At 35.4% G+C, this 72,089-nt stretch overlaps 4 protein-coding genes across 4 annotated transcripts; 3 read left to right on the top strand and 1 right to left on the bottom strand.

Moving 5' to 3' along the window:
- Positions 1 to 18,425: 18,425 nt before the first annotated feature.
- LOC110682746 (uncharacterized protein At1g51745-like) lies at positions 18,426 to 25,442 on the top strand. The gene is made up of 3 exons (XM_021859069.1): positions 18,426 to 19,905; positions 22,967 to 23,883; positions 24,213 to 25,442. The coding sequence occupies exons 1-3, from the start codon at positions 19,694 to 19,696 to the stop codon at positions 25,127 to 25,129; spliced, it is 2,046 nt and encodes a 681-aa protein (XP_021714761.1). The 5' UTR covers positions 18,426 to 19,693; the 3' UTR covers positions 25,130 to 25,442.
- A 6,359-nt stretch (positions 25,443 to 31,801) lies between these two features.
- Positions 31,802 to 39,256, top strand: LOC110682820. Its single transcript, XM_021859165.1, has 6 exons — positions 31,802 to 32,158; positions 32,254 to 32,608; positions 32,690 to 32,797; positions 32,926 to 33,195; positions 35,531 to 35,534; positions 38,968 to 39,256. The coding sequence occupies exons 1-6, from the start codon at positions 31,802 to 31,804 to the stop codon at positions 39,254 to 39,256; spliced, it is 1,383 nt and encodes a 460-aa protein (XP_021714857.1).
- Positions 39,257 to 41,811: 2,555 nt separating this feature from the next.
- Positions 41,812 to 47,599, top strand: LOC110682744 (probable serine/threonine-protein kinase At1g54610). Its single transcript, XM_021859068.1, has 8 exons — positions 41,812 to 43,091; positions 43,915 to 44,199; positions 44,335 to 44,652; positions 45,199 to 45,426; positions 45,921 to 46,021; positions 46,320 to 46,428; positions 46,510 to 46,809; positions 46,933 to 47,599. The coding sequence occupies exons 1-8, from the start codon at positions 42,564 to 42,566 to the stop codon at positions 47,134 to 47,136; spliced, it is 2,073 nt and encodes a 690-aa protein (XP_021714760.1). The 5' UTR covers positions 41,812 to 42,563; the 3' UTR covers positions 47,137 to 47,599.
- Positions 47,600 to 48,919: 1,320 nt separating this feature from the next.
- On the bottom strand, positions 48,920 to 56,465 carry LOC110682743. Its single transcript, XM_021859067.1, has 3 exons — positions 55,952 to 56,465; positions 51,299 to 51,447; positions 48,920 to 49,863 (listed from the first exon to the last, which is right to left on the bottom strand). Exons 1-3 carry the CDS (start codon positions 56,205 to 56,207, stop codon positions 49,189 to 49,191), a joined length of 1,080 nt encoding a protein of 359 aa, XP_021714759.1. The 5' UTR covers positions 56,208 to 56,465; the 3' UTR covers positions 48,920 to 49,188.
- Positions 56,466 to 72,089: the final 15,624 nt, after the last annotated feature.

The following is a 72,089-nucleotide window of genomic DNA, read 5'->3' as shown; positions in this document are numbered from 1 at the left end:
ATCCATGTCCAATGATTGTGAACTGTTCCAATCAATCCATAGCTTTTGTAGACTTGTTACTCCCTTTTTTCCATGAGCATTCAAACACATTGTTAAAGAATCCTTTCAAAAAAAATCCAATTATTATTTCTAATATTTATTTAATGTAGAATTTTAAATTATAAAAGTTAATTTGAAAATTTACCATGAAGTCAAATCCAAAAAAGTATCTGACCAAGTCATTTTCAGACCTGTCTCTTTCCATTTCAATGTTATTCAGGTGGTTTGACCAAGCAGTGATCACATTACTTGAAACTTTCCATTCATTGAGAAAAGCATTACAATCTTGCCTTACTATTTCAATTGAATCTATAAACCAGCAAACTACTTCGCTGTAATGTAGAATTAAAGTTAAAGTTAAACTTATGCCAAACAATTTTATATCTAATGCAATATGATTATTTGTTTTTCAGGAAGTATAAAACATACCTCTTGTTTGGAAAGTTTTCACCATCATTGATTGCTAAGTAATCAATCACTTGGTGACATTGCAAACTCATGTTATCCATTACATCCTTGTGTTTCTTCAAGAAATTAGAAACACAAATCATATCTTCCACTCCTTTCTCCTTCTCTAGTTTTCTAACTACCCTGAACCTTGAAATTTTTTTCTCAAGTTGTTTTCTTTTTGTGTTTATGTCTGCCAAAGCAAGAGCAACACATATTTCTGCACGATACACCTTTCTCCTATTTGCTAAATCAAGGTCAGAATCAAAAGTCTCTCCAGAGAAACACAACATATGGATCAAAAGAGTATATCTTGGTGTCTTCCACTTGAAGTTAACTTCATCAAAACCATATTCAAGAATTTCATCAGCTTTTTCATGATTAATTCTCTTCAGAAAGTTTGACATTTCCTCCACCTTTAACATTTGTAAAGCAGTATATAAGTAAAACAAATTTATAGTATAATTACTTTACTAAACATATGATTTACTTAATTAAAACATCTGTTACTTTATATTTTATATTATATATTTATAGGAAATACAATGTGTACTTTTAATAGCTATTCTTTAACTTTAATAACAATGTTATCTACTTTAATCAGAACATCTTTTACTTTATATATTATCTTATGTTTAAACTGTCATTATAATCTATACTTTTAATACATATTCATTTACTTTTATAGTATTCTTATTTACTTTAATAAATTACTTTTTATAAACCAAAATTTTTTACCACAATAGATCCAAGAATTCTGTATAAAGACTTGTGCCTGTCATCATACTCCCTGTAATCCAAGTATTGAATGGTCTGATTCATCAAGTTAACCACTATCAAACTATAGTGGTTACTCATACAAATTGGAATAAAAATCTGTCATTAAAATTACAGTTATTAGTCTACAAATTCAAAATCATAATTCCATACAATGTAGTTTAGTAAACATGAATAATAAAACATACCAACTGAGCTGTTATAATTTTCTCCTTTGCATCACGTAGGCACATCCAATCGTACCATGCCTGATTCAATTCTTGTGAGTGTACTGAAGCAGACTTCACCTCTGTTTTATCTGTTGGCTGGGAAGCATCTTGTGACCAGAGAGACAGCTCTAAAGGTCTCTGTGTATTAATGAGAACATAAAACACATTACTTTATGAGATCATACATATTTAATTATGATTAAACTTAACAGTATTTTTAAAACCTTACACTGTGATCAATGCCAAAGAAAAAGCATGAAGGATCTTCTATCAATCGAGAATCATTCATTAGAAATGACCAACATTGAACAATATTAGATTTTATCATTTGAGCAGGGGCTGTAGGAGCTAAGGATGTTGTGTCATCTCTTGTTATCATGAGAGGACCTTCAAATTTCACAATCTTTTCACTGTGCAAAATTAAACATTTATAGTAAATAAAATATTATTTAAAGTAAACTACATATAATTTAAAGTAGATAAAATATGTTTAGAATTAAATAATTTATTACTTACTGCTTGAATGGGCTGTACTTCACAATGCAGTAATCAGCCACTACTTGATAAAGATCTGGCATTTCATTCATTCTTGATTTGTTTCCTTTCATTGTCTTGGAAACAAAATCAATTACAACATCTTTCTCTCCACAATCTAAACTGATTTTAACTTTTGAAACTATCTCCTTATGAATGTCCTTATACTCAATTGTAGTTGTTTCTTCTTGAAGTTGTTTTTCAGCAAAAACTGTAATAAAAAAGCACATATAGTTACAAAATTATGATACACTATTGACTATGTATTGATTAAATATTTACTAAAGTTAACAACTTACCTTCAATTGGTTTTTGTGTTGCTTCCTTTGTAAGTGTTGCTTGATTTAGTACACTCTCAGTGACTGAGTGTACTACATTAGTAATATCAGGATCAACACCTTGATTATCAGTAACAACATCCTTATTATCAGCATCATCTTCTTGATTATCTGAATCTTTCTCTCCTTTATCTTCATTATCAGAATTTTTCTCTCCTTTTTTCTTATCCTCCTGCTGTTATTTATCTTCCTTATTTTCTTCCTCCTTTTCTTTTTTTTCCTCATTTTCTTTTTGTTCTTCTTCGTTGTCATCTTTGTTTTTATCCTTTTCTTCCTCTTCCTTCTTTTTCTGTTTTTCTTCCTCCTCCTCCTCATCATCTTCCTCCTCATCCTGTTCTTCCTCCTCCTTTTTGTTTTCATCATCTTTCTTTTTATCTTTTTCTTCCTCTTCCTTCTTTTTCTGTTTTACTTCTTCCTCCTCCTCATCATCTTCCTCCTCATCTTGTTCTTCCTCCTTTTTGTTTTCATCATCTTCTTTTTTGTCATCCTTCACTTTTTGTCCATCATCCAGATCCTCTGTATCAAAATCTTCATCATCAACATCTAATGGACAGTTTTAGGATCAACTGCATCTTCTTCAATAGGATCTGTTTCTGTTTTATGTTGCTCCTCCCATGTTGACAGAATCACACTAGATACATCTCTTAGATCATCATAAAGACTGACTATTTCATCCATAGCCCTTTGTACTCTAAGATCTTCCATCAACCTTTGGGTTTTAGAAACTTGTTTAGAATTAGATGCATTCACATTCATTTGTTGCTTTTTCATCTTTTCTCCTATGGCAGCTATACGCTCAGCATGTATCATTGCAAAGAGTTGTGAATCTCTAGTCAACAAATGCAGTTCTTCTTCAATTTCCGTGAAAATAAGTAACCACAATTTATTAGTACATTATTTTTTAACACAAATAATATTTACTTTTAAAGTTAATTTGTTTACTTTTAAGTCAACATTATTTACTTTATGTTTATCATTAACTATATATTATTACTACTAGAAACAGAGCAATTCAATATAATAAAAGTAAACAAATATGAGATAAAAGTAACTGCATTTCATTTTAAAGTAAATCATTGTAACTAAAAAAAAAATTACTCACATCTTTTGCAGCTTCATGTATTTCACTATTAGTCATCACACCTTCTGGTAGGTTGAATGACACCAATCTTTTCTCTCTATCAGAAAAATTTCTATAAGCATTCTCAATTACATCTCCCAAGAATGCTTCCTTTCCCTTTTTTCTACAAACTAGATAGTCATCTTTTTGAAGTTCTCCTTGTCCAAAAGATGCCTTTGCCTCTTTTGCAATTCTTTCTTTGACTTTTTCATCTGTCTAATGTTGGATCAATGGAAGTGTTGTAGGTTCAGGCTGACCTCTGAATGCTAGATGATGAAAGTAGACAAGTTGAAGAATCAGGACACATCCACTGATTCCTGATCTTGAATCTTTGTTTTTGTTGTTCTTGAAGCTCCTCACTGATTTGCACAGATTATTCATCACATAACCACACCAATCTAGGTTATGTATTTCTTTCACATTGTCTGTATAATTGATTATCTTGTAATCAATCACTCTGTTTGCAACAGGGGCTAAGAATGTGCTGCAAACATACATCACAAAAAATCATTTAAAATCCTCCCCTCCTTCCTTTAGTGTCTTTAATTTGGTCTCCAAATTATTCACAATTATCTCATCATCTTCTGGAATTCCTAACTTCTTCTTCCATTCTTTTTGAATCAGCAAGTTAGATAGAGGTTGCTTCCTTAACTGAAAACTCACCTTGTTCTCAATTACATGTGGAAGCAAGAATATATCTTCAACATCATAGGAACTAACTGAAATTCCTTCAGCATGTCAATCTTGAACATGCAGCTGCTTTCATTGAAATGGTGACAAATCCATGGAAGCATTTTTGTTGAAATTCTTGTTAATTTTAGCTGAAGCAGCCCTCCAAAACCAATACTTATGACATCTTTTTTTTGCTGCTCACTAAAATCCTTGATCAAATCAACAACTGCATTGGGTCTGCAGTGTGTTTTCTTGATTTCTAGATTACCATCATTATCATCATTAATATCAATAATTTCATGTACATCATGTTCATAATTGTCAAGCTTCAATTTCTTCTTTAAATGACCTTTTCCCTTTTTTATGTCTTCTTCTGATGAACCATCAGAGTTCTCATTCTGATCTTCTTCTGGTTCATAATTGCTATCTTTCAATTCAGATTTTACCCTTTTCTTTGTTCCTATAATTTGTTAAAACATGTTAACCAACTTTGATAACATTTATATTTACTTTATTAAAGTTATCAATAAACATCGTAGACATATAACAGTAAATAGCTCACTATATAACAATTTATTTTATAAAAGTTTCTATTTACTTTAGAAGAGTTTCTAATTACTTTATAACAGTTTCTATTTACTTTATAACAGTATCTATATATTTACTTTATAACAGTCTCTATTTACTTCAATATTTACTTTATAACAATTTCTAATTACTTTATAACAGTTTCTAATTACTTTATAACAGTTTCTATTTACTTTATAACAGTCTCTATTTACTTTATAATAGATTAATACATTGCTGTAATACATAACATATGAATTTAATTTATAAACTTTTATGAACCTTTTGATGCTTCTAGTTCCTTAATTCTTCTCTTTATCAATATTTGCTTTTTTGAAATCCTTTGAAGCTTAGCACCTATTACATTTAGTTTACACAATCAGTTTATAAGTACAGACATATTAAAAAACTTTTAAAACATATTCATTTACTTTATAAGCTTTTTTATTTACTTTACTACACTAACCATTTACTTTTTATATTCAATAATGTAATAGTATGCATTATTTGTAACACAGATTTATACAGATAAATGATTTACTTTATAACTGTTTCTATTCACTTTATAACAGTCTCCATTTACTTTATATTATATACCTTTAATTGGAGATTGATTTGTACTTGCAGGAACTTTCTTGGTTGTAGGACTCTTTTTGGATGCAGGAGATTTCTTGGGTGCAGGAGTTTTCTTGGCTGCAGTAACTTTTTTATTTGCAGCAGCCTTCTTTGGTGAAGCAATATCCTTTGGTGGATCTGGTTTTTTCTTTGTTCTTTTGGCCATTTTAATATGTGAGCAATTCAAAACAAATATAATATGATCAAGAATAATGAAAAAGGGTAATGCAATGAGCAAAGATTAACATCATTTTTTATATACACATTTACTCAATTTCTGTATACTTTTAACACATTTCTATCTACTTTTAACAAATTTCTAACTACTTTTAAAAAAATATACACTCAAAACTATATAAACTCAAACAACTACTTATAATTTACTTTTAGTTAATTTTTACTTTTAATAATTTTTTATTTACTCTTAGCAAATTTCTGACACTCAAGTAGAACAGAAGTATTATAGCAACTATAATGCAGTAAAAAATTACTCATAAATTAAACAAAATTATTATAAATTAGTATGAGCTTAAATAAAATTACTTAAGTACATAAATATAAATAGATCTACAGTTTTTTTTTATCAAAAACACTTTATTAAAATTTATACCAAAATTTATGAAAAACCTAATATTAATTTATGTAAAACTTTGAATAATTTTATCATGCATGTCTATTTTAGCCTAAATTACATCAAATGTGCACCAAAATGATAAGTAAATTAATCATAATTTGAACAATAATGAAAAAATTTGCGATAATATCTGATTATGAAGAAATCGAAAAGAAAACACTAAAATTAAACTTCAAATACTCCGATTCAAGTTCAGCTACTTCAATTCCAACATAATCAAGCAAAAAAAATGCAAATATAAGTAAAAATTTGAATAATTTTCTCATGCATGTTGACTTTAACCTAAATTACAACAAATTTTGCACAGAAATGATAAGTATATTAATCATAATTTGAATAAAAATGAACTAATTTGCGATAATACCTGATTATGAAGAAATCGAACTGAAAACACCAAAATTGAACTTCGGATTTCTCCGATTCAAGTTCTACTACTTCAATTCAACATAATCAAGCAAAAAACACAAATATAAGTAAAAAAATTGCAACAAAAATAAACAAAATAGTATGAACTTCGAAGTTGTGATAAAATACCTTATTTTCGTCAATTTTCGCCAATTTTCGAAAATTTTTGTTCCAAAATTGAAAAATGAAGACTGTTGAACATGAAATTGTTAATTTATAACAAAATTGAGCAGTTGATTTTTACGGTTATGGCGGTTTTCGAAGGTTTTTGCAGTTGAAAATGGCGTGTAAGAGTGAGAAAATCGCGGAAAGAAAGAGAGAGAGAGAGAGGGGAGAGAGAAAAGGCGCTGAAATGAATTTTTGCATTTAATTTGTCTGAACGAATATAAGCTGTCAGATCGCGCGCCTCTTCTCCTAGATCTGACGATCCTCATTGGTTCCTATTTCCTATTTTACAATTGGTTCTCATTATAATCCGGTCCTATATATATATATATATATACATACATACATATATATGTATGTATGTATGTATGTATGTATGTATGTATATATATATATATATATATATATATATATATATATATATATATATATTACTACTTGCTAGGGAATTAGGGTTTTATGCACTGCCATCAGGCGTCATTCACTTGCTCTTCTTCCCCCCCCCCCCCTTCTCTCTCCTTCAAGCACCCACCTCCTCTCTCTCCTTCACTCCTCTTTCTCTCTCCTTCACTCACCTATTGAAAATAAGCAAATTCATAGCAAACATCAAGAGCAAGCTTTTGTCAACCCAGAAAACGAAACCACGCAATAGGTATTCGATCCCAAGAACGAATCGTCATTGATAAGCTCGGTGAAAACCGCCAGACTCCCTTCTCAGCCAAGCTTCACTTGTGGACCTATCAATCCTAGCAATACTACTTCTAAATTGGCCATTTATACATTCAACAATCGACACTTCCCTAGAGAAAGTTCCACGTTAAGTTCAATTTGATAATTTAACTCCTATTGATGTTAAGAAATCTAATGATTTCTCTAGTATTTTTCTCAAATATGATAAGATTGATCCAATTGACATAAATTCTCAATGGTTCGTTTATTTTTGAATGTTTAAGGTGTTTTGTCAGTATATTATTTGTGGTTGTATCTAAATTTTATTCTCAATTTATTTTAATTACTTGGTTGAATCTTGATTATCTTCAATTTGTGTATGAATTTTTTTATGCTTTCAATTGCAAGCATTAAATTTTATTTATTTATTTAATTTTTTTTTTGAACTTTTATTCGGGTACCCTCTGACCCGACTCGGGGATTTCGGGTACCCGTTAACTGGGTACCCGGATTTCGGGGGTCGAGACATGGGCTGAGTACTTGACTACCGGAAACCTCGGGTACCCGCATTTCCGGGTAGCTGAAATCCCGGGTACCTGGATCTGAACACCCCTATCATCGGCAGGTTTGTCCACCGCATCAACGACAATAGTTGATTTTTCGACCGGATCTACAACGACATTAGGAGGAGCGACCCTTTTAGATGTAGAAGCCTTGACTGGTTTCTCCTCCTTATCACTAGAGATGTACTCCGCCAGTTTTTCACCCTTTATCCTCCTCATGGATATGATGGAAGCGCGGCGAAGTGGTTTCATGACACTAGTACCACGACGCTGAATGTACGTTGTACCAAAAGATGGACGAGGAGAGGAGAGTTTAGTAGTAGCAGAAAGGGACTCGTAGCCTTGAAGATCTAGGTTTTCTTCATCTGAAGAACCCATTTTTAGTGAGAGTATCAAATAGAGAGAGGAGAATCAAGAAAAGAGGAGAGAGAAAGGAGAAAGGTTAGTAGTAGAAGAGAGAGAAAGAGAGCGTTTGGGAGAGAGAAATAGAGAGAGAATGGGTATATATGAAGGGTTGAGTGGGTGTGTGTTTTGGAAAAATCAAACACATAATTGAATGCATTCAACCATATTTAAGTTGAATTGAATGTTGAATCATTGAATGAAGGTAGTTGGGAGATGGGGGTTTTAAAAGAATTTAGGTGAATTTGGTGGGAGTGGTTAAAATAAGTAAACTATGGTTAATCCTAATAAAATTAGATTAAGAGTAGTAATATGGGATTATAAAAAAGTAAGGGTAAAAATGTCAATTTGTAGGAAAAAACTTACTTAAAAGGAAAGAAAATAAGTTGTTGCAAGTAATGTGAAACACCCATTTAAGGAAACTGTTGCGAGTAATCTGAAGCGGAGGGAGTATTACACATTTTTTTGTTTATAATATAAGTGTATTACGAAGTATTGTAATTAATATTTTATTTTACATAATTATTTTATAAAATTGTATAAAATTATATAATTTGTTTTTAAAAATATAAAGATATGGGTATGATTGTATGAGCCTATGAGGTGGGGATAAGGCGGGTACGAAGTGAGGCGGGTGGGGTGGGGCAGGGATAGGGCGGGTACAACCTAAAATCCACCCCCACCCCATTACCCATGGCGGGTATGGTTTTTATCCCTACCCCTGCCCCACCACCCGCCAAACCGAGATCCATCTCCACCCCATTGGGCGGGGATGGGACGGGGTTAGGGCAAGTCTCCTACTTGACCCGCCCCAGACCCGCCCCACTGACATCCCTAGCAGAGAATTACTTGTTATGATTTTTTAGTTTTATATTTTAGAAAACTAATTTATGGATTATGGACTAACATTGTTATGTTAATTTTTAAGTTGGTTTTCATTAAAAGGTCATGTTTGAATTGGTTTCACCTTGTGTACAATTTAGTTTTACTTTTGTTTTGAGGTCGTGAACTCAAGCTTTATTTTTAAAAGTTGATTTATATTTAGACTTTCGATATGTGACTTTCAAAATAGCCTTAGCCGTTATCACGGTGGCAGTAATATTTTAGTTATTTCCTAAAAATGATTTTATTTAGAGTAAATGAGTATTTTAAAAGAAGGAAATTTACAGGGTATTACACCAATGATCTCCAAAAATTATATTCAATAATTATTTATTTCAAAAGATTGCACAATAATTATGAAAACCATTATTTATATTAATAATTTTTTTTAGTCAATTATGATCAATAATTTCACTTTATAAAAGATTCTAAAAAATTATTTCCTTAAACAGGTTAGAGATAACATGGGAATTAAAAGATATCAAAAGATATGTTTCTTAATTGGATTTTTAAAAAGTAATAGCTATAAATGTTGTTTTCATTTTGTAATATTAAAAGATATGATTTTTATTATTAGAGTAAATCAACAAATGAAGTAAAAAAGGATTTTTTTTTTCTTTTATGGATATTTATGCTTGATACAAGAATTCCTAAATTATCAATTAAGAAAAATTATTAAAAAGAAAGATTAATGATGATTATTTTAAAAAGGCAAAATTGGCCTCAACACTCTGAACTATGGCTTGGGTGCACCAAACACCCTGTACTTTGCTTAGTAGTCAAAACACCACAAACTAATGACTTGGGTGCAAAGTGCACCTTTAGTGAGTTTTCCGGCGGCCAATCTTACCGAAACCGATGAATTTAGAATTATGTATATATAATGATTAAAATTAACTTTAACTTAAATTTCAAGAATTTAACATCAAATAAATGATTATTTTATTGTATTACAGAAAGTTTAATCTTGAGAATACTGGAGATTTATGTAAAGTATTATTTGTTTCCATTGTAATAAACGAGTAGTACTCAAATGTTTTATAATATTACATCACTTTCACTTATTCACAATTACATACTCTTTTTGACTTAATTTTTTTACTATGATAAAATGAATAAACATTATCTTACTTGTAATATAGGAAATATTGTCTGGAATTACCCGTCTAATAGGTCATTTTGTCAACAACTACTCGCTTAAAATTTTTATCAAAAAAACTACCCACTAAATTTAAAAACGTTTGACTAACACTACCCATTTTGGTTTTCCGGCAACAAAATCCAGCGAGTGGGACTCACTTTTGTTTTTTCTTCCAAAATTTAAACACGAAATGATGAATCACTCAATTAAAAAGCCAAAACAAGTGAATTTAACATCAATTTAGAGGCACTACGTATAGGGGTAAGCAAAAATATTGGGTACTCGGTCCCGGAACTGATTAATTAAGACCCGCCAGGTCCATAACTGGAATTGGTTGCTCCAGTTCCGAATCCGGGTCCAAAAATCAGGAACTGGTCATAACCGGATCCAATTCCAGTTCGTGATTTTATGGACGGGTACCCACTGGGTACCCGGTACCAATTGCATTGCCATAAAAATATGTAGTTTGTGGCCCATTCTGAACATAAGGAACATAATAATCTATTGGGCCCTTATAATTTCCTAGCCCACACTTTATTTTAACCAAATAATCAACCACCATATATAAGAAGTGTTTTTTTTTTTTTTTTTTTTTTTTACTGACATCTCTTTCCTTTCATCAGCCATCAAACACCAAGTTATCATTTTACTTTCATCCGTCTTAGTACATTAAAACTCTAATTTGATGATTGTCCCAACCAAATTAAATTAATCACTCCAATCTTACCCTTTTCCTAATTCTTTTATTTAAACTCATTTTTTTCCATCTTGTGCGATGAAAAGAGGTAAAAGATGAAGGTGATGAAGATGGCAAACAATTTTGATGAAGAATTAATTTTATGTAAAGACGAATCGAGCTACATATTTTGTTATTTTGAGTTTTTGGGATGATTTGTGTGATTTCGGGCTAATAAGTTGATGAAAAAAATAATGATTATATAATATGACTCTAGTTTGCTAATGTATCTTCTTTAAATGCTTAGATCTATTTTGTTTCCTTCTTTTTTTTCTGCAATTTTTATATGATATGTATGGTTTTTGATTTTTTTTATACATCACTTTGTAAAAACGAAAAACTTGATTAATACTTTGGATATGCTTACCGGGTACCCGGGTCTGGAACCGGTTCCCACCAGTTTCGGTTCCAATTCTAAAAAATTTGGACCCGGTTATACCAGTTTCGGGTCCAGTTCCGAAACCTTGGACCCGGTACAAACCAGTTTCGGGACCAGTTCCTTATTTTTTTACCAAGTACCCGGTTGTGCTCACCCCTAATTACGTATTTCTTAATTAAAATCATAATTTTTTTTTGAGGGAATAAAATCATAATTACTTTTGCCCTCTTTAATTGGGAAAGATTGAAAATTATGTGTGTTTTAGGGGGAGTCTTTATAAAGGAGATTAGGTTGGTTGTTATATAGGAGGTTTAGGCTTAAGTTTTGAAGGAAAAATAAAAAGTAAAATTCAGCCACACTTTCTGGATTTTGTTGTCGGAAAACCAAAATGGGTAGTGCTACTCAAACTTTATAAATGTAGTGGGTAGATTTTTTTGATAAAAATTTTTAACAAGTAGTTGTTGACAAAATGACCTATTAGTTGAGTAGTTCTTGACAATTTTTCTTATAATATATCATTGGATTAGTTACGATGTTTTTTTCTTTATTTTTTTTTTAATTTTTACAAATAGACAATTAATGATATTAGTGGTCAAAATTTTGTATCGACAAATGTGTCGTTTAAAGTGAAGCAAATACTAAAAGAAGGGGGGGGAGTGATTGTTTATATAAAGGGTTTTGGTTTTAAGTGTATATTTACTATTCTCTTTCAAGGGTTTCCTTTTCTCTCTTATTTCTTGTAGAAACCTATAAATATACTATTATTTGTACACTTATTTTTAAATTTGCTTGGCGATGGGGGTATAGTAATATAGTAAGTTGGTGATCAATGCAAAGCCCAAAAGTACTTGAAGAAGCCGAGTTTGTGAGTCAAGTGACGATCCATATTCAATGATCAATCAAAGTAGCACTCGAGTTAAGCGGAAAAAGTGGATGAAATGATCATTTAATCAACTGAAACCATTAGCACATAAACAAAGTAGTTAAAAAATGATCTAAGGAGCGCCAAATTCAAAAGTTATATGATTAAATTCAAAGTGCAAACTTAGAAAAATGTCACCACTCACGATTTCTATAAATAGCAACGAAAGATCATGAAGAAGGACATGTAAGACAAATCAAACAAAATTATTCTTTTGTACTTTCCTAGCTCTCATACCTAGCTTTAGCCTCTAGGCATAGTAGCCTAGATTAGATTAGTTATTTAGTTATCTCATGTATTAACTATTAAGTTTGTTACTTTTTCTCTGTTGTATTGAAGAAGATAGCAGTAATTATCCCCATCATGTTTCTTTATAATTGTCAAGTTTAAAGTATTTTTAGTTAGTGCAAACCTTGAATGAATGGTAAGTGTACCTCTTCTATGTTTTATTTCTAATTTGCGTTGATCTTTAACTCTTGTGGTAACTATTAGATTAATTGTATGACAACAAGCCTTTTACCTTATAAAGATGTTAATCCTAAAAGTAATCTAGACCTTAAGTGGAGTGTCAAATTGCAAATTACAAAATCCTAAGCCTTGATTCTCTCTCTATTCTCCTTCAGTCCATTCTCTTGCCATAAGTGAGTTAGTTGTACACAATATCTTTAGGAGTGTTGTTACTTTTCTCTGCCCTTGTTTTATGTATATATACACTTACACTCTTTCTGTGTTTTGTTTTTGTTAGTCACATTTATAATCTTGAGAGATTCCTTGTCAAATAAAATCTAATAATGTAACATGATACTTTAAAACATGTCCACATGAGATCTTGTTATATTATTTGTTTCGATTAATAGTTTTCAATCATGTAATTTCTATATATTTTTTGTAATACATAGTTTAGAATTTTTTTTTAATTACTATATTGCATTGAAATTTGTGCAAAAAGTAAATAGGGCAAAAATGAAAAAAAAAAACCTGGAAGGAATATATATTTTGGTTAAGAGTATGCAAAATATTTGATTGAAATTCTAGGGCTGCATATTCTTATCTAAACAATAAAAACTCCTCATTCCCATAAAATTTATAAAATATATTTTCCAAACTGAAAGTTAAATAATAGTACATTGTACATAGTCTAACCTAACTAGTTAAAATTTTATTTGAAGTTTGTGAAACTAGGTTAGCTTTTCTACAGTATAGAACCTATATAATGGTTTGAGAATTTTGAGATCGGTCATTTTTAGTTAAATTCATAAGAAAATGTAATTTAGGATTAGTTCTCCATAAGTTTAAAAGAAAATGCAAATCAAAATTTTGATTTGGATCCATGAAGTACATTTTTAGGAAGAGTAACATTTATATTCATTGAAATATATAATCGTTATAAAAAAAACAAGGAAATTTTAACTTTTAGCACCCATAAAATAGACTCGATTTGTTATTTAACAATATAATAATAAGTTTTGTTTTACATCACAAAAAATTAAAATTTGAGTTTCAACATCACTAATGGATTCATGGACAAAACCCATTGTCAGGGCTTATCTTCATCAATTTTCTCTTCCTTTTCCACGATTCTTTATCTCACTTCCCAACCTTTATCTATCCATCTTCATTCATTCAATATTCACTTTAAATTACTTTTCTTCTTTAACAAATTCAAGAAATCCTATTCTCATTATCTTTTCTCTTGTTGACAACCACCATTAGTGGTGATCACCAGCACGTGGTGGCGCCAAGCGGGCTTCTCCTTTTCATTGTGTCTGTAAAGAGTTTATGAGAAGAAAAAAAACTCCATTTTTGTGGGTATGAACTATGAAGAACTAAGGAAGAAGATGGATGAGATTGAATTTGAGTTATGTATTGAGGTAAAAGAAGTAATATAATGGATAAATTATGAAAACGATGGTGGAACGAAGAAGGTAGAAAATTGAGATATGAACTATGAAGAACAAAGGAATTAGAAGGTGAATGAGATTGAATTTGAGATATGAATTTAGGTAATGAAGGTCATATTCATCTTTTTTTTTTTCACTTCATCTTTAAAAAAATAATATTTAGTAAAAATAATTTTAGTTTAGAAAAAAATAAGTTCAGTTCAGTAAAAATAAGTTCAGTTTAACAAAAATATTTTCAATTTATAAAAATAATTCCAATTCAGTAAAAATAAGTATACCTAAAGAAAAAATATAATAGAATATCAGTAAAAATAATTTCACTTCAGTAAAATTAATTTTAGTTCAATAAAAATAATTTAAGTTCAACAAAAATAATTTCAGTCCAGTAAAAATAATTTCAATTCAGTAAAATAAGGTAAAGTGAACAAGGACGAAGTGAAATAACAGAGAAATCATTAAAATGAAGGTGGAAGAAGATAAAATATTATGAAAATGAATGTAAAATATGGGAGAAATGTGAAATGTTGCGCGGATTAACTCACGAATGCAATCTTTGGTCCTGAAATTCAAATTTTGATTTTTTTTAGTGTTAAAACAATTTTTTTTTATATGTTAAATAAGAAATTGGGTCTTTTTTTATGGTGTTTAAAGACAAATTTTCCAACTAATACCAGCGTTTCTTATTATCTACAACAAAGGATTTTTTAAAATTTTATAAATGTTACCCCTTTGTTACAAATAATAAGAAATAGAGGTATGCATCTTAAAGAGAGAATTTGCTTCTATGTGTGCTAATAACCGTATGAGCTGAGGTAGTTGTAATTTATCAAAGGTGATGATATTGTGACGGTTTTTTATAGAAAGTGTTGAACAAAATTTGGTATTTTCCAAATTAAACCCACTATAAGTTTTCATTCCATCTTGCTCTATTTCAATGTATATATCTTCATCATAAATGTTTACCATCTTCATATGACTTTACAAATACCACTCGATGAAGACACATCGAGTAATGCTTAAAAAAAATCTAGGCCAAGTTATTTACAATACAAACTTGTGGGGTTGGGATTAAGAGAGGAAATAAATTATCATGGATGTGGTGTATGTGTAATCTAATAAATATGTAGATAATATAATTTATTTTTTTTGGTAAAAGCGTAATAGCATTTTTGGTGGTAACTAGTGTTGCATGAGCGCTTGTTAATAAGATTTATTATAGATGTCTAATGCCTAAAAATCAATTATGTAAAACTAATTTGAGTAAATAAACCCGCAAAATCAAAACCATTTTTTCTAATCATTCATGTTTAGCTAAAAAATATTTCAACCAATACACAATATAAATTTTGTGGAGTATAATAATAGAACCTTTTTTAGAAATGATAAATAATTTTATCGAGTCTTTTACTACACTTTCAAATTAATTTAAAATAGTGACTAGTTTATTCGGTAAATGAAATGTTTCACATACTTTTTAAGCAACTTAGTACAATACCTTAATTAACGTGTCAATTTATCATGCGTGAAACCCCAATATGTTTTCTTATATCAACTCACTTAAAAACTAGACTACATTACATTGAAGTGAACTTAATTAATAACATACATTCATGTAGAGCACTTGATGAGAGAATATCACAAAAAAAAAAAAAGGATGAAACTTTTTTTTTTTTTTTGAAAAGTGATGAAACTTAAAAATGAAAAACTTAAAATGTATAAAATAGTTATTTTTATGTTATACTCCCTCCGTTACGAGTTACTCGCAACAAAGGGAGGAATAGCGGACTCCTAGGTGAAATATCTTAATTGTGATTATTGAACAATAAGGGATGTGCTTAGTATTAATCCAATAAAAAAAAAAAAAAAAAACCTAAACACCCAGCACCACAACCACAAAACCACCACCACCTAGCAAAACCACAACCACGAAAACACCACCAGTCCGCGCGCCACCAACAAAACCCAGCACCACCACCACCTGCGAACCCTTTGCGAAGCCGCCGAACCCACTACAACCCACCACCACCCACCCCAAAACCAACAACCCACGAACCTAGAGCCACAACCCCGAAACCCACCACCACGAACCCAGACCCACAACCGCCGAACCCACTACAACCCACCACCACCCACCCCGAAACCCATAACCCACGAACCTAGACCCACAACCCCGAAACCCACCACCACGAGACCACCCACGAATTCAAACCCAGAAATTCGAACCCACAAAACCACCCACGAAATTCAAACCTAGCACCACCAAAACCTGAAATTCGAAACCATAAATTCGACCCACCAAGCACCAAACCCTGAAATTCGACCCACCAAGCGCCAAATCCAGAAATTCAACCCACCAAATGCACAACGAACTCAGAAAAAAGTCAGATCTAGAAAAGGAAGAGAGAGAAAACAAAGGTGTCGATAGGGAAGAAGACGACGGCGGTTATTTTCTTTGTTACGAGCGATCGGTGGTGGTGGTGGTTGTTGCAAATGAAGGTGATGGTGGTGGTGGTGGTGGTGATGATGAATTTATATGGGAGGTGATTAAATCAATGTTAGGGTTTAAGTTAATAAGATAAATCAATAGTTTAATTAGGATGTTTAGGAAAAAAAGTAAGGGTAATGTTTGTAATATCACACAAAAAAACTTACCATAAAAAGAAATAAATAAGTTTGTTGCAAGTAATGTGTACCAGCCATTTTTAGTAATTGTTGCGAGTAATTCGTAACGGAGGGAGTATTTTATTTTCCATATATAGTAAAAAAAATATATTTATGATTTACATAAAGCATAACATTTTGTTACTAATATTATATTCGAGTGATATGATATACAAAATCTAAGGAAAAAATACTATGCAAGTTGGTTTTAGATTTTTTGCGATCTCGTGGGAGATTACGAAAGTCATGTCGTAAGCTCACGTACAATCACCTGCAAAACAATGAATACCCGATGACTAAAATACTGATTCCACTGATTAATTTAGTCATTGGTGTAATTATTTTATAAAGAGATAAATTACGTAGATGTTAGTACATTTCGTGGGCAGTGCCTCGTTGTTTTCAATAAATGTAACATGTCCCATTAATAATGATAAAAATATTATGTGCTCCGTGGGTTAAAAGGTGCATTTCTGATTGACTTCCCAATATGTACGTGAGTGTCACGAACTAGGGTTGTCATCATTTTCGAGGTACGTTTTCATGGGCTTTTGAGTATTTCATTATTATGTGATTTATTGGGTGGCACGTGTCATGCTCTAAACTTTGGACTGAGATAAATGCCACATGTTAGAATATTACTTGGCTACTTGCTACCTTCTAATTAGTCCATGTTAAGGGGTATGTTTACTCTGAACACATGTAACCTTTTTTTCTTAATGATGTTGATACATATGACAATATCTTTAGTAATAAACATAATATATAGAGATGTAATCAAGAAAACATTGGTTACAAATTCCTATTGGTATTATTAACGCTATTGGTGATGAAAAGCTTGATTAAATAAAAACTTGCCTTGAATAGGTATTCTATAATACAAATTATTAGAGATGTAACATATATGAAATTATGGATCATAATATAAAACCACTCCATTAACCAGCACCTACCTATGATAGGAGATTTTAAAGGTTATTTTGGTGTTATTAGTACTTTATACAAATATTAAGAGTCATGTTTTCAATTAATGTATGTTTAATCACTGTCATCGTTCATCTTCATTGATATTTTTTTAATATACTATTGCCATATAGTTCTTAATTGTGCTTTGCTCTGTTATCTTTATTGAATCAACAAAAAAAAAGTTCATGACATAATGGATTAATAAAATCAATATCGAGAAATTATATCTAACATGTAATGTACTCCAAGTGAAACTTTAAATTTTATATAGTAAATAATATGTAAATAACATAAGAATTGAAGACTCTAATATAAATTTGAGCAAATATGAGCGGTTAACCATATATATCAAATATATAGGGAGATTCACATACACGCAAATAAAAAAATCATTAATGATCTATGCAAACAACAATGCATTGAAAGACAATAAAGGTGTAAAGTTCGATTATTATGCCCACATATTGTGTTCACGTAGTATATGTAGTATTGCATGTCATATTGATTCTTGCATTAAATGGTAAAGGTAAAATATCAGCTACCGTTGGTAGTTACCGGCCAAGTTTGTATTTAAAACAGTTATTGTACCATCAAATTATCAATTAGTGAACTATTGATGAACTTTATTCTCCCCTAAAATTTACAGTGATGTAGCTTAGTCGTTTTCAGAAACTCTATGTACTTGGTTGCTTTATATTTTTGCCTCTTAAACCTACTTTATAACACAACATACTTACCAAAACTATGTGTCATCTATTCCATAACTTTTTAAAAATAAATAGCTATAAACATACAACTAGCATAACAATTATCAGTTACCACCTCAGCTAACATTTATTCATATGACAACCTCATTTTGAGGAGGGATCCAGCTTGAAATATCATTGACTGTAATCTTTAAATGGGCCCCACACAAGACCAATAATGCATGAGTGACATGTGTTAAGATATAAACTCCTCCATAATCAACCTCTCCTAAACTTATTTTATTTTCTCTAAACACTTCCCTTTAATCCCAAAGAAAAAAAAAATTCAAAACAAAAAAAAAAAGTCTCTTTTTTCTCTCCACCCCTCAACTCTCTCTCTCTTGTGGCAAGGTTTGGAAGATACATAACCATCATCAATTCTTCATCATATATTATATGATTTTTATATCATATAATAACGTTGGTTGTTGAATAAAAGGAGGTACGTTCAATCTAATACAAAAACATTTGCCTAAACTTTTTCCTTCTCAAAAGAAAAAAAAAAACAAAAAAAAAAAACAAAAAAAAAAACTTAATAATATCGGTAAACTTCACAAAACAAAGGTGGGGGGTTTTTGACAAAAACCCTCTTCACTATGAGTAAGCAAAACAAAATAAAAAAAAACCGACATCATCAAATCTCAATCTGGGTTTTTCTCAGTTTATTCTGAAGTTCAAGTAAATTAGAAGAAAAACAAATTAATAAGAAAAAAATATAAATTTAATTAAAAAAACGTTCCTTTTTGTGAACCCCATCTGTTTATTTTCGTTGTAAATTTGGGGTTTTTCTTTCTTTCTCAGATCCTCCACAGAATCTTGCTGTAGTTCTTAGTAAAGGGTTTTTCTATTTTTCTTTTATTTTTTTGGGGTTTTTGTATTTTCTTCTTGTTTTAATCATTTTTTGTTGTCTATTATTTTTTGTAATTTTTTTTTTGATTTTTTGCCGCATGCTAGGAATTTATCCATTTTTCTATTTTTTTTTTTTATTTTGATTTTTCTTTTTGATGTTATAGGTAATGGTTTCAATCTGGAATTTGTTTGAGTTTGTAGAAAGCGTTCTTGTTTGAGCAGGGGCTTTGAAATTTATGTCAAAGTCGTAGTTTTTTCCTTTAAAAATTGTTTTTCAGTGTTTTTATTTTAATTTTAATTTTGATTTTTTATCGGGGTGTTCTTGATACTAGAGTTGTGGAGGGGGTTTGAGAAATGGTGGGTAATGGTGGCTCAAATGTGGAAGAAGGCAGGAAAAAGGGATTAGATACAACAGTTGGAGCATTAGTTTGGGTTCAAAGGCGAAATGGGTGCTGGTGGCCGGGTCAGATTATGGGTCTGGATGAGTTGCCGGAGAACGGTTCGGGTTCGGGTTCGCCAAGATCCGGGACACCCATCAGGCTATTGGGTCGAGATGACTCAAGTGTGTGAGTCCCCTCATTTACATTTTACTTTTTTTTTTTTTGTTATATTTGTTTTGAATGTTTAGCCTGTTTTTCCAGCACTGTAATTATTAGTTTGTTGATTTTCCAATGTTTAGTTTGTGTTGCTCCATTGTGGATTTGTGGTCATAGGTTTGAATGCAAGCATTTGTTGTATATGTTCTTTGCCGCTTGTTGTTGAAATGTGTACGTTTGTCTTACATTTTGGGATTGTTTGATGTTTCTTGAAGCTGTTTTGCATGGAAAGCCTGAAAGAAGTGACCTTACTGTTGGCCATAGATTAATCTTTCTTTACTATGTCCTTTTGTGCATTGAGCTTTAAAGTTTATGTTGGCTCTAGAAAATTCGCTAGACCGCTCAAGGGAAAAAGACAGAACAGCATTAAAAACGCTGAGATCAATGACCAAATTGTGGGTTAGGGTTAGCTTATCGTAGATATCATGTTTCATCATGGATACTGTGGTTGAACTATTTTAATTGTATAATCGTTGAAAGTGCACAGGGTAGTTCAGATAATACATCATAACGTGGCCTGTATTGAAGCTATTATTATCTTTATTTCTATTAGTTTGTCTATTGGTTTTTCCCCTTTACCGAAGATAATAGACATAGCATTTTGTAGGTGGAACCCATTAGGCATTGTGAGGGAAAGAATAGGGATGGATAATGATTGTTTTTACAAATATTTTATGTGTTAAAGTAGCATGTTTCTTACTCTTATAATACATTGTGACTCTTTGACATTGAGGCGTAGTGAAGATTTTTGGTGCGAAGTTCTACTTTAAGGTTTTGAAGTCTTTTCTACTGGTGATTCTTTAACTGAAAGTCTAATGAATATACCAAAATGCTGTGTGTTTTGTATCGTATAGCAACCACAATGGGGTCTTAGTCTTATGCATTGATTAAGAGTGAAAGGATAATGGGTGCTAGATAAACCTTTCTTTTTGCCATTGACTTTTATTCTGTGCAAGTATTTATCCTTCTTATTGAGTTTTGTGGAGTCCAGCCATTTCATATTTGATGGTCTATGTATGGCCACAAGGCCAACGACTGAACTTTCTGTGAATTTTTTTTTTATAGGGATATCAAAACCTATGCACTTAACTTTAGTAGTTCAGTAGCAAATACACGTTGATTTCCCTTTGTTACCGATCCCAGCAAGATTCTCACTGCCTGGTTCTTTTTTTTATTTTCCTTTTTCAGTCCCTGTAGTAAATGATGATTTGTCAGAGCATTTATCTCTTGAGAATTATGTGTTAACCTCCTTTATGCCGGTAATGAAACTTAACATAATAGGTTACTTGACTTCTAAAGGTATTTAGCTGTGTGTTTACTGCTCGACTTTCAAAAACTAATCATAGTTTTTGTTGCAAGTTTGAATATGTTGGATTAATCTAATGGACTAAGTTATTTAGACATGGGCATGAACGTCGGGACATTGGGCAAGATGGTGCGGGGACAGGGCATATGTTTGTAAATTTTTTATAGAAGACTTATTGCATGAGCTCTAATGTTTACACATGCATACATATACATCACGCTAACTTGATTTTTTATTCTTGTTAAAAACTTTTCTCAAGCCCATTTCTGAAGTCATCCCACATACTCTTCTTTTCAACTTATTTTTTATTTCCTACCATGTGTGGTTCATGATAATCATGGGCGGATACAATTAACACCAAGACTATGGCACTTGCATACACTAGGTGCTGAAATAAAATCAAGTTGAAGGGAAATTTGAGTAAATAAGTGAGTGCAGCATGCTGGTAAATTACTGTCTTAAGAGTGATTGCTAGTTCTTTGTAATCTTGAGTTCTAATCTAGTTGACGCATTTTATTTATTCCCTATTTATTTATGATATTGTTAGTCAATCTTTTCCAACCATTTCTATTTCGTTCTTCAACGTGTTTCTACGCCTATGTCTGCTCTTCCTGTTTTTTGTAAATTTATTTATTTTTATTAAGAATAAATATGGACAATTGTTGTTTTCCCATTAAATTATTTAATGAGGGAAAAAAGACGTAATGCAATTTTATAAGGAAGTAGCTATGGTTAATTAATATATATGGAGTATAGAATAATGAAATCGGGTTTGGATTATTGTTTATGGAGATATAATTGTGCATATCCTGAAATTAAATTCTGGATACGCCACTGATGATAATTGAAGATTTGAAGTGTTTGGCTGAGCATTGAAGTGTCTGGTCTCTTAATGTAGGAAGAAACGAAGATAGATAAAAATGATTAAAGCCCCTCAATGAATCTAATTACAAGTAATGGAACAAAACAGGGGACAGATTGGTTTCTTCACATCATAAAGGGTAGAGTCAAGGTCTTTTAATAACTGCAATGCTGGATAGATAATAGAAAAGAAAGGCGGTTGGGAGAGAAGAGAGAGAGAGAGGGGGGGGGGTTACAAATGACATGGACATGGTGCAAACAATATTATTTGGTGATGGTTAGATTCTATGTTCTGAAGGGCTTTAGGTTACTTGAATGACACATTGTTCTCGCTGAGCCTTATTTAAGGCTATGTAGTAATGTATTAGAGGATTAAGGGAGAAAGCTGATCAATGTGGTATGGTTGCTCATTTATTTGGTAATATATCACTCTGTTGTGGGAATAAGACCTCAATGTAACTCTTTGGCATCAGCTTGCAGGAATCTTTTTTTTTTTTTTTAATTTTATTATTGCAAACTTGCAGATTTTGGAATTTGGATTACAGATGCTATCTTGTGTTTCTTTCTCTGGAAAGTTTCTGTTGGGTACTAGGGTCTTTAATTATTTTTTTTTTTAAATTAAGTTTGGGTTGCCCGAATAGCAGAATCTTGTAATGTATTTGCTCTAGATGAATGTATGGTCTTTTGTGTTGGCTAGCAGCTATCTTTAGGTTGTTTAGGCTTTTATCATTTATTGGACTTCTGTGCTGTTTCTATGAAGATTGTTTTCCTTGCGTGTTTCAAACTAAATTTTTTAGGACACCGATCTTTGAGCCTTCCGGATCGAATTTTTAAGTGAGTTTTATGTCTTCTGTTTTTTTTCAGGGAATGGTATGATCTTGAGACAGCTAAAGGGGTCAAGGCATTTCGTTGTGGAGAATATGACACCTGCATTGAGAAAGCAAAGGTCTCTGCGCCTAAGTTTTTAAAGAGATCATTGAAATATCCTCGAAGAGAAATTGCTATTTTTTACGCTCTTGAAATTGAAAAATCCAGCCTATTAAAAATTGATTCAAACCATGATCGTAGTCCAGACAATGAAGCACCGGTCAATTGCGAAAATGGCTCTGCATCCAGGTCTCATGCTAACAAAGGAAGTGAATGTTCTTCTGAAGAAACAAGTTCAGAGGAAACAATTGCATGTGAAGAGAATTCAAATTCTACGCAGGAGTTGTCTCACTCTGGTATATCATATGAGACTAATGGGTCCACCTGCCTGCAGGGGCAGCAACATAAAAGAAAGAGGAGGAAGACCCCAAATGATTCAGAAGATGATGGTCATGAAGGGTTTAAGCGTATGAAAGGACTCAATGACCTGGGTGTAGGCTCAGAGCGAAAAATTCGAGTGTTGGCGTTGTCTAATCCGGGTCAATCAAGTAGTGTATCACTACATAATACTCGTTCTGCTAATTGTACAGCAGTAGGAACTCTAACAAATGGAGGTGCTGTGCCAACTTTTAAGAAAAAGAGATCACAAGTGGTACATATTCATGAGTTATTGAAAAGGAAAAATCGTCGGCGGCCATTAACTAAGGTTTTGGAGAATACAACAATGGTTCCTGTTCGAATAATTTGTGATGAGTTTGCAAATCCTTTTGAGAGATCTGATGCTATATCACCTTTTTATGATAGTAAAGATGGTATCAAGGATACTGATCTGTTGAACGAGCACCTTCCTGAGGTTGATTCTCCAGACACACTTTTTGATGCCCCATTTATTGATGAAGAAGTACCCCAATCTGGTATGTCTGCAGTCTGTCTATATCTACAATTACATTATACTATTAATGTTCAACATGTCAGTTATTGCTGGTTTACAATTTTCCCCTGAATTAGAATTCATTCTTTTTATGCCCAACTCCCAATCAATGTTCTGTTGCTTTCTATTGTTCTGGCCAAGCATGCTGTTAATTGATTTGGTGTGCAAACTTGAAATATATGTTTAGAACTAGTCAGCCTTATAGGATATTCGGTGTGTTGCTTCTTTGGATGCTTTTCTATCACTCATTAATGTTCATCTATAAGTATGTTTGCTGAGATTAATGAAGTATTTTGTGGTTATCTTTATCAGGTATCTCTCCAGTCTGGCGACCCTCTTCCCCCTTGAAACCTCGTGTTAGTGCTTTCAAAGGGATATGCAGTCGCAATTTAACTGTTCAAACCTCGTCTTTAGAGCATGAGGCAGCCGATGAACATGGTGCTTCCAAATGGCAGTCAAAAGGAAAGAGGAAGGCAAGATTTTTGTGCAAAAACGACGAAATGAGTTCCCAAAAGAAGTCGGATGCTTATGGCATGGGTCTTGAGGCTCCGGTCCACTTCCCCCCAAGTTCAAATGGCTTTATGAATGGGCTCACAGGTCTGAGGAAACACATTTCTGTGTCTGGTCCTTCCGATAGATCATTCTCGTATCGTCAACGCCGATTCTTTCCGTCCAGCTGGGAGTCACCTGGTGGTTTATCACTGTTCGAGGTTGAAGTAACAGTGGAAGCTACCAGGCCTCAGACACAACATGTTCCATATATCTCCCTTATGAGCAAATTGAGCTGTAAACCTATCACAGGTCATCCAGTTGCAGTTGAAGCCTTGGAAGATGGGTTTTGTGATCTTCAGACCTCAAATTACCCTGCAAGTGGAAGCTGTGAGTTGGACGATGAAGATACAGAAATGGATTATGTAGTTGAGGCACAAGTGCGTAAACCTAAGCACATCAAACTCCGATCCCATAGCTCTCGTCGTAAACGCAAGGGTAAATCTTCCAAGTCCAAGTCAAAAAAGAGGTATGGCTCTTCATCAAAGAAGACAAGGAGGCTGTCTTCGCTAACTAGTCCTTTAAAGCTAAACCTAGGGAAAAGGAAGCCGATGGTTCAGAGTTCCAAGGGTCCAACACTTGCTTGTGTTCCCTTGAAGATAGTTTTCAGTAGGATTCATGAGGCATTGAATGGGTCATCGCGATCAGCTCACCGTGCTGTGACATTGAACGGCACATAACAGTAAACCCCCCAGGTTCGATTTACAGTAGGCTGGGGTGAAAAGATTTTACCTTTTTCATTTTTAGATTTATTTCTTCTTTTTTTTTTTCCTTAGAAATTGTAGGATCTTTGGGATAGTCTAATTTCTGCTTTAGCAGTCCAAAGTGTTACAAATATAATTTCTGAACTTACAGCTCTGTCTTCTCTTTAGTTTTCCATATCTTCCTTTTTCAGGAATCCTTTATTACTGGCTTAAAACCCTATGTTTGTCGAAAAATTGTAATTATTCTGAGGGTTTACCTGTATATTTGCCAATCTGGTGTCTTCTATTAGGTGTGACTAGCAGATTATGTGGTGTTGGCTGCTATCTTTACTGTGGTTATCCTTTCAATTTAGGACAACTTTACTTGGAAAGTGCCTTTTTGTTTATGGTAACAGTTATAGATATGGATGTTCAAAGTTTTACATTGGTAAGTGCAAAAAGAAAGTTCAATGTTAACATCATTATAAAAAGGAAAATTTGCAAATTGCAGCTATTTAAAATTCGTATTTTGCAAATTGCAGCTATTCAAAAAAAAAATTGCAAATTGCAGCCCAAAAGTTCATATAAATTGTAAATTGCAGCTTGATTTAACTTTTTCATCGGTTTACAAGTTGAAAAATCTTTGTTAAGGTTTTAGGGGCCATTAGGGTTTCGAATTGAGCTCGGAATTAGCAAAAAAAAATGCAAGTATCTCGTTTTGCGTAACAAAATGTATCAATTTGTGGAAAACTGTAAATATGAGATACTTACGTTATTTTTTTGTTAATTCCGAGCTCAATTTGTTCCCCTAAGATCTAAAATGACCCCTAAAACCTTAACCGAACATTTTTGAACATGTAAACCGATGAAAAATTTGAATCGGGCTGCAATTTACAATTTATACGAACTTTTGGGCTGCAATTTGCAAAAGAAATTTTAAATGGCTGCAATTTGCAAAATACGAACTTTAAATGGTTGCAATTTGCAAATTTTTCCTTATGAAAAGGAAAATTTGATGTAATTAATCCAACCTTTGTCTGATTTATTTTGGGAAATTCCCATTGATACACTCCAGGTTTTGACTTTTCCCAGCGGTACCACATTTTTTTTTTACTTCCTAATGATACACCCAAGTTTATGACTTACTAACTCACGTGATTAAGTCTGTTAATCAGACGTTAATAAGTTAGTAAATCTAGGTTAAAATATAATTTGGTAAAAAAAAAGAAAAAAGACTAATTTACCCCCTTTTAAACCCTTCCCTCCAACGATCAAAACCCTCTTCCCCTTCCATTTATGTCGATTTGACATAAACCAAACTCACTTTCAAATTTCATCTCTCTCTCCTATGCTCTTGATAGGCTTATCGCGTACCTAACAAAAATAACCTAACTATTCCTTCTAACTGTGTAGTAGGGCAAGTAAGGATCGAATCCCAAGAGACTATGGTTCATTCAATTAATCAGACTCAATTAATCACTAAGCACGTCACCAATCAATAATAGATGATAATAATCAACTAATATATTAAATAACACAATTAACTAGAGGAAATATTAATCAATAAACTAAAGCATCCAAGATCAAGCATTACCACGATTATGATTGATAAACTAATAAATCTACCCCCAATATATAAATCAATTGACAAGAAGAAAAGCAATCCCTAATAATAATACCAAAGGTCTCTTCCAAGTTATCAATGGCTTCCCAAATTAACTATCAAGCCTACTTCCGTGGAATCAAGCGAATAAGGGACATTAAACACCATGCCTAGATTCCTAATTATTCAATCATCTACTTCCGTGATGATCTTCAAACCCTTAATTGGAATAACCTAATCCCGTTAATACCCAACTTCCGTTGCAATAAGAACAAAGGGATGATAACAATACTAATTATTCCTAATCTAGTATTGGCATAAACACAATCAATTAAGCATGTCAATTGGGATTATTATTGGGGAATTTAAAGTTTTAATTCATGCATCAATCATAATTGGGCTACCCTAGATCTTGGAATAGAAAATCTACTCACACATATTGAAAGAAACAATAACAATCATGAATATGGAAAACATAATTGAAAAGCAATTATAATTGAAAGAGAATGAAGTAGAAGTGAATACCAAGGATTCTTCAATTGAAAGGAATTAAATTGTTGAAAAACAATGCTCAAATCTAATGGAAAGAATTAAAATTGCTTCAAAGTAATAAACTAGAACTCTAGAGAGAGAAAGAGGAATAATGGAAAACTTAAAACTTCTTTCTAATGAAGATTACAAGGGGTATTTATACCCTTAATGACCTAAAAATAAGAAAATAATAATACGGAGTGTCGCATAACTGTGCCCGGTCCAACCGGGCAAGCACCTCCCGATCGGGCGGTGAGAGTACGGAGTTGCTTTCCTTCGTAGCACTTCTTCCACCACGTGCCCGGTCCAACCGGGCTGACCTTGCCCGATCGGGCGCGTGGGGCGGTCTTCATAAATTGCTTTCTACCTTCGAAAAATACCAAAAATCATCTAACTCCTATGTGCCCGGTCCAACCGGGCGGACCATGCCCGATCGGGCACGTAGAGGCTGCAGCAAATAGTTTGTATTTAACTCATCTTAAATCAGTCATAACTTCATATCCGGAGCTCTGTTTGAGGCTTGTAATATATCGTTGGAAAGGTCTTCAAGTCTACTTTCCAATGCAATTTGAATCACTCCATTATCATTTGTATATCAAAAGTTATGAGCATAATAGTGAACAGGTGTCATATTTGTCAAGTATTTCATCAACGTTTTGCTTCATTTTCACTCAAGTTCGTCTCGAACACATGATTTGATATTCTTAAGCAATATGTTTTCATACTCCATGATTATTATACTCAATATTAGCCAACCATACTCCATTTGCATATAAATCACCTGAAATTCATCAAAACACACAAACGAAGAGTAGTAGAGCACAACTTAAGCAAATAATGCAAATATGCACCAAAGATCTCTAATTTTGTAATAAAATGAGCTTAGATACCCACCTAAAACATGTGCAAAATAGGACTTATCAGCTCTCTGTTGAATTCACAAAGGGTTTGCAAGGGAAAATTTGCTAATTTCGTTGGTCTACAAAGCCATTAGAGGGAAATCTTGCATAATTCAGGTACTTTAGCACTACTACTGTTCATTTATGCATGATTTGGTGCATTTGTTTGATGTTCTATTTTTCTATGCGATTTTAGGTTTAATTCATGATTTTAATGATGTATATTTGTGCGATTTTAGGGTTCTTTCATGTATGTTAGGTGAGGGCTTATGTTTGTTCAATTATTGGTTTAGAATATGGAATTAAACTGAATGAAATGCCATGATCATGTTTGATTGATTGTTGGATAATTGAATTGGAATTAATTTGCATGTTGTAAGTGTGTGCATTGTTTACCTTATTTTGCAGAATGGGTGATGTTGTGATAAGGTTTCATTACTGGGATAAACATGTTGATATTGATGTTGAATTAGATAGATGTAATTTGATGGACTTGATTATGGATTTTGAGGACACTGCTGCATTAGACACTGAGTATCCTTTAATCAACCCTACCTTTGGTTATGGTCACAATGAAAAGAATCACCCTTTACTAGATGATGCTGATTTTTTAAAGATGATTCATACCCTAGGTGATTGTGAGATGCATCACATTTGGGTTGGGTTTGCCAAGAAACCAAGTGCCTTGAATAGAATGATCAACAAGTTAAGGAACAAATCCAAATCTACACAACCAATTGTTGCACCTTCCCAAACTGTACTACCCCATAATGATGAACCTTCCCAAACTGTACCACCAACTGATCCACCCCCTCAGAATGAAACACTCCAAACAGATCAACCCACTCAAAATGAAACAACCCAAACAGAACCATTCCAATTTGACCCTTCCTGTAGTCATTGTTCGAAGTGCGCCTACGTAAAAGCATGTGTGAATATGCTTGGAACTCATAGGAAGTGGGAATTGATATATACGATAAGGGACAAGGAAAGTAGGGAGCCGCCAACAAGTTTTTAAGGAACTTGTAAACCGTTCACGGATCATAAAAGGCAACCACGATAAAGGGACAACGAAGGCAACAACGATTGACCCGTGAAGGTTACACCCCATTCATAATCCATGAGATTACTAACTCCATATAGTTCGGAACCACGAAAGGAGGATCAGGGATGATGGTACGAAGTGAGTCATGGAGTCACATTCGCCCGTATTGGCCTCTACTCGATTCTTATAGTGAAATATGATTCCTGCGATCTCAAAGGCATACAAACAAAATATTCAATTTGCTCCAAACTATTATTAGGCTAAATTGGTTGAATATTAATGCAACATATAATTCTAAAATATTTGTGATCACTTGAATTAAGCAACAAGATTAAAAGGAACCTAAATCGGTTGTCCAAATTATCTTATTAGTCATGATTTTCAATTACATATTCCCTATAAACATGCAATATGGTGATCATAAAAAATAATAGAATAAACATTAATATAGGAAGCAATTTAACAATAATATCATTAGTCAAATCAAATATAAAATAACCCTAATCATGATACTAGAAATAAGAAAATAAAATAAGGGTAATTAAATTAATTAATTACTTACATTCCGCGCGTTCCTTTAAATTGCTACATCATGAATAAATTGTTAGTAACTTTAATTAAAATATAAATCTAATTAAAATAATTAAATAAATATAGATTTTATTTGGTTCAAACCCTCAGTTAATTCTACCTTTTTAAAGTATGGACTCCTTGGAGTGTTTAGGGGAAGAATGGTGTAATTAGGAATATAGGTTTAAGGCTTAGAATATGAGAGAGAGAGAGAAGAAGAATGATTTTTGGTGTCAAAGAGAGAAAGAGAGAAGGATTTGATCATCAAGCTTGTGATGATTGGAAAAGGGGAGATATGATCTATATTTATAGAGAAAAAAGAAGGTCGAAGAATCAAGAAAAGATAAGAATTCGAATCGTATAAAACTCTTGCGATAGACAGCAGTTTTTGCGGTTTTTGTTTTTATCATATCTTTTGATCCAGAGATTGGAATAAGATGAATAAAATATCATTGGAAAGATCTTGAAGTCTACTTTCTAACCCAATTTGAATCAGATTAAAATATTTTATAGAATAAAAGATATGAACGAAATAGTGAGACGGTGTCAGTTTTGGATAGAGTTTGACATTTTATTCATATCATTTCCGTTATAGCTCGGAATTGATATTATAATATATCATTGGAAAGATAATTTCAAGGGATATGCAAACATATGAAATTTGGATAAAAAAATATGAGGCAAGAAAATAATATCTGTCTATCTTTGAACGTATTTCAATTCGAATAAAATTAGGACTTTAAAAAAAAGGAGTTTTATTCAATTTCAAACTCTTTAATCTTATCTTTTCAAAAAGGAATAATTAAGATATTTTAGAAACTTATAGAAGTTTTTAATTTATCCTAATTGGTTTAGGAATGGGATTAAATAATTTGGACCCTCCACATGATCATTGGGTCGTAGGTAAGGTGGGCTTAGGTTCGGTTTGGGCTCAGTTTAATATTTTGGCCATAACTTATTCGTTATAACTTGGATTTGGGCTTATAATATATCGTTGGAAAGCTCTTTTAAATCCCCATCCAACTATTAAATCATTGGACTCAGATTATGGACAAAAATAAAATGGATTAAACGTTTTATAAAAAGGACACGAAATGAATGATTTTAAAGGATACGAAATGAATTATTTTGGGTTTTAGGCACGAAAAGAGGAAAATAAGTTATGGTTTGGGGAAATGGGCTAGAAATTGGGTTGGTTTTATGAAATAAAAATATGGATTTAAGCACTTCAAGAATAAATACTCAACCCGACCAATAATGGCGGTGAAAGGTTGTTCATCATCGAGTTTGGTTTTAGGGAGGCATTTTTAGGTGTCTACACTTCCCAAATTGATAAACAACCTTCTATTGATGAGATAATCCTAAATAATGAGTCCTCTCCACCTAGGTATAATGAGGGTTATGATTCACCCCAAGAAGAAACAAATAATCCTCAATCTGCTTCTGAGTATACCAAGGGTAGAATAGAGTTTGAGAAATCTATGGATAGGATACAAAAGTCTAATAAGGTTAAGGCTACAAAGAATAAAAAGAGTAGTACCACCGAAACAACCCCAATGCAACCACCATCTCCTAGGATGATTTTTACTGACAAAGCTCACTTTAAGGACACTTTGAAGGATTTTGTTGTTCAAGAAAGATTTGCCATCAATGTAGAGTATGCTGACAACAAAAGGTACAGTGTAGTTTGCCAATCTGAATGCTGTGATTGGAGATTGCATGCCAGTAGACTGTCAGATGGCAGAACTTGGGCAATCAAGAAAATATGGCCTAATGTACACACTTGCAGGGGCTTAGAGACTTACAACCCCATATGCAATGTAAAATGGGCATCACAAAAAGTCATGGAAGACATCAGGGCTAACCCAGACATTCTTGGGAAAGCACTTAATGAACTTCTTTTTCAGAGATATGGCATCTACATGAGGTAGTCAACCTTGTAAAGGTTAAAGAGCTATGTAATTGAGCAGTTGTTTGGAGGACATGATGAGTCATATGGACTGCTGCCACAATATGCTAAGATGTGCATAGAAACAAACCTAGAGTCAAAAGCTTTTTGTGCATTGAATGAAACTGAGTCTATCCCTAAACAACTGCAATTTACAAGCATCTTTATCTCCTTCACTGGACAATGGAAAGGTCTGTTTAGAGGTGTTAGGCCTTTAATTGGTGTAGATGGGACCCATCTCAAAGGTAACTATGGGGGGGTATTGCTCTCTGCTGTGGGAATAGATGGAAATAATGAGATCTTCCCCATTGCATATGTTGTAGTTGGCCAAGAAGACAAGCAATCATGGACATACTTCTTTTGGCATTTGTTGAACATTGTGAAAGACTCATCAAGGGAGCATTGGACCATTATTTCTGATAGGCAAAAGGCAAGTACTTTCCTCTTTGTGTTTCAATTTTTTGATTGTTTTGCTATGATATGAGTCTATCCCTAAACATGCTTATTGTGTACACATTGTATCAGGGAGTTGAACTTGCATTAGAACAAGTCTGGCCTAAAGCTGATAGGAGGTTTTACTGTAGGCATCTCAGTAGAAACTTCAAGAAACTTTTTCCAGGCCCTATGATGTATGTTCTCTTTTGGAGATCTTGCAATGCATTTTCAGTTTTCACATTTAGGAAAGCTATGGAAAAGTTGCAGAAAGTAGGAGGTGATGATGTCATGTCTTGGTTTGCAGACTTGGGAGAGCAATCTAAATGGAGTAAGCATGCATTTGACCCAAATGTTTGCAATGACTCCAATACCTCTAATTTTGTAGAGAGCTTCAACTCTACACTTGGGGTGAATAGGTGTAGGCCTATTTTGACTTTGCTAGAAGGTATTAATTGTTCACATGCTATGATATCATTGTTATTTCAAACTGGTTTGGTAAGATATCTAATTATGATAATGAATGCAGGAATAAGAAGGGTTTGTATGGTGAGAATTGCAACAAGGATGGAGAATGCAAGGTCTTGGAAAGATGAAGACATTACTCCTAAAATTGTGAAGCTAGTGAAAGAAATAGGTAAAAATACCTCAAAATGTAGAGCTTTCAAGTCTAGTCCAGGAGAATATGAAATTCATGAAGGAAGATCATAGTTTCCTCTGAGCTTAAACAAGAAGATTTGTTCCTGTGGGGCATGTAACTGACAGGTGTGCCATGTAGGCATGCCATTAGGGCCTGCATTGATGCAAAGCTTGACCCACATGACTTTGTCAGTTCCTGGTATTTTGTGAAGACTTATAGGCAAGCTTATAGTGTCTGCATTAACCCAATTCCTGACACACAACAATGGCCTGCAGATGAGTCAGGTACAATCATCATGCCTCCTAAGATGAAGAGGGGAATTGAAAGACCAAGTAGGAATAGAAAGAGGGAGAAAGGTGAAGAGCAACCTGGTGATATACGTGTTTTATACAATGGTTTTCCCCGGTTTGATTGCATGATTTTACATGGTTTTGAGCTCTACGGAGCTATTTCTTGCTAACAATCTCTTCTTTAGTGTATTCGATTGTTTTAGTAAGCTTTTCAGGAATATGAAGCGTTTCTAGGCAATTGGACGTGTTTTTAGTAGATTCGGAAGAGTTGATAGCCAAGAACTGAAATTTATGTGGAATGCCCGATCGGGCAGGCTTCGCCCGGTCAGACCGGGCGATGAAGAAATCAAGTTATGAGATGCAATTTTGGAAACGTGTTACGCGCGCCCGACCGGGCGAGGTTCGCCCGGTCAGACCGGGCAAAGAAGGAAAACTGTCGTATTTTACGCAGCCTTCCTCCGCCCGATCGGGCGAGGTCCGCCCGGTCAGACCGGGCAAAGCTCAAGAACGCGTATTTTCTTATTTTTTCCGAAATATTATCTTTTGGGGGTATAAATACCCTTTTGTAATTAACTTTTAGACAGTTAGTTTTTCATTAGTTTTCTCCTTAAGCCCTAGAAAACTCTCAAGAACCCTAGTTTTATTTTCTTAAGCAATTTCAATCTTTAATCCTAGTTTTATTAATTGTTCCTCAAGAATTCAAGATCATCAATTGAAGTATTTGGTATTTCTTACTTTCCATCTCTTTTATTTATTTTATAGTTCTTTAATTATGTGTTCTCTATTAGATCTTGATTTTGATTTTATTATGATGTGTGAGTAGTTTCCTTAATCCGAGATCTTGCTAAGCCCGATTATGATTGATGTATAAAGTAGATCTTTAAATTCCCCAATAATAATCCCAATTGACATGCTTAATTGATTGTGTTTATGCCAATACTAGATTAGGGATAATTAGTATTGTTATCATCCCTTTGTTCTTATTGCAACGGAAGTTGGGTATTAACGGGATTAGGTTATTTCAATTAAGGGTTTGAAGATCATCACGGAAGTAGATGATTGAATAATTAGGAATCTAGGCATGGTGTTTAATGTCCCTTATTCGCTTGATTCCACGGAAGTAGGCTTGATAGTTAATTTGGGAAGCCATTGATAACTCGGAAGAGACCTTTGGTATTATTATTAGGGATTGCTTTTCTTCTTGTCAATTGATTTATATATTGGGGGTAGATTTATTAGTTTATCAATCATAATCGTGGTGATGCTTGATCTTGGATGCTTTAGTTTATTGATTAATATTTCCTCTAGTTAATTGTGTTATTTAATAAATTAGTTGATTATTATCATCCATTATTGATTGGTCACGTGCTTAGTGATTAATTGAGTCTGATTAATTGAATGAACCATAGTCTCTTGGGATTCGATCCTTACTTGCCCTACTACACAGTTAGAAGGAATAGTTAGGTTATTTTTGTTAGGTACGCGATAAGCCTATCAAATTTTGGCGCCGTTGCCGGGGACTAACGGTTTTCATCTAATTATTTGTGATTCGTTTTTTTTGCTAAGCTTTTGGTTTGTTGCTTTGGCTATTATTAACTTCTTTTTATCTTATGAGTTGATGATATACATGCCTTGGAGATGGATGATTTATTGTCACGTCTTGCATCTGGCCATTGTTCTTGTTATTATCTTTATCATGAAAACCCTGATTGCCCTTATAGTGAGTATTTTGTTCGAGCTCCGGATGATTTTAGAATCTTTCCATTCGTATATGATTATTCTGAAAAACAGTTTGTTCTAAATGAAATTTATTGGAGGATTCATGATGAATATTATCATAATTTGTATAATACGTCGGAGGAAGAATCATTTGTTGAAAAACCGATGGTTAAAGAGTCATTGGTTATAGAATCAGTGGTTGAGGTATCATTGGTTCCAATAGAAGAAGAATCATTAGTTGTAGAACCATTGGTTGAAAAGTCATTGGTTGTAGAACCAATGGTTGAAAATTCTTTTTCCTTTGGTAATGAACTTATTCGTGAGCGTAAAATAATAGAGTCGTTATTGGGTGATGATACAGAACAAGACTACCTCCATGTTCGTTCTATTAATTCTAAATTTTTAGCGGAGGAAGCAGAAGGTTGTGGTGTATCTTCATCTTTTTCTTTTGATTTTTCTTTTTACCTTGAGTTTTCTTTGTGTGCTCCTAATCTTTTCTATGTAAGGATTACTGTGCTTGCAATTGAGCCCTATATAGTGCTTAATGAAATGTTTGCAGGAGCGTATGATAAGTTACTCAAGGCGTTAAGTTCTTCTGATGGAAGGAGAATGGTCAAGCTTAAGACCTTGATAAACTAGCGCTTTACGGGAGGCAACCCGTATTTCATTATTTTTATTTTAGTCTTTTCTAATTTTTGTGTTTTCGTTTGTTTTATTTTAGAGAGGTAAGGAGAGGATATTTTATTCTTGTGGGAGTTTCTATATGTGTAGGTTTTGATCTAGAAAGGTTTCGATTTTAAAGGAGAAGAAAGCTGGATTGTACTCGGGTTCGCTCGGGCAGAGCTCGCCCGATCGGGCGCGCGTACGGATCAGCAAAACTGCTCAAGTTCAACAGGCCGTAACTTTTACGTTTCTTATCGGATTTTTGCGTGTGACCTATCGTTGGAAAGCTCTTCAAGTCTACTTTCCAACACAATTAGAATCACTGCATTATAATTTATACAAAAAAAGTTATGATCAGAATAGTACGCATAACTCAATTTTTATATTTTTCCCACTAACACTTTGTTTCATTCTTGCCCAAATTTGTTCCAAAGAGATGCATTGAAATCCTCGAGGCTTTGGTGACATTGTTGTGGTGATGATGATAAGTAGTAGTCGCCTTGACTACTAGCTTCCCTTTAAGACAATGAGGACATTGTCTGATTTTGGCTTGGGGGAGATTTTTGGATTAAGGTATCTTTCTTTTCTCTCTCTTTTTGTTTTTTGACGTATTCAGTTTAGTTTTATTTCTTTCATAGTCTAGATTTTATTGCTTTCTAGGTTAGATTTTATTGCTTTGAAAAAGAAAAAAAACATACAAAAAATACGATCCAATGAATAATAAATCATGCTTCCCTGTGCCCCATTCATGAAAATTGTTTTAATTCTTGGTATATGATGACGAGTATTGTGGATAGGTTAGCCATGATTTGATGTTTGATTGCTTGGATGTCTTAACATGAGTCAATTTTGCCCAACTACTTGTGAATATAGTGCTTGACTAGTTGATTTGGTTAGGAATGTGTGTTAGTTCCTGGTATGTCAATGAAGTTGAGTATTGGTTTATAACTTTGAGTAACGTTTGCATGACTCATTAATATGCACATTGAGGAGGACGAAGGCATTTGTTCCTCTAGGTGGCCTTCAGACGATATTAGATACATTTGTTCCCTTCTTGCTACCCATGTTGTTGCTTGTGCCCTTTTATTGTTTATTTTGCCACATTACAAGCCTATTTAAGCCCCATTGGTTACTAGTCCCAAGCTTGGCTTGGGGGAGCTAATAGTGAGTGAGGTGAGGGAGTTGTAGTGTGCCTGGGTGGATTTGAGAAGTTTTTTATTTGTTCTTATTGTTGTGGATTGAAAAAAAATTGAAAATTTATTGTGCAAAGAAAAAAAAAAATTCCAATGTGAGATAAAAAAAAGAAAAAGAAAGAGCAAAGGAAAAAAAATTGTTTCAATGTTCAAGTGTTCTAATTGAAGGCTGCTCAAGGAAAAAAAAAGAGAGTTCAAAGTTTGTTTGTTTACTCAAGTTCTATAATTTTATATTTTGTATATATGAGTGAAATTTTAAGTGTTGGAAATTTTTAATATAATTGGGATGTTTGGTGAATTTTTGGTAGAGCTGAGTTGTGTTGGAGATGATTTGGTCATTAATTTGTTTTGACCTTGGTTTTATTTATTAGGATTTTGGCTCCCTTAAGCATAGCTTTACTCTTACATTTTCCCAAATATTTCCCACCTTTTACCCTAGCCTTACATTACAAGCTTTGAAGACCTTCTGACCTTTGTGCATAGAGTTGTGTGAATGTGAAATTAGTTGTTTTCCAATGCAAAGAATGATTTGATATATTTCGAGTCGACTGCTAGGTTGAGTGCTTGTTTTCTTAAAACACACGAGTGCGTGAGCTTGGGAGGGCATTGTTCACATTTAAAGGAGTTGGATGGAGAGCGACCGAGTATATCTTTTACTCGCCACATAAATGAGAGTTGAGTGTGTGAACACTAGTCTTGAATTCTATATGCTCTTGTGGTTTGCTCTATTTGACCATTGTCAGACAGGATGAGTAGTTAGATGGATTTGATTGGTTGACTTTGATGCATAACTGTCGAGTTTACCTTTAATCGTATTTATTGATTTGAGTTACTTTTGGGGTGAAGTATTGATTTATTTATTCATTGCTTTGCTTAGGGACAAGCAAAGGTTTAGCTTGGGGGAATTTGATATACGTGTTTTATACAATGGTTTTCCCCGGTTTGATTGCATGATTTTACATGGTTTTGAGCTCTACGGAGCTATTTCTTGCTAACAATCTCTTCTTTAGTGTATTCGATTGTTTTAGTAAGCTTTTCAGGAATATGAAGCGTTTCTAGGCAATTGGACGTGTTTTTAGTAGATTCGGAAGAGTTGATAGCCAAGAACTGAAATTTATGTGGAATGCCCGATCGGGCAGGCTTCGCCCGGTCAGACCGGGCGATGAAGAAATCAAGTTATGAGATGCAATTTTGGAAACGTGTTACGCGCGCCCGACCGGGCGAGGTTCGCCCGGTCAGACCGGGCAAAGAAGGAAAACTGTCGTATTTTACGCAGCCTTCCTCCGCCCGATCGGGCGAGGTCCGCCCGGTCAGACCGGGCAAAGCTCAAGAACGCGTATTTTCTTATTTTTCCGAAATATTATCTTTTGGGGGTATAAATACCCTTTTGTAATTAACTTTTAGACAGTTAGTTTTTCATTAGTTTTCTCCTTAAGCCCTAGAAAACTCTCAAGAACCCTAGTTTTATTTTCTTAAGCAATTTCAATCTTTAATCCTAGTTTTATTAATTGTTCCTCAAGAATTCAAGATCATCAATTGAAGTATTTGGTATTTCTTACTTTCCATCTCTTTTATTTATTTTATAGTTCTTTAATTATGTGTTCTCTATTAGATCTTGATTTTGATTTTATTATGATGTGTGAGTAGTTTCCTTAATCCGGGATCTTGCTAAGCCCGATTATGATTGATGTATAAAGTAGATCTTTAAATTCCCCAATAATAATCCCAATTGACATGCTTAATTGATTGTGTTTATGCCAATACTAGATTAGGGATAATTAGTATTGTTATCATCCCTTTGTTCTTATTGCAACGGAAGTTGGGTATTAACGGGATTAGGTTATTTCAATTAAGGGTTTGAAGATCATCACGGAAGTAGATGATTGAATAATTAGGAATCTAGGCATGGTGTTTAATGTCCCTTATTCGCTTGATTCCACGGAAGTAGGCTTGATAGTTAATTTGGGAAGCCATTGATAACTCGGAAGAGACCTTTGGTATTATTATTAGGGATTGCTTTTCTTCTTGTCAATTGATTTATATATTGGGGGTAGATTTATTAGTTTATCAATCATAATCGTGGTGATGCTTGATCTTGGATGCTTTAGTTTATTGATTAATATTTCCTCTAGTTAATTGTGTTATTTAATAAATTAGTTGATTATTATCATCCATTATTGATTGGTCACGTGCTTAGTGATTAATTGAGTCTGATTAATTGAATGAACCATAGTCTCTTGGGATTCGATCCTTACTTGCCCTACTACACAGTTAGAAGGAATAGTTAGGTTATTTTTGTTAGGTACGCGATAAGCCTATCACCTGGAAAAAGGTCCAAAACAGTCAAATGTAGCAAATGTGGTTGCTTTGGCCATAATAAGACAACTTGTAAGGGAGGCTTATCTGGGAAAGAACTGAAGTCAAATGAGCCTCTTGTCATAAAAAATCCTAGGGTCAAAGACCAAAGCAATGCAGCAAAGGCAGCTAAGGCAGCAAAGAAATCTGAAGAAGTTGGATCTCAGTCTGCAGCTTCATCAAACAACCAAAGGGAAAGAAGGGCAGACCCTCAACTGAGCAAGCAACAGTATTGACAGCTTCACAGTTGCCTAGCCAACCAGTGCCTATGTCTCAATGAAAATCAAATTCTCCAAGCTCCTAAGTCTTTTGTTCTGCAGTATAGTGGCATATGCATTTTGATAATTTGATAAAAAGTCAAAGCTTGTAGTTAACTCTGTTTTTTGGTCATTTGGGATGATTTTTGCTGTTGTTATTTGGTAATTTAGTAGACAACTTTACTATTGAAAGTTGGATTTTTGCAATGTTCCCAAATAACCTATATATATTTATGAATGTTGACAACTGATGCCATTTTGTCTATTTCAATTTGTCCCACATTTTAGTTACTTTGTCTATTTTAGTTGATCTCAATATTAAACATACACAGTCAATGATAAGTTTGCAGCAATGTCAGAAGAGAAGATAAGTTTGCAGCAAGGGAGCTTTAATGGAGATGAGATAAGTATGCAACAATGGAAGAGAACTTTAATGGAGAATAGAAGAGGGGAAAGTGGCTTTTTTTAGGGAGGGAATAGGGTTTGAGAAGTTGGAGGGAAATAACAGACAATTTAAGGGGGAAAATTTGGAGGGAATGGATTAAAAAAGGGGTATATTAGTCATTTCATCTTTTACTAAGCCTAAGATGTTAATTTATCAAGTTATTAACGTCTGATTAACAGACTTAGGTACGTGAATTATAAAGTCAAAAACCTTGGGTGTATCAGCAGGAAGTCAAAAAAACTGTGGTACCATTGAGAAAAGTCAAAACCTGGAGTGTATCAATGGGAATATCCCATTTATTTTTAATAATCTGACCGTTTGGTTATTCATGAATAATCCAAGCTTTACACCCTATTCGTTTTTATTAGGCCAAGATTACTGGTTACCTACACTTTAAGTAATTTTTTTTCTTGCTTTTCAATTTAACAAAATAAATAAAGGAAAAAAAAATCCTTCTTTCCTCCTCTCAGCCACCCACCCACCCTTTCCCCACAGGCCACAACCACCAATTCACTCTCTCTGCCCTAGTGCACTTCCCCTACCTTTCTACCTTCCTGCTCAGCCTCCCTGTCAACTCTGTAGCTCCGTGGGCTACAGTTTTGCTTGTTCGAATTGGTGGCTGCTAGTGGGCGCGATTCTGCTACGCGAGGGGTTGCGACTTGCGAGCAGGTGGTGCTAGTACTGGGAAGTAGAGGGCTCGTAGGTGAGTGGTGTTACGGGTTGGTGCGTGAGGGAGCAGCAGGGGCGGGGGGCGATTGGTGGCGGCTGCTTGCGATTGCTGTCGAAGGAGGATAGTAGCGTGTTGATAGGGGGTTTCAGGGTTTGCTAGTGATAGGAAAGATGGTGGCTGGTGGAGGTTTCAAGGGTGTGGGTTTTGGAGGGTGGGGTTTTTGGGGTGGGTATTGGCCGGTTTCGGGCGGGTTGTGGCCAGAAAGACAAGGTGGCTGAAAAGGGAGGTGAAGGGGAGGGTGGCTGGAAAGGGAGGTGGTGACTGGTGAGGGTCAAGGTGGCCGGATTTAACGGAGGAAGGGAGAAAATTGAAAAAAAAACATTTTAAGTACAAAAAAATTTAAAAATAAAAAACCATGTGATTAATTGACCTAATTATGTTTTTAGTTGATAATGTTGTAGTTCCTTGTTCATTATATCCGGTGTCTTAATTTACTTGCATATTAAACGAATTAAATATTTTTTAACATGATAAGAAAAAGATGTTTAACTAGTAAATTACATATGAAGAACATCATAGAGATTAACTATGGCTTAACTACCAACCTAAATAAGCCTAGTTGTAATAATCCTATGTATTTATTGTGATTACTTACCTAATCAGCTCTACAAAACCATCTTTATAATTCACATATAAAAGCTATCTTTATATTTTTCATCGTTTCTGAAATAATAACTCATACTTATGTAAAATATTAAGTTGGAGGTTCAATCCCTATGAAAAATTGATGGAAGAAAAATTTCTAGCACATTGAGAGAGAGAGAGAGAGAGAGAGAGAGAGAGAGAGAGAGAGAGAGAGAGAGAGAGTACATTTGTGAAGAGCCATCTTTTATCACATTTTTAGTTAAACTTTGTTATGACTATCAACCTAATTAGATATACGTCTCTAAATGCTATCTAATTAGCCGCACCCATCATAACTCATAAGTTTAAAAACCACATTGCAACTAATTACTAGGTTATTACGGGGTAGCTTACTAGTTACTACGGATTACTCATTTTAAGAAGTGCCAATTCTTTTTATTTAGATATTTATTTATTTATTAACGTTAGTTTAATAGCCAACGTGGCATTTCTTCGTGGCAAACAACACCTTTTTATTAACTGAATATTTGAAACTAAACAAACCAACAACAAAAAAGAATCTGTTTGTTTTGAGTTGTTTCTTCCCTCCATCTTCATGCTGCTTCTTCTTTCTCTCTCTAACTTTCCCTCTCTAAAATTTGCATCATAATTTGTGGCTTTTCGCATTTGTAGGATTACATCAAAACACCCCCCTAAACAACTAACAAATCCATCTGGAAATAAAAAAATAAATAAATAATTGAGTGAAATAAACAAAAAAAAGACTTAAAATATTCACCCTGTTTTAATTTATAATCTTTTTTTTCTTCCTCTGTTTTTTATTAATTAATTAATTAGTTTCTTGTAGAGTTTTATATTAATGGAGTTTTCCTTAGATTTTTAAGCTTTTTTTGAGTTCTTGGGAAGCTGCAGTGAGGGCCCACCTAGACCAGAAACTCTTAATTCATAATTTAATTTTTTGGGTATTTTTGTCTTTCAAATTTATTCTTTATTTTTTTTTCTTGGATTTCTGGTCTGGTTTTTTTATTTTTTTAAAACATTGAATTATTCAATTATTTCGTTATTTCTTTATTTTCTTCTCCTTAAACCAAATCTTAATAGAGTACAATTTTTTGATCATTTCATTCAATTTTTTTTTATCAATATCATCATCTGGGTTATATTGCCTTTGACTTTAATTTTTTCAATCAAGTTTTTAGCATACATTGCCAAATTGGCAAGTCAAATTCATTCCATTCATTCAATTTTCCGGGTTTCATTCAATTCACTGGGTATTTTTTGGTTTTTTCGGGTAGTTGATTGAGTTCTTCTCTTGTAATTTGAAGAACCCAATTGACAAACCTGGAAAATTTTTGGTACATTGTGAAATTTGACCAAATTGAAGGGTGCCCGTATTGGTTTAAAGGGCATAAAAGGGTTTAAGTTGGTGTTTTAATGCCAAAACATTATCAAAAGGCGGTCGAGTTAGAGTTTTTGCACATAACCTGTTTGTAGAAAGGTGGCTTAGAAGGGGATTGATTGTTATTATGGGCTGCATTTGTTCTACTCTTAAGGAATCATCTGGTAATAATGAACAAAGAGAGGTGAATAAGTCTCAAGTACATTTGCTTCCCTCAACAACTAGGGAGAATTCGAATGGGTTTGGTGACGGGTCAACTAGGAGTAGGCCACCATCAAGGGTACCTTCTGGTGCCAATCTTTCAGGTTCCCTGAGTGGGTCTAGCAGGCCTCCTTCAAAGGTCAATTCGGGTACTTTGTCGAATGGCTATTCGAGTTCTTTATCCAATAAACAAGTGGATGATCAAGGGGAGAAACCTAAGACAATTATTGTAGAAAGACCATCATCTAGAGGGTCTCATCATAGAAGGGGGGCTACCGTGGATTTAGGAGTTAATGGAGGTCCTAAGCCTGTGAACGGGATAGTTAGTATACCGCGAGGCCCTCATGGCGAGCAAGTTATTGCTGGCTGGCCTTCTTGGTTGAGTTCTGTTGCCGGAGAGGCTATACACGGATGGGTGCCTAGAAGGGCAGATTCATTTGAGAAGTTGGACAAAGTCAGTTGGATTTTCTTTATTTCTTGCTTATTTCTTAGTTTGTATACATTTGGTTCTTATGACAGTTCATTATGACATGTTAAGATTATTGTGACTCTTTGACTGCGCTTGCATTTTTGCTTCCATGGTCTTGCAGCTGAATTCTGTTTGTGTCTTGCATAATTTTTATTCTAGTTTTCCATTCACGATTCCTCTCAAGAATGTTTTTGTATCTTGTGCTTTGTGTCTCATTTGTTACTTATGTCATCTTTCTTTAGCTTGTTTTTCCTTAAATAAAGATTTTATTTATCTGTTTGCAGCATTAAAAGTGCAAGAATGTATTCTTGATGTTACATGCATAAGTAGAATTGTAGAATCTCCCATCAATTAGTTTTGTTCAATTTAATTGCCTTTTATTAAAAATGTCATACAATGTGAACCCAAATAGCTTAACATCTTGTTGAATTGTTCTTCAAGGAAAAACTTTACTCTTGTAGTCTGCATATTTTCAATTGAGATCAATGTTTACTGAGAAATGAACTAGGGATTTCAAGACAATAATATCCATGCATGCATGATTTTGTATTCAGAGTTAAGGTTCCTACATTGTACGATATAGAGTTAGGGGTATGATTTAATTGAATTGCATTTGGATAATAAAAGGTAACAAACAATGCCGACTTTTTTCTGGTGTTTTTGTGTTTCTGATTTAGTTATCTGTTGTAACATGCATCTTCCTGTATAAATGCACTAGTGCTTACACAAGCTTGTCTCTCTGAAGTTTATTAACCAAGTTTTAACTGTCTAGATTATTTATTCCAGTTCATTTGCTACTTGTACACAGATTGGACAAGGAACTTACAGCAGTGTGTATAAGGCTCGTGACCTTGAAACTGGGAAATTAGTTGCTATGAAGAAAGTGAGGTTTGTCAACATGGATCCAGAGAGTGTTCGGTTCATGGCTAGGGAAATACTTATTTTACGTAAATTAGATCATCCAAACGTTATGAAGCTTGAGGGTTTAGTCACATCAAGGATGTCAGGAAGCTTGTACCTAGTGTTTGAGTACATGGAGCATGATCTAGCTGGGCTTTTAGCAAGGCCTGGTAATAGATTCACAGAACCACAGGTACTTCCTGTCAACTTATTCACGAAACTGTATACTATTTATTATTTAATTATTTATCAAGAGAGATCCATATTTTTGTGTTAATATCCTTTTTTTTTTTTTTTTTTTTCTTATCTTAATTTTGTACTCTTTCAGATCAAGTGCTATATGCAACAGCTGCTCTCTGGACTAGTACACTGCCATAGTCGTGGAGTCCTTCACCGAGACATCAAAGGTTCAAACCTTCTCATCAACAATGACGGTGTGCTCAAAATTGCAGATTTTGGTCTGGCAACTTGCTTCAAGCCTGGCCAAAAGCAGCCATTAACAAGTCGTGTGGTAACCTTATGGTATAGGGCACCTGAACTTTTGCTGGGCTCAACTAACTATGGCATTGCTGTAGATATGTGGAGTGTGGGTTGCATAGTTGCAGAACTATTCGCTGGGAAGCCAATCATGCCAGGAAGAACAGAGGTAATCTGAAGTGAACCAGAAATTCATTTGTTCCTCTATTAAATCTTTGATATTGCAAACTTTGAATTCTAAAAATAAGAGGGTCAATTACACCCCATTTCTTAGTAAGGATCTTTAGTCTGCAAAAAGGTTACTCATTAGGTCACCTCACGAGTCACGTCCTGTGAAAACTAAAAAATGCTTCTTGTCATACTCTACATTCATGTTCTTTAACTTGAGTATTCATTTAAACCTCAAGTTTCCTAAGAGAAGCTTAAGTGAGAAATTGGTATAAACTCAGTCACAAAGTATTGATATTGAGATCTTTTTTGTCTGCAATAATAATGGCTATTCCTATTTCCAGCGCTTTAAAAATTTCAGTTGGAGATCACAATACTTCATCACAAATAAATGCAAATTCTAGCCAGAAATTCGATTGCATCAATTTTATTCTTGATGAACACCTTACTTTTAGAACTTATATACGAAGTATTTAGTTAGCTATATCATTGTTTTAAACCAACATCAGAATTCAAATATTTATGGATCATTTGTGAACATGTATAGGTGGAACAAATGCACAAGATTTTCAAGCTTTGTGGCTCACCATCTGAATTATACTGGAAGAGGACAAAATTCCCGCATGCAACTAGTTTTAAACCCTCACAACCATATAAGCGCCGTCTCATGGAGACATTTAAAGACTTTCCTGCTTCAGCTTTAACGCTTGTTGATGCCCTTCTCTCTATTGAACCAGAAAGAAGAGGAACCGCTTCAGCTGCTTTAAAAAGCGAGGTGATTACCGTTTTATATGTTTATTTCATTTTTTTTTTACTATCACTGCTCAATAATGAAATTTGACATTTTGATCCTGCTGTGCATTTTTCATTGAACGTCTGAACCATGACTTTGCTAGTGCTAGAAGGACAGACATTGTGAAAATCATATTCTTGTATATTATTTTTGTATTAATGTTTGTTTTATACTCATATTTTTTCTTAATGCTTGTTTTACACTCAAATTTGTGAAAAATCACCTTTGGTATATTAAAAAGATAACAAGGTTACATCTGCAACAGGTTTGTTTATACTGTCTTTTAATCACTCAAATATTATGTATGTCAATGTTATATCATTTTCTTAAGTTGCTCCACTTCTAGCCTGCTTTGACCTTGCATAGTTGCAACTGTTTCTTATCAAAGCAAGGAGTCAGTGAACTTTATTCTGTGGCAATCTATTTGCATTTGATTGTCTATTCCACTTTGTAAAAACTTCATTTTTCCCATCCAGTTTTTCACAACGCATCCACTTCCTTGTGATCCATTATGCTTGCCAAAATGTCCTCCAACGAAGGAATTCGACATAAAAGTCCGTGATGAAGAAGCCAGAAGGTATGTACTAAACATTAGTAATCAATTTAACAGCAGTATTTTTGCTCTCACCATTTATAAATTTCCTTGAAGAAGAAAAATTTTCATTTCTTCCAAAAGAATAATTAACAAACTGGCAATCAGAAAAACGCAGTAGAAATTAAGCCTTATTTGGAGCACTAATATCACAATCAACAGCATAGAAGGAGATGCATGTATTACCTTGCCACTACAATTTAATTACTTACAAGCCCGTCCTTTAATTTTAATGGCTATTAAAACTCATCCTACGTTTAAATTCCCTGTAATATTATTTCAGGCGAAAGGCAGATGCTGTTAAAGGACGAGGGCCTGAATCTGTTAGGAGAGGTCCAAGAGATTCCAAACCAACCCCAGAGTATGATGCTAATGGAGAAGTCTCTTTAAAGGTACTTTTCCACTCAATCAATTGATAGTTTTAGTTTCATGTGCCTCATTACCTGACTTTGCTTGAAAACATTTTATTGTAGGGAGATAAAAGTGCAAGAAATTACAATGCTCAAGGAAATGGAGGGAATGCCTTTACAGTTGATGCACAAACGCGAAACACAGCCAATGGTCTATCTCATTGCAGTTCAATGGTTCACCCAAGTGCTGTTGGATCGGCATGGAATAGAAAGGCTAAGGATGAAAATGATGCACACCAAGCCCCAGGAAGGGCTTACAGCGCTTCAAAAGATAGACCTGATTCAAGGTCTCAAAAACATGCTGTGACTCCAGACAGAGCAGACTCATACACAAGGGATGACTGGCCTTCTGGCAAAGACAATGTAAGTATCCTCAACAATCACAATTATATTTGGGTATCCAAACGTTTTTCATTCTTTACTTCACTCAGATACAAATGGTGCTTTTTCACATATTTAATCTTCTTATGTTTCTCAATGTAAAAGGGTTACGTGCCGAAGAAAAACAGAATTCACTACTCTGGACCTCTTGTTCCTCCTGGGGGAAATATTGAAGATATGTTGAAAGAGCATGAGAGGCAAATTCAGCAGGCTGTTAGAAAATCGCGCATGGAGAAAGCCAGAAACAAAACCAATAATGATGTTGGGGAGGTTCAGCTGCAATACTCTAATGGAAGAAATGGCTGGTAACTGACAGTATAACACAAAAGAAACTGTTTCTCCTCGTGAACTTGGCTGATGACAAAGGAGCTCAACATGACATTTGAGAGAAGCGGGTATATACATTCTAAAAAAGTTTAATCAACCAGGATTCGAACAGAGCTCCAGTGAGTGTCGGAGAAGAATAGGATTGACAAACTCTTTTACCTGGTGTATTCCAAGTGTTTAGAATGTGGAGATTTATTTGTAAAGGAAAAGAGTAAGAGATGAGGGGAATTGTAAATCCAAAGCCTATACACGTATATGTAAACAATGTAGAGTGCTGATTTATATGTCCATATTTACATGTACCTGAAAGTTTGATTTCATTGCTAATACCAGTTCGTGCCTGTTTGGTTGTTTCTAATCTTTTCATCTTATTACGTGTCTTAGCTGATTTGGTCCAGTTATATATACTACATTGTAACTTTGTAAGAGTATTATGAGGTATCATCCACATAGTTCCATCTTTCCATCAATGTAAAGGAGCAAATTACAACTGCTTTATCAGATATGTACATCCTTTTCGGAACAATGACTCGTGCTAGTTACGTTTAATATTATTTTGTTACTATCAACTGAGCCCACGCAACCTTCTATATGTTCTTACATTTATAAACCATGCCATGACTACCAGCCTGGCAGCCTAATTAACACAGTTGCCATCACTAAAATTCATGTTTAAAACCTTGCCGTGACACCTAATCTGGCCCAACTAACCTTGTGTTAAGCTGTTAACAGAGTGTTCCTTATTCGTTTACTATCTCTACCATTATTTACTTGTATCAACATTAAAAGGGAAATTACATGAACAAATCTGGATATTTTTAATATGAAGAACATTGTATGGACATCAATAATATCATAAGGTATCAACTATACAGTCCCATTTTTTCAACCATGCAAAGGAGCAAATTAATATCTGTTACATTCATCCTCTTTGGAACAAATGGCTTAGCTTGTTACGTTACAAATGGTACTCTGTATAATTTGAGAGGCATCTACACTTTTGAATTATTTTGTGACTAGCGAGTAGCGACTAATCTATGCACTTGCCATCTTAGCCTCATTGGTCATCTTTTTAATCCGCGTGTAAAAAAACAGTTGTGACTACCTACCTAATCAACTTCACCTGTCATCTTTAAAATCCACATATCCCTATGGTGACGATCAGTCTATCTAATTAGCATTACCTGCCATATTTAGAATCCATATTTTAGAACCTTGTTGTGAATTATCATCCTAATTATCGCCACCTACCATCATTAGAACCCTTGTTTAAAATCCTCTCAATGACTACCAACCTAATTATCCCCCCCCCCCAACCAAAAGTCATTGCTAATACCAATTTGTGCATGTTTGATTGTTTCTAACCGTAACAGAATTTTGTACCATCAAGCATCTAAGCTGATTTTGGTCCAGTTACACACACACTCGTACCTTATAATATACTACAACGTTTTAATATGTGTCATGGACTTTTAATGCCAAAATTTCTGACTATAACTTTCCCATATCCCATATTTCTTACAAAGTGCAATGATAAGACAAGTGAATACTCGGTATAAAATAAGAGCAATTTACTGCCAAAGGTACTTTAGAAAGCCAAACATAGATATATTTCGTATATAGGAGTAAGTAGTAGTACCAAGTAGTCGATACATGGACTATTTTTACTCAAGCTGTTAAGATTACACGATGCAGTTGTAAGCATGAGGGAGTTTATATATTACAAAGTACTGCTTAGTACTAGTAAATACTTTACAAACTCGAATTAACAGCAGAGCAGCAAAATTCTGAATTATTTGGGCTAATTTTCTCTATAGAAAATGAGTCTTTAAAATTAAAGAAGATGCAGTATAACTACATACAAGTACCTGAATAGGCTAACTAAAAAGCGCAATCTACTATCTGAAAGTATTCTCCAACCTTCTATGTACATTCAGTTTAACACTTCAACATACAAACTTTCGTACTCATTCATATTCCACCACAAGCTTATTACTAAGTATACAAGTCCCTGCACCGTAAAAAAAAGTACAATTACAGATCTTGCTTAGGCTTTCGACTGAGCTCTGAGTACTGACCACCCATCAATTGTAAAATCTCTTCCCACAAACCTTCTGACGAATCAAGTGAACTGCCGAATAACAAGTTTGTGCTGCATGCAGCCACATGCCAATACTTGGAATCAATTTCTTCCCGTAATTGATCAAGTTGCCACCCAGCATAACCAACAAAAAATTGGAAGTCATGAGGCTTAAGCACACCTTTTTTCACCAATCCCATTGCTTCATCCAAACTATTTTTAGCACCAAAACACAGGCCAGGGATAACCTCTTCAAATCCAGGAATCTTGGGTTTTTCCCCTGTTTTTAACAGGAACATGCTTGCTTCAAGGGGCCCACCAAAATGCAATGAACAATCAGCAAAGGTGGTGGCTAATTCAAGATTATTGGGCTTCATGTGCTTGATCTTTTTATGAAGAGGGCGGTTGATTACAACTCCAAAGGGGCCTTCTTGAGGGTGCCGAGTCCCAGATCTGAGGAGGAGAACCACAGTTCTCTCAAAAGTACGAACACCGTCTAGCTTTTCTGTGGCAACAAGAACGGAGCCTGCCTCTGGCACTGAAATAGGATGGGCCCACTTCATGCCTAATGGTTTTGATTCTGTATGTGAGCCGTCATGGCCATGACTGCTGGAGTCAACTGATTCTGCCTAATAAGATTTACAAGCATAGATCAGGAGAAGAGATGGAATAGTAATAATGCACCAGGTTACCCATGCAAATTCCACAAGAAAATAACTGTCAACAATCAGTCTGAATTACTCCCTCAACAAAGCCAATTGCTGTATTAAGCATTATGCAAATGAAAAAAGAAGTCCCATAATATGACTCAATCAGTCAAATATCCTTATCAGAAAGGTATTTAAAGATAGTAGCAGTTCACACTGGGGGTTTATAGGAGGGCAAAGTTAACAAAAGGGATAAAAGCATATTGCATAACAACTAAAATGAAGCCATTTGGAAATTCGAGCTAGAAGTAGCTCATTGTACACAATGTCTTTAAATCATCTTACCAAATGCTTTACCATGTTTGAGATCATCAAAAACTAACTTGTCAACTGAAAATTTACTAACAATTCAGTAATTAAATAGCATGGAACTAAAAGTGGGTTCCAGAATATCTAGCTGGTAAACATTTAGTTGCTGTCGTCCCAAGATGCAACTAAATTATGCATCAACTGTATAAATTCCCTTGCCAAATTAGAATTCGGCTCTCATTACTATTCCTAACTCAAAACGACATCATTGTCCATTACTTTCGATAATCAGTGAACATGACATGAACCCAAACAAAATAAACTCCTCAATAATAATTAAGAGTTCATATAACAAGATCACGAAAATTTTTAGCGATCAAAATCCATAAGAGATCACAGCAAACAGTTTAGAGCAGCCTCATAGAAAAATGAGAAATAATAAAAATAAAAGGGGCATCAAGGATGCATTAATAATCCCAAGGAATTTTTGGATGCATTAATAATAAAAATCAAAATTTTAAGACTTACTCCCTCCATCTCTAAATAAAAGTTTTTTTCACCTTTAATCAACCAATCCCCACTTATTCATTTTTCACCAATCAAAACCCCAATCTTTTTTTTTGTTAAATTATAAAAAGTAGAAAAATAAAAAAAAAAAAATAAAAAATCACCATCAATCAGCAAAACTCCATAATCTTCTTTTTCTTAAAATCTTTTCAATGTTGCAAAGGCTAAGAATATTTCTACAAACAGTGCAAAAATCTTCAGCAATAAACTAAAAAAATCAAATGGCAATCGTACACAGGATCCATATTCTAGCATACTTGTAATTTTCTACACACTAATATACATATTTGGAACAAGATTGAGTGCCAAAAACAGGCATAAAACAAAAAAGGAGCCATGAGTAAATTTATTCAAGTTTCAGACGTGGCAGGACCAAATGACCAGACAGGCAACCAAAGCATCACAGACATTGCAAAGCTTTCTAGAATTATTGTGACTGTAAAACTTATCTATAGCAATCTTGGACATATAGATATATTACAGGGTACCAGCAAGAATAAAGCAACAAAGATAACTGAAAACCCAAAATACTATGGATTACCTGCTCACGAGCAAAGAGTGTAGCTCTAAACTCTCTCCAGTCTTGTATTATGTGCTGAGGCTTTTGATTTGCATTGTTATTTGATTTCTTCCCATCAGAATTATTTCCTTTGGAACCGTTCCCCCCTGATTTTGAATGGTCACCATTTCCTACATTTACAATCACATCCACAATTAACAAGGCTTTCAATGACCCAAAGATATCATATTGAATGTTTGTTTGCAAATAGTCATTGTATATTGAATAAAAAGTCAACTGGAAACAACCTCCCTATTATTACATAATATGGCTGCCAACATCTATAGCTATATGATACAGATCTGAGAACAACCAGACCAAATCCAAAGTGACCTGAACATAAATTCAATCTTCAAGAAATACTTATCTAGCATGAGCCAAATGCAATTGACTTGGCTTGAACCTGACCTAGGCGCCCAATTTGACATCACTACCTACATACAACCCCTCCCTCCCTCGGAAGATTGGTCTGCTCCGAAAAGCAGAGCACCCCCATGCCACCTGGGTAGGGCTCCAGAGGAATTAATATAAGGTCAATGTATTATATTTTAGGCTTTTAATATAAGGTCAATGTATTATATTAAAAATAGGAGGAGCAAGATGATGGATACATTAGAGAGAAAGATACCATGCTCCCAATTCTCTCTTTGGTTTTGATTGGATACACAAGAAAGCATTTATTATACTTCATTTTATGCTTCATTTTCTAATAAAAATTTTCAGCTGGTGGATTAATTCAATGTGCTTATACATAGGGAATATGGAAACTAATAATCCCACCTTTGCCAATTTAGCTCAAAACAATCCCACCTTTTTGAAATCTGGAAACAATCCCACCTTTAACCTCCATATTCTCAAAACAAGCCTTTTACCGGATTATGAGGTGAAGTTACGTGTTACATGTCCTCCTTTTAATTGGTCCTATTTAATTTTTTTTTAATAATTACAAAAAATATGAAACAAAAATAATTAGAAAAACAAATCAGCCCTCACCCTCTTTACTTTCCTGTTCCTCTTCCCTCTTCCCGATCCATATCCATCTAAACCAAAAACCCACGAACCTCTGCCGAAGCACTCCCCTTCCCCACCGAAAACACCCCCACCCCATTCCTTTATTCCCACCCCTTCCTCACCTTGCCTCTTCCCCGATTCCCTCCTCATTGCCGCAGCACCCCCTTCCCCGCCGAAAACACCCCACCCCTTTCCCTGCCAAATATGAACTCCCCCACCTTGCCTCTTCCCCGATTCCCCCCTTCCCTTCTGGCTCCTTCAATTCATCTTTCGAATTTCTGGCAATAATTGAAGAGAATTTCAAGGGTTTAAAATTGATAAATTTGGGATTTGTGGGGTAAAAAAAGACTGTTTTTTTTGGGTGGGTTGAAAGGTTTTGGTAGAGTGAAGAGAACAAAACCATGAAGTTTGAGTGAGAGATGACATAATGCGTTGGCCATGAACATCAATATTTTTTTGGTACTGCTCTTTGGAAAATACTAGTAATTTGGAAAGGAAAAATCCTTCAATTGCCCCTTCAGAGTGAGTCCTTCGTTTGGAACTTCCCTTTTCCTTTCCCCTTTGACCGTAGCACCCCATCTTCTCATGCACCCAACCATGTTCACAAATAAAAAGAAAAAATAATAATAATAATAAAAAAAAAAAAAAAATGCATGCCATGTGTGAGCACTTTGCCAAGAAGGGGAAGGAAGTGGTGGTTATGGAGTTTTTCAGGTGGTCAAGGTAGAAGATGAAGGAAAGAAATTGAAGAAAAAGGGAAAAAAAAAAATTTACCTGTAGAAAAAGAGGTAAAAAGTATCATTTTGGGCAGATGGGGTGAGGTGGGGTTGTTTCCGGATTTCGAAAAGGTGGAACTGTTTCGAGTAGAAATGAGAAAGGTGGGATTATTAATTTTCAATTTTCCTTATATATATGAGCAAAACTAAAGGTCTGTTTTGATGTAATAAAATATAACAAGATATTTAAGGAGGCAATTTGCTGAAATTGGACCAAGTTTTGATTTTTATATATTTCCCTTTATATCTTGGTGCCCAGAAAGGGAGATTTGAAACTATGGTGCGCCAAAATAAAAATAAGAAACCAATAATCGCTTTTACCTGTGGCTTGTAGATTAGTTATTTCTCTCAACTTATCAGATGTAAGACAATTCATAATGTACATTTTTATATGTCTCTACAATCTCTGTCTTCCAATAACAATAAAATGTCAGAAATTTACATACAATAAAGATGTAAATAAAAATATATCTTGATTAATCTCTACATTCAAGCTTTCAAAGTGTCAAATATTTATGATCCAAAAAAATTTCACTATAACTACAATTAAATTCCAAGCAATTGCAGCTTTTCAATACCTTAGACCTTACAACTACAAAAGTTATGATCAAAGACCAAAGATCTCTAGAAACATGGACTTCTGTGCGTGTGCTGTGCAGGGTATGACTCAACCAATAAAATAATTGTTTCAATGTGTAATTGTGTAACGCTTACACATTTAATTTATTGTATCATACATTGCATCAAAAGGTTATTATAAAAATTGGGAACATGCCACCTTGGATCCTACATAGATCTACCCTTAATTATGAGTTACATATTATTTTTTTCCGTCATCATGCCCATGTGTGCAGACAACTTATTAAGTTTAAAAAAAACCTCGATGAATTGTTAATTCCATCTGAACAATTATGTTTCCCTTTCTTTAGAAAATATCATATCTAGTTCTTCTCACCCCACAACAGAATAAGGATTCAAATTCCTGCTCCTTATTAAATCAATACAACTGCAACAAGTATTATCCCCTCCCCATAAATAAATGAAATACAGTTTATTACTCAAACAAACCTAATAGTATCTGAAGCTCGCTGCCTTACTTAACTTGCTATATAAACCGCTTCAACAGCAGTCAATCTCAGACTCTCAGTCCCCAAATCCCCATCTAAACCTTTTGCACTTCAATGTATACATCAAATTCATAGAAGAATAATAATTGTATCTTTCTACATAAGATACTCTCAGTAACTCCAAATTTCTGTAAATAGAACCATCACACTGATAACCTCTTCATAAGGAATACATCGTACATTAAAACCAAACTCTAGCTCTTCTCATTGACCTATGTACTAGGTTAGACTATCCATAAACCTCAGGTAATTCATAAAAGTCCAGACAATAGTGAGATTACTGCATGTGATAATAAAGAAGTAGTGGTAAAATGTTGGGCATGGAAGGCAGTAGACAGAGCTTTAGTTCTTTATCCTGTCAGAAATCTCAGCATTTTCTTCCACAGTTATCACTAATTCATGGATAGGGGATGTGGGATGGGTACGATATTCCAGTAACAAGTCATCCTGCGCGTTTCTCGTCAATGTATTTTGTTTCGTCAATTGAAAGAGAATTCTTAATAAATCCTGAACCACAAGATTAAAAAAATATGGCACATTTTCAGGAGAATACCTTCCATGTTAAAACTGAGAAACTACAACATGGCTATAAGATAACCCATCTTCAGTATCAAGTGAATAATATATAAGCAGAATATTAACACTCTCTTCAACAAATTTGACTCCAACTTCACCATATCACACTTGTCTTAATTTTTTTTTTTTCATACAACATATCCTAGCATATGTCATCATAAAGTAACATAAAGAGCACATTGAATCACAAATTACTGACTTCATATGTACACAACATTTCTAGACCCAAACAATGCACAAAATATAAAGAAAGTTCTCGAGAAATTCTGCATCCTTATTTTTCAATCAAATTTTTAATTGCATATTAGTCCTTGTGTTCACTCACTACTTCTAGTACAAGTACCAAAACATTACAGGAAGAAGCCATAAATTGAACAAGTTCCATTCAGTAGTTCAAACTACGATGAGACCCTTCCGATTTTCAGGAATATGTTTTTCCAATAATTCAAACTTCAAAGTAGTACGTGCTCAAACGTCATTCCAATCACCTGCGTGTCTAATAAATAGTAAGATATAACTAGTACAAAGTTGATGATTAAGCTAGAACAAAGAACTTCCAACAACTTATATTTATGTTCATGTGATTCATTTAACTCGAGCACCAAAACTTGCAACATTCAACTCGGCTTGTATCAGTGCGCACCTAATCGAAAGCCAAGAAACCAAGAGTCCAGACTTTTGTAACAAATTCCACCATTACAAGTACCAAACCATGTAGCAAAACCTCGAAATGAAACCTTAACACTCAAGAAGACGTAATAATTGGCTAATTGCTTCCAATACACAAACATCCACCCGATCATATTCCCAAGTAATAGTCACTATACTGCATGACTACTTCATTTTTATTGAATATTTCGTATACATTTTCTTGGTGTATAAAGAGCCAAAAATGGAAATTATTGATCCGAGGACTTGGGTACAAACCCGACTAAGCTAATTGACATCCACTCGTTACAAAATCCGTAACTACGATAATGCCTAAAACACAACCAAGAAAACCAATAACAAAATGCAAATATCAAAGCAATAACAATAAGTAAAAAAGCAAATAAAATCAACACTAAAAACAATAACAGGTAAATTCAAATGCAAAAATTAAAGCAACTCGGAAGAATTCTTCACAAGAATGATAGAAAGGGTACCTGAAGAAGATGAAAAATTATCAGAATTCTTCTTCCCTTTAGCTTGAACAACGAAGGAAGAACAAGTATTATACCCATAAGAAAAAGAATGCTTGCGCTTAGAATGAATACTAATATCAAATAAACGCCCACAATCTTCAACTGAAAATGGTGAATTCTTGGCAAAATTAAAGGAAGTGGGTTTATCAAGAAATGAATTTCGAGCAAAAATGGGAGTTGGGTTACTGTATTTGACATGAACAGACCACAGATCCATGATTTGCGATCAAAAAATGGTGAGTATTGCTTAATTTGTGCTGAATTTTGGGTGGAAAATGGAAGAAGGAAGTTAGTGAAGGGGAAAAGAGAAGAGGGTCAGAAGAATCTAAGAGCATTAACCAATTAATTACGTTGAAACAGAAGAGAAGAGGAAAGATGAAAAGGACGAGAGATGGATGCAGACACAAGATGGAGAGGAGAGAGAGAAGGAGAGAGAATATGCTTTTTAATATTACATACAATGATACAATTATACAAATGACGATTTTTTGGTTGAAACAGAAATGACGACTTGGGCTTTCAGTAGAAAAACCGTATCCCGTTAACGGTAGTGTCAATTCGGGTCATTAGGTTGGGATTGGTCTAATCGAGTTGAGTCTAGTCACATTGAGTTTAGTTTAGATTAGAGTTATGCGAAATTATTGTGTCTGTGAAAGTCTAATTTTGGTTTAAGTCAATTTTGGGTTAAATCAAGTCTAGTTGGGTCACTAAGTCGAGTTTGGTCCAGAAAAAATGGTTCAAGTCTAATTTGAATTTAAATCATGCTAATCAAACACCAATTAGGGCTTGTTATCTTCAGCTTAATTTCAATCCTGTTCAGTTTAGCTCCAATCAGTTTAGGAAAATTTCCTTCTTTCATAAAATATTCATTCCAGCTCAGTTCAGCTTCAATCAGTTCAGTTCAGCTCAATTCAATTCGGCTTAGTTTAGTAAATCAGAACATGCCCTTAGTCTTAAGTGCTCTTGAAGTACAAAGTAATATAGTACAAAGCCCAATAGAAAATAGGTTAACAAGAATAACAACCCACTTAAAAAAAGTGCACACGAGACTGAATCACACAAAATAACAACTTAAGAAAGCATAGGCACACAAGGTTTTCTGGAACCCACTTGCCTACATGAGCAAGTGCTTGCTTGGTTCAAGGAGAATGAGCCAAGTGAGGCTTAAGCAACACACACTCATATTTAAAGCTAGTAAGGTTATATGAGATGACCCCATGAGATTAAACTTGAATGATTTATGTTTTCGTCACCTGCAATTTCTAAATATATCTAGGATCATTATTATGAAGATAATTAGTTCATTTTTTTGGTCGTCATTGTCTGTTGTTAAAAATAATAAATTATCTTTGGACTAATTAAATAGTCTAAAGGCTAATAGAATGGATCCTATGAGGTCACACACAATGGTATTGGATTGAACAACTACGAAGCCCATTAATGAGTCTCATGAGGTCATGACAAGCCATGTAAGTTGTAAGGCTAGAGTAGTTTGGATTAAGATGGGAGTTTGGGCTTTACATGGATTCTAATTATATATATGATATATAAATAGAGGTCTTGCCTAGGTTATGTACACACGTTACAATTAACCTAGCTAAGAGCATGCACATCCATTTACCATTGGGGTTGGTTATTGGGAGGGAGAAACTGAAAAAATAATAAAAAAATGAAGAGAGAGAAAAACTTGGGGAAAATTTGCAATAACCAGGTTATTCCTATAACCGGTTATTTGCTTGTGGTTATGCAATAAAATTTTGCAAGTTGATGGGTTTTCATGTCTACCCATGATGACGTGGCACAAGAAGATTATGACACTCATGTATTTGATCAATGGCTAAGATTTATTATGAATTTAATAACCGTTGTAATTTTTGTAACAACCATAATTTTTAAAATATAATTCTAAAAAAATACCAATGGCTTTATTTTGTTTGCTCTATAAAATGAGCCTAATATTAAGGTATTTTGAATTTTTTATTTATGAAAGTGAATATTACTCTCTCGTAAATCAAATTGTGTAGAGATGAATATTCCAAAATCCAATAAGAAAAAAAAACCTACAAAATCCAGTAGGAAAAATAATTTGCGTTAATGGTTATATAATCGTAATATTTAATTATTGTATTTGTACTTAATTATGGTTCGTTGTTATCTTTTAAAGATTGTTTTCATTTGATAAAATATGTATTATTTTAATTATTATCGAATTTAGTAAAGTTACAATTATTGTATATTTCTTAATTAATGACTAATTACTTATTAATTAAATAATAAAATTCATTAATTTTAAACATAAGTCATTTTATTTAATTAATGTATGCTAATACTCCGTAATAATTATTAGTTTTGATTGATTATTACCAAGTGCATTAGTTATATTTGATAGGATTTAAGAGAGATATTGTGTGGTAGGGTTGGGTAAAAGTAGGAGTGAGAAAATGTATAATTAAAAAGTTGTGGTTAACTATTGGGATACATTGGTTATTGAATGGGTATAAAAGTGGTTATAGGTGAGGTAGAAGATGGATAAAATTAATAAAATAACCTATACCACAATGGTTGTGGTCAACCATTGTGTTTACTCTAAGTAGTAGAATTGTGAAGCAAGCAACCAAACTCCTTCCCCTCTCTCTCACACGCCTTTCTCCTCCTCTCTCCCTGTCTATACCGTATGGACGCTGGCCCTTAGTGGCACACGGTGGTGGTGGTGGTTCGTGGTTTGTTTGTTCATCTCCACTCCGTAGAAGGTTGATTGAAGGCTTCAATTTATTGGGTTTCGATGAGTCCGACTCACCGCGGAAGAAAACCTGAGCCAAGACCATACTCACAATTAATATAATCACATAGCATAATTAACTTAAACAACAAGAATTAAGAAAAATAATAATACCTTTGAATCGTGGTTCGCTCACTACAAGAGCTCTTACATCGAAAGCTCTAAACCTCGCTCGCAAGAAGACCTCCAACGGAAGTCCACCCGCAACTCAACCCCGACAGGTCTAATTCTTAGAGGTTAGCTAAGTCCGACCTAAACCCGAGTAATTATATGTGTTTAAAGGTTTTCTCAATGAAGATGCCTTTTTTAACACCTTACTCAAGTGATTTTCCCAATACCCCAACTTGGGTATTTATAAGGAAAATCATGAGTGAGATTTTCTCTTCCATTAATGTGGGATAATTGATTATCTTTTATTTTTAAATCAAAAATAAAATTAATTATCAAGCTACTAATAAATCAACAAGTGGCACATTTAGGAGAAGAGTTAGGTGAGGACCACAAGGAGGGGAGGGGACCAAACTTGATCCCCAAGGAGCACTCTATGGCCGGCCACCTATCATCTCCCATAACCAACCACTGGCTGCCACGTGGAACCCCAAGAGGAGCACCAAGGCAGCCGTTTTTGGGCTTGCTGCCACGGCCCAGCAGCTACGGTTAAGGCGCGGCTTGCGGCTACAGCCTCGACCCAGCTAGCTGGCCTTGGTGCGGCTGCAGCTCTTGGCCGGCTGCCATGGCTGGAACCTTGCTAGTCGTGGTGTGCTATCATGCACCAGCTAGCCTAGGCTTGGCTTAGTGCATTTTCTAGCCACCTCGGCTTTTATAAAATGCCCCTAAGCATCGGTTTGCTCGGGGCATTCCGTACCTAAGGGTATTCTGGTAAATTGTTGATTTATTAGTAATTTTACCATCTCGTCCTTTATTATTTCAACTCGAATTCCGACGCTCCAAGCTCGAATTTTCGACGTCTAAATATTAATTACTCGGGTGACTCATTAATTCCTTCCAAATTAATTCATCGCGTTAGTTTGTTAGTTTCTGGGGTGTGACCCGAAGGGTTCAGTCAAGATTAAGATGTAATATCAATTATTCATTAATATTACTGATTGGAAGCAGCCTCCACCTAGGCATTCCGATCACTTGACCTCGCTAAATAATTAGCTTTCTAATAATTTTGAACCCTCTATCGGAATCATACACCTGTTCGAAGGACACCATTCCTATCACAATCATAACTAACTAGCATTAGTGGAGGTTCAATATTTGCCCATGGACCTAGTAGAGGAATCACGTTTGGGGTTCTTGTTCTCCTTATTATTCTTGCTCATCACTCGTGGAATCACGCTTCAAAGGTATAATTATGTGTTCTTTATGTGTAATGCTTGTAGATTCTGTTTAGGTGCTTATGTATATGATTCATGCAATTCCTCTTAAAAGTACATAAAACCCTACAAAATTTTGGCGCTAACAAGTAGCAACTGCTAAGCCAACTAGGCCTTAGGCTAGTGGCTAAAGCGCGCACATTAAAAGAACATCAGAGTGTTTTGATGAGCAAAATTCCATAACAACCTTTACTATTAATTGAGGGGACTTATTAGGATCCTAATAGCTCATACATGGCCTAAGGGTAAAGTTTGGGTTCAAGGGTTAAGCCCAAGAGCCCATTATTGTGTTATTGTCAGTTGGGTATTCGATGTAAATTTTTAGCCAAGCCAAATAATTAAAGCTCTATAGGGGGTGATTTCTCACACAAGGGTTGGTGGCCGAGCAAAGGGTGGCCTTATGGCTAAGAGTCATGGGCGTAGTCTTGGACATAAGAAGGCCTATGGGACTATAACCATGATGATGGCTAAGGAGAACATCCAATAGGACAAACAGACTCGATGGTCTCAATTAAGGCGGACTAGCGAACTGGCCTAGTGTAGACACCTAATTGTTTCTCCTTAAAAATTTAACCCAGTGATGAGTACCTTTCACGTATTAGATTATCGAGTTAGGTGAAGAGTTGAAGATTCTCGTGAATTTCCTTTTTTCTAACCTTTCTTTAAAAATTTTAATTCAAAATAATTTCTTGTCCTTAAATTCATTCATTTCGTATCCTTTTTATAAAAACGTTCAAACCAAGTTTATTTTAGTCCATAATCCGGGTCCAAAAATGGTTAGATGGATGGGGCTTTGTAGGGAATAATTTCAAGCCTTTAAAAATCCCACTAGCTTGAACCCCACTGTGATCATACACTAAAGTACGGTGGCGTCCAAAAGGGAAGAAGATAGAGCAAAAGAGTCGCCAACAAGTTTTTAAGGAACTTGTAAACCGTTCATAGGATGAAGGTTACACCCCTTAACGATCCAAGAGATCTTCAACTCCATAAGGTCATGAACCAAATAAGGGTTCGGGGATGATGGTACAAATCCAACCTAAAAGATATTGAACCTGCCCTAATAGTAGGCCTCTACTTTATTCTGCTCGTATTCATGTGCGCTTTCTGACTAACATGCAATCAATAGGATTAACCCTAAACCTGTTTAATCTATGTTGGTTGAATTTAATGCACAAATAAACTATTATTGACGATCACTTGAATTTATAATCACAATTAACCCTAACAAGATTGTTAAATATCTTATTAAGCGTGATTGCAAGTACAAATTCCCTTTAAACATGCAATAAAAGGTGATCAAGCAATAACAAATAAAATATCAAGCAACATAATAAATAATAATAATCAATCATAATAATCATAAATATTAGGAAGAATATAGGAAGCATCATACTTTTAATCATACTTAATATCAAAGACACCCTAGACATGATACTAGGAATATCATAATAACAATACAAACATGATATCTACATCATAATGTCAATTAAACCACTAAAGTACTTACTTGGATGCCTCGTACCTCTTTCAAATCATATTAGGCCCTCCCCTAGATCATTGGGCCGTACTTAAAGCTCAAACTGGGCCCAGTTTAGTAAATTGGCCATAACTTCCTCAATATTCATCGGAATTGGGCTTATAATATATCGTTGGAAAGGTCTTTGCAAGCCCCATCCAACTACACCACTATTAGACCCATATCATGGACCAACCAAACTGGATTGTCTGTTTTCTTCAAATAAAGTTTTCAAAAACAGAGAGAAGAGAAAAGAAATAAAACTTTCCGCAACACTAGACCTTTCCACACTTTCATTTCATTCGATTATGATTCGACGTGAAAGGTACTCATCACCGGTTTGGTTTTGGGGAGACACGAATGGGTATCTATAGAAGCCCCCACTTTGACTGAGTTTGGAGAAACGCAAGTTTCAAAAACGAAAGTCAAAGTTTCAATAGGGATGGAGAATGATTCAGAACGTTCTGCGATCCTAAATCAATCTTATAACGCCGATACCTGCAAAACAATGTTAGTTAAACAGATAAAAGAGTTAAGAAACGCGTATCTTGCACCGTCGAGCACACGTCTCTGAAAGTAACCGATTATTGATGTTGCTGTTTTGACGACCTCCTGCAAGCTAGAGAATGCCATCCCGCCTGAAAACCGCTATGCCTTGTAACTGCTTCCAATTAGAATATTGCTTCGCCTGAAACTACCTTCTCTGCTGTGACAATATTCCACGTCCAAGGGAATATCATCGAAAATTGTTTCTCTTGAAATAATTCTCATCCGCATTATGATCATCTTCCATGCCTCAGGAATTATGATCGAAGACAATTTCGCCCTGAAATTACCTTCAGTTGTTTGTGACAACTTTCCGCAAGCTAGGGAATGATGTCGAAGACATCTTCTCTTGAAGTCATCCTCATTTGATGCGATAATCTCCCAAAGGAAAATACCGAAGATCCACGCCTGTCGATCTTTAAAAGTTCGCCTGAACTTTGCTTTTTCTACGCCTGTACGTCAGCGCTCTTTTTCTTTGAACCTGTATGTCGGTGCCTTTTCTTTTGAACCTATATGTCGCTGCGTTTTGCTAATGAGCCAATGCTTAGGCGCTTTAAGCTAAGTGAGACGATCTTTCCATCAGGTCGATCGCCTTATGTAATCAAGCCGATTACCTAATCATGTCAAATCGCTTAGAGGGGCTAACTGGCGTACCAAGGAACTTAAAATATATCGCAGAAGGCTAGCAAAACCTCAACAGGTGGCTGTCTGCTTTGGCGTCGCTGAAAATCAATTAGCGCCAGACTTAGCGTATTGGCGTTTGGCGCCAAGAACAAAATGTAACGCCAATGCCTAGGGACTGACGCCAGCACAGGAGTCACTTTAAATTCCCGTTTTCAGTTCATTTCGAGCTCTGGTTTGTTGCGAACGCTGCTCGAAAGAAGTCAAAACTTCAATTGATCGTTGCTCATTCGTTTCTCAACCGAATTCGCTCAAATTTGCTGCAAATCAAAGCTCTTCTCATCCATATTCTCGATCTATGTAAGTTTTCCTCCAACTCACACTGGTTTTTATGAATTCTTGGCATGTTCATTCACGAATCTCATGAAAATTCGAAACTTATAATGCTCAATTTGCTTTGTTTATCAAGTTTTACGCCATGAAATTGCTTGTTTATGTTTGTATATTGCCTTGGGAGTAATTTGAGACTTGTTTGACTCAATTTGGTGAAGAAATGAGCAATCCGCCATTGTTGGACCTCTTAAGGTCGTGAAGAACAATGTGGCTCGTTCTTGACGTTTTTGCTAGCAATTCTTGTTCAATTTGTCACAATAATCACTATAGTGTTGCAAGAAATTGTTTGATTGCTTGAAAGAATGCTGTCATGCTCAATTCGAATTTGTGCTCTGTTTTAGTACTACGTACTCTGTTTTTGCAAACATAGTATCATGCGGCTAGACAAACCTTTAGATACTATAAAACCTTAATTTATGATGATTCTGCACAATGTAGCATGGCTAGACAAAGAGGCTCAGGTTCACGGTCCCGAAACACTAGACGGGAGCATGAGCCCGTGGAAGACGACACTACACTGTCCACTTCGCTTGGTCGGTTCCCAGAGTGGGATGAGCAGACCTTGTTCTTTTCCCCTGTCCACCACGTTTCTGAGAGGGTGAGACGGGGAACCGAGCCTGGGAGGACACGGCATCACGGCTCTGGCTGTGATGGTCTAGGGGATTTGTATAGGATGCATATCACCAGAGATCGAGAGACGAGACTCCTATGGGAGTCTTGCGGACTGGTTGCCCTGTTCGAGACCTCCGAGGCTATGGTCGCCTCCAGCGGGGGTCACCACGTAGTACGCGCTTTGGTGGAGTTCTTCTTGGACACCACCAACACTTTTCATTTTCCGTGGGGTGAGATGATGGTCACTCCTACAGACGTCAGTCTCATCATAGGACTGGAGTTCTCTTCTGTGTCGCTGCCGTTCGACGGCGGTATCGACGTCTTTTCTCCAGAGGTCGAGGAACTGTTGGGGTTGATTGCTGTTCGGGCCCGAGCTGAGGTCGAGACGACTCAGTTCAGTGCTAGGGGGATTCGCCGCTCAACGCTGGCAGCGACTCTTGATGACGATGCGACCACCCGAGAGCAGCGGGTGCGCGTCTTCGTGTTGATGTTGTTGTCAGGGACACTCTCCCCTGATAGGGGTAGTAGGGCATTGCTTTACTACCTCCCTGCTGTTCGCGATCTCCAGCGGATCGGGACTTATGATTGGGCCAGCTTGGCCTACACTGAATTTGTTCGCGCACTGAGGGACTCGTGTCGCCATCGGTCCTTTAGGACGAACGTTGCTCTGTCTGCTTTCTGGAAATTCGTAGAGGTAAACATTATTCCCTATAAAGTTTAGCCCTATATGTTAGTTAGCATTTACTCATGCTTTAGCTTTTTGTAGATCTGGTTCTATGAGTACTTTCCTTCCATTGCGTCGGTGAGACCATCGCCGAGGGGGTATCCGGTGAGCACCTCTTGGGGCGGCCACCATGTGGACCTGTCTACTGCACGCGTCTGGAGTCGGATCATCTCGGTACGACTTTTAGTGTTTTTCTTGCTCTTCTGCGACGTTTTATACATGTTCTTACCCGATTGGTATTTTTATAGGGACCTGAGGTAGTATACCGACCATGGGGTGGTTGGACAGTCCTTGGATTAGCCGCACAATACTCTGCTGAGCGCCGCTACTTTCTAGGGACCTATGGAGCGGTTGTGTACTTAGGAGAGAGAGTTGCTAGACAGCACTCTTCCGATATTTTTGTCGTTCCTGCTCCTCCACCACGTCACATGTTCGACGAGAGAGAGTTGTCGAGCATGGCCGAGGAGTCTGGTTCCATCTGGCGGTCCCATGTGATCCTTGGGCGGAGTTATGCTGAGGAGCTACTTCCTTTGTTGGCTCCAGCCCCTGTACCGGCCGAGGATGTGAGGGTAAGATCCTTAACTTTTGTTTTTCGCTAAGTAGCCCCCAAGTAATACCTTACTGATTTCTTTCTGTTTCATCAGGATGGTCCTACTGAGTTTTTGCCACCCCGTATGTCCATCCACTACCAGGGGATGTACGGGCCGATCGAGGAGATGATTTCTCCAGCTCCTGAGGGCGAGCGCTTCGTGGAGCGGTCGATTCCTCGTCACCAGACTAGGGTAAGCCTAGTTCTAATACAGAATCTTGTTTTCAGTTATCATGCATTTTTACTGACTTAACTTTCCTTGACAGTTCTCACGCGAGGTGGTTTCGGCTATAGCACGATGCATAGATGCCTTCCGGAGCCAACTCGTCCGAATGAGGAACGCGGATACCTGTGTCGAGACGACGCTGTCCGAGAGGTAACTTTTCTTTACTTATTATATCTGCATTATGCATCAGTTTTTACCTTGCTTCTGATTTAATTCTTTTTGCAGGGTCAGCCGATGGCTTCTCACACCCGTACGAGGCCTGAGGGGCGGAGAGAGCCGGCGAGGTCTAGCTCGAGACGTTGTCGCACTTCGTTAGGAGGTAGAGGTGGTCGTTCCGAGGCTGCTCGAGCCGACGTTGCTGAGGGCTCAGGGTCTTCTTCTGAGGGTGCTCCTGCTGCACCGGTGGGAGAGGCTACCTCGGCTTTCAGAGGTGGTGGGATGTACGAGGTTGGCTCGTCATCGCAGCAGCCTCCGCGGTCTCAGCCTCAGGTTGACTTTGGCTGGAGCGGTCCTGTTTTGAGTTTCCCTCCTCCTACGGAGACTGGAGCTGGTGCTGAGGCCGGAGCTGGTGGAGAGGTGACTCCTCGGACGACGCAGTTTTATGGCATGATGGGCCTACGTCCTCCGGCGCCGTAGTTTATTTTTGTATATGCATTTTATTTTGACTTTTTATAGAACTTTGCCTTTGACTTGTTATTTAGACACTTTGTACTTTATGTTATTGTGAATTTATCTATTATTATGTTAGTGTATGTTAGTGTGTGCAAATGTGATAACAAATTTGCGCAAAAATTCCGTCATTTTTATTATTGATGGAGGGTATTATCCGACTCTCTCCCCCAAAAAGGAAAAAAATAAAAAGGAGAAAATAAAACGGAGAAAAAGGCTGATTTTTGAAAATTAATTCAAAAAAGAAATAAGAATAAAAATTAACTAAAAATAACTGCTATATTTAATTAATAAATAGGAAAATATTTAGAAAAATAAAAACGGGGCCATAAAGTCATTAACCGACTCCAATTTAATATCAAAACGCAAATTGAGCACGCGCGGATGTCCTGCTGACTTGGCGCCAGCTGGCGCCAGCCTGTGGCGCGTGGCGCCAGGCGCTACACCTAGCGTGTGGCGCCAAAAGCTGATGGGTGACGCCAATTCTGGGTGGGTGATGCCAATTGACGCTGACTCCGTATTTCATTGAGATTGAAAATCCTCGTAATTTGTGCATAAATAGCCCCCCTGCTCAGTCGATTCTTCACATAATTCCAGCGAAAAAATTATTCTTCTCTTTAGAAAAAATAATAATCATGTCTTTAGCCACTAAAACCTTCACCCAATATTCTCATGAATGGTGTCGATCTCTCAATGCTAGAGAAAGAAAAGAATTGGATTTATTTCACTTGGGGGGAATTTATGGTATTAAAAGGGTAGATCTAGACATAGACTTCATACATACCGCTTTAGAATATTGGAGCATTGATACACATTGTTTTAGAATAGGGTATGATGAAATTAGCCCTTTGCCAGAGGAATTTGATGCTATTTTAGGCTTTCCTGCAATAGACCTGGTAGTAATCCCTAGAGTAGATGCATATTACTATAAAGATTTTGAGCGCTTCTTTAACTTGAAGGAAAGGGATTTATCAAAAATAGTAGATAGCAATGTAGTGAACTTAAAAGAATTCGCACGCTATTATTTTGATAAACCGCTTTCTGAATCTTTTCACATATATAGAAGAAGGGCGTTCTTATTCTGCATGCTTAATCAATATTGTCTTAGTAGTGGTAAAACTAATGAGGGACAATCAATTATAACCACTGTGCTTGAACAAATTGAATCAGGGAGAAATCCAATGCCATTGATAGTTGGAGAGACCATGATTAGTCTAGATGAATTGAAAAGGGACCCAAAAGCACCTCTTCGCGGTTCTCCAATTTTATTACAGGTAGAAAAATAATATTTTTTATTACAGTTTGTATTGTAATATTAATTTATTTGCATTAGAATTTTTTTTACAGATGTGGCTAATGGAGAGGCTAGGATTAATTAGCCCGCCGGACGATATTGAAAATTATACGCCCACTTGCTTTGTGAGAAGAAAGAAGCGCATCCCTAAAATTGGGCGCCATGGGTGGAAGAAAGTCTTTGAATCACGTGATTTCGCTATCAAGTGGGTCATCCCATGGTGGAAAATAAAAAGGATGGTTGGTGTTAACAAGCAACCTTTCTGCCGTCTTCCAAGCTTGTCTCGCGTGACATATTATTACCCTTGCAGAGTAAAGAGACAATATGGCTTGCTTCAAAATATTCCTTCCGGGGATCTTCGTCCTCCCTATGAGTATCCCATATCTCAAGAAGTAGATAAATTTGACACTTACTGGAGCGCTAGACCTTTATGGGAGGTGATTACCCAAAAGGTTCCCCCTTCTTTACCTAATGATGTAAAGAAGTGGTTGTTGAAGAAGTCTTCAATTGATCAGGGTAGAACCGATGTGAAGAATCGTCTAGGTGACAGGGTGACACCGGCCAAGGAACTCTTAGGTGCAAGAATTGAGTTTAAGACACCTACAATGCCTAAGAAGAAGAATACTACTAAAGACAAGGGGAAAAGGAAAGCTACAGACAAGAAAGCTTGGGTGGAAAAGAAGCATGGGGTGCTAGCAGAAGGAGAAACAATCTATTCTAAAATTGAATGTAGGTCCTCTAAAGGATGCCTACTGGCTAAAGTAATGGATGAAGAGGAGGAGGCGGAAAAGAATTGGAAAAGAGAAAAGAAGGAGAAGAAAGACTAGAACATTGCTTAGCTTTAGATTTATTAGATTCTTAATTTTTATTTAAAGTTAATTTATTTCAGCCTTATTTAAATTCCATTAACAATGAAATTTTATTTCATTAATGAAATTTCATCTTTCAATTAAATTGTTACTTTAAATTTATTTTATAAAGCAATGAAAAAATCGAAAAAATTAATTTTCCAGAAATTCTTAGAGTACAAAAGTCAAAAATTTTCCGAAAAACACCAAAATTCGCCCAGATTTTATAACTGAATTGGCGTCAGTAATTGCAGATTGGCGCCAGCTATTGAGGTCTGGCGCCAGGCGCCAATTCCATCGTCTGACGCTAATTGCTTTTGACTGGCGCTAGACTCTATTCTATAACGCCAATTGCTTTTCCGACTTTTGTTGACTTTTTGTTGATTCTGGAACGCGGAGATGTCGAAAAATAAAGTGGTCGCACCCGTAATGGGTTGCCTACGTATCCTTTCCTAAGGAATCAGGCCGAACGTAGCTCTCTTGAGTGTCCTACTCAAGTAATTATGGGTATTATTTTTTAAGTTGGTCAAGATTGGTCATGTTTGAGAATTCATTGCCATCCATATCAGTTAATTTTGCTGCACCACCTGACAGGATTGTTTTGACAATGTAGGGGCCAGACCAATTAGGTCTAAACTTTCCCCTTGGATCTAAAACATTTTTTCTTAGCGCTTTTAATACCAAATCTCCTACTTTGATATTTCTTGTCTTGACCTTCTTATTAAAATGTCTAGCCATACGAGTTTGATAGCACTGAGTGTGATGTAGAGCTTCTAGTCGTTTTTCGTCGAGTAGAATCAATTCTTCATATCGTGCCCTATTCCATTCGACTTCATCGATTTTACTCTCTAGCGCAATACGTAGAGATGGTATTTCTAGTTCGACAGGTTGTACGTCATCCATTCCATATACCAAAGAAAATGGTGTATTTCCTGTTGACGTACGGATTGACGTGCGATAACCCCACAATGCAAAGTGAAGCTTGTCAGGCCAATCCTTAAAATTTTCTGTCATTTTCTCGATGATAGTCTTTAAATTCTTATTAGCTGCCTCGACTGCTCCGTTTGCTTGAGGTCTATAAGGGGACGAATGATGATGTTGGATACCATATTTATGTAGCAATTCTTTACATTCGGCTTGAAAGTGAGTTCCATTGTCACTTATCATTTCATGTGGGACTCCATATCGACAAATAATATTTCTCTCGATAAAGAGTGCTACATGTTTTGCAGTGAGTTTTGCATATGATTGCGCTTCAACCCACTTCGTAAAGTAATCAATTGCTACTAGAATAAATTCATGGCCTCCTGTCCCTGGAGGAGCGATCTTGCCAATTATGTCAATTCCCCATGTAGAGAATGGCCATGGTGATGTGTAGGTGTAGAGCAAAGATGGAGGAACGTGCTGTAAATTGGCGTAAATTTGACAGTTAGGGCATCTTTTCACATATTGATGGCAGTCCCTATTCATGGTAGTCCAATAATACCCTTCTCGCATTATTTTCTAGACTAACATTTTGCCATTTATATGAGTTCCACAGATTCCTTCGTGGACCATTCTCATTATTCTTTGTGCATCCACCTTCCCTACACATAGGAGAGCTCGACCTTTAGGTACCCTTTTATGTAGCTCGTTGTCTATGAGTACATATTGAGAAGCCAAAAGTCTCAAAGCTCGTTTTGCTCTTTTGTCAGCATGAGGAGGGTATTCTCCCTTGGTGACATAGTTGAGAATGTCTGTGTACCATGGTTCTTCTTCTTGTTCTTCATCTTCATCTTGGACTGGGTCGTCGTCTTCTACAGCCTGTATATATGCCGGTTTGTGCCTTTTTCGATAGTTAGAGGCATTTGCTCGATATCCGTGGGAATCCTAACCATTGAGGCTAATCTTGCCAAGGCATCAGCAAATTGGTTTTCTTCTCTAGGTAGATATGTGTATTCTACCTTCTCTAACTGATCGGTAAGAGTTTCCAGATAAGTTTGGTAAGGGGCTAGGCTTTCACTCCTTACTTTCCACCTTTTAGATATTTGATTGATGATTAGAGAGGAATCTCCGAATATCCTTAACTTCTTTACTCCCAATGCCAAGGCTGTTTCAAGGCCTACCACACATGCTTCATATTCAGCAGCATTGTTGGTAACGTCGAAATCAAGCTTTATTGAGATTACGACATGTTCTTCTTTAGGTGATACTAGTAGCACTCCGACACCACATCCCTTTTGGTTTGAGGCTCCGTCGAAATACAAGGTCCAAGTATCATCTTCGGTGACCATCAAATCTTCATCTGGAAATTCATTGTCCTGTATTGGTGTCGAGTCTTCTATAGGAAAATCAGCCAGAAAGTCTAACACCACGGATCCTTTAATAGCTTTTTGTGGCATAAAGCGCGCATTGAACTGGGCTAAGTTGACTATCCATCTTGAAATACGTCCATTGAGTGTTGATTTCTCGAACAAGTATTTGAGTGGATCTAATCGAGATACCACGAAAATGGTATGCACCAACATGTAATGTCTCAACTTAGTTGTGGCCCACACCAAAGCGAGGCACAATTTCTCGAGTGGTGTATAGCGTGTTTCGTATTCGAGCATCTTCTTACTTAAGTAATAGATCGCATTCTCTTTGTTTTCTACCTCTTGTGCTAGCATGGCTCCCATTGTCTCCTTGGTAACCGTCAAATATAACCTAAGAGGTATTCCGGGAAGTGCTGGTGCTAATACGGGAGGATTTGCGAGATAGGCTTTGATCCGGTCAAAGGCTTCTTGACATTCGTCATCCCATATTACTGGTACATTCTTCTTGAGCTTTTTGAAGATTGGTTCACATATCGTTGTTAGTTTTGATATGAACCTACTTATGTATTGCAACCGGCCAATGAATCCTCGAATCTGTTTCTTAGTCTTGGGCGGTGGCATTGACATGATTGCTTTAATCTTGATTGGGTCTATCTATATTCCTCTAGAGCTTATGACGTACCCCAAGAGCTTGCCTGAGGTGACTCCAAAAGCACATTTTGATGGATTCAACCTCATATTGTATTTTCTTAGCCTTTCGAAAAATTTCCTTAAGGCTACTTGATGGCCTGGACGATCCTTTGATTTCACAATCATGTCGTCGACATATACTTCAACATCTTTGTGCATCATGTCATGGAGCAAGGCAGTTGCTGCACGTTGGTAGGTAGCACCTGCGTTTTTCAACCCAAATGGCATTACCGTGTAACAGTAAGTGCCCCATGGTGTGATAAAAGTTGTCTTCTGCATGTCTTCTTCCGCCATGAGAATCTGATTGTACCCTGCGTATCCGTCCATGAATGAGAGAAGCGCGTGATTTGCTGTGTTGTCTATCAGAATATCGATGTGTGGCAAAGGGAAGTCGTCCTTTGGACTTGCCTTATTTAGATCTCGATAGTCGACACACATCCTTACCCTTCCGTCTTTCTTTGGAACTGGGACGACGTTGGCGACCCATTCGGGGTATTTGGATACCTTGATGAAACCTGCAGTTATTTGTTTTTGAACTTCTTCTTTTATTTTAAGTGCTACGTCGGGTTTCATTCGACGCAAATTTTGTTTTACAGGTTTCATTCCTGGAATTAATGGTATAGTGTGTTGAGCTATTTCTCTGTTAATGCCTGGCATATCCAAATACATCGATAAATTCTTTAAGCAAGTTAATTAAATCGGTTCTTTCTTGTTTATTCAATGTTAGTCCGATTTTAACTTCTCTTTTATGAGTTGAATCATTTGAGATGTAAACTGTTTCAGTCTCTTCAATTACTGGTGTTTTCTTTTCAAGTTTTCCATTGCTTTAATAAATTCTTTATCTTTTTCATCGTTAGCTAAGCAATGTTCTTCATCTTGGGTTAGGGAAGAGTACGAGAAGTAAGGAGAATGAGCG

This window comes from Chenopodium quinoa, unplaced genomic scaffold (assembly GCF_001683475.1).
Source record: "Chenopodium quinoa cultivar QQ74 unplaced genomic scaffold, ASM168347v1, whole genome shotgun sequence".
Lineage (NCBI taxonomy): Eukaryota > Viridiplantae > Streptophyta > Magnoliopsida > Caryophyllales > Amaranthaceae > Chenopodium > Chenopodium quinoa.
Note: the sequence above shows the minus strand (reverse complement) of the source record. Positions and strands in the feature narration are given on the sequence as shown.

What these genes read in the sequence shown, in the direction of transcription:
- LOC110682746 (XM_021859069.1), top strand. Translation starts at nt 19,694, where the DNA reads ATGGTGGGTAATGGTGGCTCAAATGTGGAAGAAGGCAGGAAAAAGGGA. An exon ending in GGTCGAGATGACTCAAGTGT is followed by an intron (nt 19,906 to 22,966) that starts GTGAGTCCCCTC and finishes GTTTTTTTTCAG; the next exon opens with GGAATGGTATGATCTTGAGA. An exon ending in TGAAGAAGTACCCCAATCTG is followed by an intron (nt 23,884 to 24,212) that starts GTATGTCTGCAG and finishes TATCTTTATCAG; the next exon opens with GTATCTCTCCAGTCTGGCGA.
- LOC110682820 (XM_021859165.1), top strand. Translation starts at nt 31,802, where the DNA reads ATGTGCATAGAAACAAACCTAGAGTCAAAAGCTTTTTGTGCATTGAAT. An exon ending in TATTTTGACTTTGCTAGAAG is followed by an intron (nt 32,609 to 32,689) that starts GTATTAATTGTT and finishes TAATGAATGCAG; the next exon opens with GAATAAGAAGGGTTTGTATG. An exon ending in GAAGCTAGTGAAAGAAATAG is followed by an intron (nt 32,798 to 32,925) that starts GTAAAAATACCT and finishes TGTAACTGACAG; the next exon opens with GTGTGCCATGTAGGCATGCC.
- LOC110682744 (XM_021859068.1), top strand. Translation starts at nt 42,564, where the DNA reads ATGGGCTGCATTTGTTCTACTCTTAAGGAATCATCTGGTAATAATGAA. An exon ending in CATTTGAGAAGTTGGACAAA is followed by an intron (nt 43,092 to 43,914) that starts GTCAGTTGGATT and finishes ACTTGTACACAG; the next exon opens with ATTGGACAAGGAACTTACAG. An exon ending in GGCCTTCTGGCAAAGACAAT is followed by an intron (nt 46,810 to 46,932) that starts GTAAGTATCCTC and finishes TCAATGTAAAAG; the next exon opens with GGTTACGTGCCGAAGAAAAA.
- LOC110682743 (XM_021859067.1), bottom strand. Translation starts at nt 56,207, where the DNA reads ATGGATCTGTGGTCTGTTCATGTCAAATACAGTAACCCAACTCCCATT. An exon ending in TAATTTTTCATCTTCTTCAG is followed by an intron (nt 51,448 to 55,951) that starts GTACCCTTTCTA and finishes TTGTAAATGTAG; the next exon opens with GAAATGGTGACCATTCAAAA. An exon ending in CACTCTTTGCTCGTGAGCAG is followed by an intron (nt 49,864 to 51,298) that starts GTAATCCATAGT and finishes AAATCTTATTAG; the next exon opens with GCAGAATCAGTTGACTCCAG.